Source organism: Schistocerca americana, chromosome 5 (genome assembly GCF_021461395.2).
Source record: "Schistocerca americana isolate TAMUIC-IGC-003095 chromosome 5, iqSchAmer2.1, whole genome shotgun sequence".
Classification (NCBI taxonomy): Eukaryota; Metazoa; Arthropoda; class Insecta; order Orthoptera; family Acrididae; genus Schistocerca; species Schistocerca americana.
Window position 1 is genome coordinate 694,037,096 of NC_060123.1, and position 72,089 is coordinate 694,109,184.

The window sequence follows — 72,089 nt, forward strand, 5'->3', positions numbered from 1 at the left end:
ATGCAATTTCTGTGTTTCATCGTCAATAAGAAGGTGCAAGGCATACAGTAAACCTGAAGTGAAGCATCGGAATCTAAAACTGGACTCACAGGAGAGGTTCAAATCATAGAAAGTGAGAGTGTCAGTCCTCTTGTACTTAAGTCGGCATTGTGCCTTTTGTATTAAATTCGGAGGCAAACTCTGTGTTTCATCGTCAATAAGAAGGTGCAAGATATACAGTAAACATGAAGTGAACCTTCGGAATCTAAAACTGGACTCAAACGAGAGGTTCAAATCATAGAAAGTGAGAGTGTCAGTCCTCTTGTACTCAAGTCGGCATTGTGCATTTTGTATAACATTCGGATGCTATATCTGTGTTTCATCGTCAATAAGAAGGTCCAAGGTATACAGTAAACCTGAAGTATAGCATCGGAATCTATAACTTGACTCACGGGAGTGTTTGAAATCATAGAAAGTTAGAGTGTCAGTCCTCTTGTACTTAAGTCGTCATTGTGCTTTTGTATTAATTTCGGATGCAAACTCCGTGTTTCATCGTCAATAAGAAGGTCCAAGTTATACTGTAAACCTGAAGTGATGCATCGGAATCTAAACCTGGACTCACAGGACAGTTTCAAATCATAGAAAGTTAGAGTGTCAGCCCTCTTGTACTTAAGTCGGCATTGTGCCTTTTGTATTAAATTCGTATGCAATTTCTGTGTTTCATCGTCATAAAGAAGGTTCGAGGTATACAGTAAACCTGTAGTGAAGCATCGGAATCTTAAACTGGACTCACAGGAGAGGTTCAAATCATAGAAAGTTAGAGTGTCAGTCCTCTTGTACTTAAGTCGGCATTGTTTCCTTTGAATTTAATTCCGACGCAATTACTGTGTTTCATCGACAATAAGAAGGTCCGAGGTATACAGTGAACCTGAAGTGAAGCATCGGAATCTTAAACTGGACTCACAGGTGAGGTTCAAATCATAGTAAGTTAGAGTGTCAGTCCTCTTGTACTAAAGTCGGCATTGTGCCTTTTGTATTGAGTTCGGATGCAATTTCTGTGTTTCATCGTCAATAAGAAGGTGAAGGTATACAGTAAACCTCAAGTGAAGCATCGGAATCTAAAACTGGACTCACAGGTGAGGTTCAAATCATAGAAAGTTAGTGTGTCAGCCCTCTTGTACTTAAGTCAGCATTGTGCCTTTTGTATTAAATTTGGACGCAATATCTGTGTTTCATTGTCAATAAGAAGAAGCAAGGTATACAGTAAACCTGAAGTGAAGCATCCGAAACTAAAACCGGACTCAAAGGAGAGGTTCAAATCATAGAAATTTAGAGTGTCAGTCCTCTTGTACTTAAGACGGCATTGTGCCTTTTGTATTAAATTCGGATGCAAACTCTGTGTTTCTTCGTCAATAAGAAGGTCCAAGGGATACAGTAAACCTGAAGTGAAGCATCGGAATCTAAAACAGGACTCATAGGAGAGGTTGAAATCACAGAAAGTTAGAGTGTCAGACCTCTTGGTCTTAAGTCGGCATTGTGCCTTTTGTAATACTTTCGGATCCAATTTCTGTGTTTCATCGTCAATAAGAAGGTGCAAGGTATACAGTAATCTTGAAGTGAAGCATCGGAATCTAAAACTGGACTCACAGCAGAGGTTTAAATCGTAGAAAGTGAGAGTGCCAGTTCTCTTGTACTTAAGTCGCCATTGTGCATTTTGTATTAAATTCCGATGCAATTCCTGTGTTTCATCGACAATAAGAAGGTGCAAGGTATACAGTAAACCTGAAGTGAAGCATCGGAATCTAAAACTGCACTTACAGGACAGGTTCAAATCATTGAAAGTGAGAGTGTCAGCCCTCTTGTACTTAAGTCGGCATTGTGATTTTTGAATTTATTCGGATGCAATTTCTGTGTTTCATCGTCAATAAGTAGGTCCAAGGGGTACAGTAAACCTGAAGTGAAGCATCGGAATCCAAAACTTGACTCACAGGAGAGGTTCAGTTATAGAAAGTTAGAGTGTTAGTCCACTTGTACTTAAGTCGGCATTGTGCCTTTTGAATTTAATTCCGATTCAATTTCTGTGTTCCATCGTCAATAAGAAGGTCAAAGGTATACAGTAAACCTGAAATGATGCATCGGAATCTAAAACTGGACTCACAGGAGTGGTTAAAATCATAGACAGTTAGAGTGTCAGTCCACATGTACTTAAGTCGGCATTGTGCCTTTTGTATTAAATTCGGATGCAATTTCTGTGTTTCATCGTCAATAAGAAGGTCCAAGGGATACAGTAAATTTGAAGTGAAGCATCGGAATCTAATACTGGACTCACAGGAGAGGTTCTAATCATAGAAAGATAGAGTGCCAGTGTTCTTGTACTTAAGTCGGCATTGTGCTTATTGTATTAAATTCGGATGCAAACTCTGTGTTTCATCGTCAATAAGAAGGTCCCAGGGATACAGTAAAACTGAAGTGAAGAATCGGAATCTAAAACTGGACTCACAGGAGAGGTTCAAATCATAGAAAGTGAGAGTGTCAGTCCTCTTGTACTTAAGTCGGCATTGTGCCTTTTGTATGAAATTCGGATGCTATTTCTGTGTTTCATCGTCAATAAGAAGGTGCAAGGTATACTTTAAACCTGAAGTGAAGCATCGGAATCCAAAACTGGACTCACAGGAGAGGTTTACATCATAGATAGTTAGAGTGTCAGTCCTCTTGTACTTACGTCGGCATTGTGACTTTTGTATTAAATTCGGATTCAATTTCTGTGTTTCATCGTCAATAAGAAGGTCCAAGGGATACAGTAAACCTGAAGTGAAGCATCGGAATCTAAAACTGGACTCACAGGAGAGCTTCCAATCATAGAAAGTTAGAGTGTCAGTTCTCTTGTAATTAAGTCGGCATTCTGCCTTTTGTATTAAATTCGGATGCAATTTCTGTTTTTCATCGTCAATAAGAAGGTCCAAGGGATACACTAAACCTGAAGTGAAGCATCGGAATCCAAAACTGGACTCACGGGAGAGGTTCAATTATAGAAAGTTAGAGTGTCACTCCTCTTGTACTTAAGTCGGCATTGTGCCATTTGAATTTAATTCCGATTCAATTTCTGTGTTCCATCGTCAATAAGCAGGTCTAAGGTATACAGTAAACCTGAAGTGAAGCATCGGGATCTAAAGCTGGACTCACATTAGAGGTTCAAATCATAGAAAGTTAGAGTGTCAATCCTCTTGTACTTAAGTCGGCATCGTGCCTTTTGTATTAAATTCGGATGCAATTTCTGTGTTTCATCGTCAAAAAGAAGGTCCGAGGTATACAGTAAGACTGAAGTGGAGAATCGGAATCTAAAACTGGACTCACAGGAGAGGTTCAAATCATAGGAAGTTAGAGTTTCAGTCCTCTTGTACTTAGGTCGTCATTGTGCCTTTTGTATTAAGTTCGAATGCAATTTAGGTGTTTCATCGTCAATAAGAAGGTGCAAGGTATACAGTAAACCTGAAGTGAAGCATCGGAATCTAAAACTGGACTCACAGGAGAGGTTCAAATCATAGAAAGTTAGAGTGTCAGTCCTCTTGTACTTAAGTCGGCATTGTGCCTTTTGTATTAAATTCGGATGCAATTTCTGTGTTTCATAGTCAATAAGAAGGTCCAATGGTACAGTAAACCTGAAGTGAAGCATCGGAATCTAAATCTAGACTCACAGGACAGGTTCAAATCATAGAAAGTTTGAGTGTCAGTACTCTTGTACTTAGGTCGGCATTGTGCCTTTTGTATTAAATTCGGATGCAATTTCTGTGTTTCATCGTCAATAAGAAGGGGCAAGGTATACAGTAAACCTGAAAAGAAGCATCGGAATCTAAAACTGGACTCACAGCAGACGTTCAAATCATAGAAAGTGAGTGTGGCAGTTCTCTTGTACTTAAGACGGCATTGTGCCTTTTGTATTAAATTCCGATGGAATTTCTGTATTTCATCGTCAATAAGAAGGTGCAAGGCATACAGTAAACCTGAAGTGAAGCATCGGAATCTAAAACTGGACTCACAGGAGAGGTTCAAATCATAGAAAGTGAGAGTGTCAGTCCTCTTGTACTTAAGTCGGCATTGTGCCATTTGTATTAAATTCGGAGGCAATTTCTGTGTTTCATTGTCAATAAGACGGTCCAAGGGATACAGTAAACCTAAAGTGAAGCATCGGAATCTAAAACTGGACTCACAATAGAGGTTCAAATCATAGAAAGTGAGAGTGTCAGTCCTCTTGTACTTAAGTCGGCATTGTGCCTTTTGTATTAAATTCGGATGCAAACTCTGTGTTTCATCGTCAATAAGAAGGTGCAAGATATACAGTAAACATGAAGTGAAGCATCGGATTCTAAAACTGGACTCAAACGAGAGGTTCAAATCATAGAAAGTGAGAGTGTCAGTCCTCTTGTACTTAAGTCGACATTGTGCATTTTGTATAACATTCGGATGCTATATCTGTGTTTCATCGTCAATAAGAAGGTCCAAGGTATACAGTAAACCTGAAGTGAAGCATCGGAATCTATAACTGGACTCACGGGAGTGTTTGAAATCATAGAAAGTTAGAGTGTCAGTCCTCTTGTACTTAAGTCGTCATTGTGCTTTTGTATTAAATTCGGATGCAAACTCTGTGTTTCATCGTCAATAAGAAGGTCCAAGTTATACTGTAAACCTGAAGTGAAGCATCGGAATCTAAAACTGGACTCACAGGAGAGTTTCAAATCATAGAAAGTTAGAGTGTCAGCCCTCTTGTACTTAAGTCGGCATTGTGCCTTTTGTATTAAATTCGGATGTAATTTCTGTGTTTCATCGTCAAAAAGAAGGTTCGAGGTATACAGTAAACCTGTAGTGAAGCATCGGAATCTTAAACTGGACTCACAGGAGAGGTTCAAATCATAGAAAGTTAGAGTGTCAGTTCTCTTGTAATTAAGTCGGCATTCTGCCTTTTGTATTAAATTCGGATGCAATTTCTGTGTTTCATCGTCAATAAGAAGGTCCAAGGGATACACTAAACCTGAAGTGAAGCATCGGAATCCAAAACTGGACTCACGGGAGAGGTTCAATTATAGAAAGTTAGAGTGTCACTCCTCTTGTACTTAAGTCGGCATTGTGCCATTTGAATTTAATTCCGATTCAATTTCTGTGTTCCATCGTCAATAAGCAGGTCTAAGGTATACAGTAAACCTGAAGTGAAGCATCGGGATCTAAAGCTGGACTCACAGGAGAGGTTCAAATCATAGAAAGTTAGAGTGTCAATCCTCTTGTACTTAAGTCGGCCACGTGCCTTTTGTATTAAATTCGGATGCAATTTCTGTGTGTCATCGTCAAAATGAAGGTCCGAGGTATACAGTAAGACTGAAGTGAAGAATCGGAATCTAAAACTGGACTCACAGGAGAGGTTCAAATCATAGGAAGTTAGAGTTTCAGTCCTCTTGTACTTAGGTCGTCATTGTGCCTTTTGTATTAAGTTCGAATGCAATTTAGGTGTTTCATCGTCAATAAGAAGGTGCAAGGTATACAGTAAACCTGAAGTGAAGCATCGGAATCTAAAACTAGACTCACAGGAGAGGTTCAAATCATAGAAAGTTAGAGTGTCAGTCCTCTTGTACTTAAGTCGGCATTGTGCCTTTTGTATTAAATTCGGATGCAATTTCTGTGTTTCATAGTCAATAAGAAGGTCCAATGGTACAGTAAACCTGAAGTGAAGCATCGGAATCTAAATCTAGACTCACAGGACATGTTCAAATCATAGAAAGTTTGAGTGTCAGTACTCTTGTACTTAGGTCGGCATTGTGCCTTTTGTATTAAATTCGGATGCAATTTCTGTGTTTCATCGTCAATAAGAAGGGGCAAGGTATACAGTAAACCTGAAAAGAAGCATCGGAATCTAAAACTGGACTCACAGCAGACGTTCAAATCATAGAAAGTGAGTGTGGCAGTTCTCTTGTACTTAAGACGGCATTGTGCCTTTTGTATTAAATTCCGATGCAATTTCTGTATTTCATCGTCAATAAGAAGGTGCAAGGCATACAGTAAACCTGAAGTGAAGCATCGGAATCTAAAACTGGACTCACAGGAGAGGTTCAAATCATAGAAAGTGAGAGTGTCAGTCCTCTTGTACTTAAGTCGGCATTGTGCCATTTGTATTAAATTCGGAGGCAATTTCTGTGTTTCATTGTCAATAAGACGGTCCAAGGGATACAGTAAACCTAAAGTGAAGCATCGGAATCTAAAACTGGACTCACAATAGAGGTTCAAATCATAGAAAGTGAGAGTGTCAGTCCTCTTGTACTTAAGTCGGCATTGTGCCTTTTGTATTAAATTCGGATGCAAACTCTGTGTTTCATCGTCAATAAGAAGGTGCAAGATATACAGTAAACATGAAGTGAAGCATCGGATTCTAAAACTGGACTCAAACGAGAGGTTCAAATCATAGAAAGTGAGAGTGTCAGTCCTCTTGTACTTAAGTCGACATTGTGCATTTTGTATAACATTCGGATGCTATATCTGTGTTTCATCGTCAATAAGAAGGTCCAAGGTATACAGTAAACCTGAAGTGAAGCATCGGAATCTATAACTGGACTCACGGGAGTGTTTGAAATCATAGAAAGTTAGAGTGTCAGTCCTCTTGTACTTAAGTCGTCATTGTGCTTTTGTATTAAATTCGGATGCAAACTCTGTGTTTCATCGTCAATAAGAAGGTCCAAGTTATACTGAAAACCTGAAGTGAAGCATCGGAATCTAAAACTGGACTCACAGGAGAGTTTCAAATCATAGAAAGTTAGAGTGTCAGCCCTCTTGTACTTAAGTCGGCATTGTGCCTTTTGTATTAAATTCGGATGTAATTTCTGTGTTTCATCGTCAAAAAGAAGGTTCGAGGTATACAGTAAACCTGTAGTGAAGCATCGGAATTCTAAACTGGACTCACAGGAGAGGTTCAAATCATAGAAAGTTAGAGTGTCAGTCCTCTTGTACTTAAGTCGGCATTGTGACTTTTGTATTAAATTCGGATGCAATTTCTGTGTTTCATCGTCAATAAGAAGGTCCAAGGGATACAGTAATCCGGAAGTGAAGCATCGGAATCTAAAACTGGACTCACAGGAGAGGTTCAAATCATAGAAACTTAGAGTGTCATTCGTCTTTTACTTAACTCGGCATTGTGCTTTTGAATTTGATTCGGATGCAATGTTTGTGTTTCATCGTCAATAAGAAGGTCCAAGGTACACAGTAAACCTGAAGAGAAGCATCGTAATCTAAAACTGGATTCACATGAGAAGTTCAAATCATAGAAAGTTAGAGTGTCAGTCCTCTTGTACTTAAGTCGGCATTGTTTCTATTGAATTTAATTCCGACGCAATTACTGTGTTTCATCGACAAAGAGAATGTCCGAGGTATACAGTGAACCTGAAGTGAAGCATCGGAATCTTAAACAGGACTCACAGGTGAGGTTCAAATCATAGAAAGTTAGAGTGTCAGTCCTCTTGTACTAAAGTCGGCATTGTGCCTTTTGTATTGAATTCGGATGCAATTTCTGTGTTTCATCGTCAATAAGAAGGTCCAAGGGATACAGTAAACCTAAAGTGAAGCGTCGGAATATAATACTGGACTCGCAGGAGCGTTTCAAATGATAGAATGTTAGAGTGTCAGTTATCTTGTACTTAAGTCGGCATTGTACCTTTTGTATTGAATTCCGATGCAATTTCTGTGTTTCCTCATCAATAAGAAGGTGCAAGGTATACAGTAAACCTCAAGTGAAGCATCGGAATCTAAAACTGGACTCACAGGAGAGGTTCAAATCATAGAAAGTGAGAGTGTTAGTCCTCTTGTACTTAAGTCGGCATTGTGCCTTTTGTATTAAATTCGGTGCCAAACTCTGTGTTTCATCGTCAATAAGAAGGTGCAAGATATACAGTAAACATGAAGTGAAGCATCGGAATCTAAAACTGGACTCAAAGGAGAGGTTCAAATCATAGAAAGTGAGAGTGTCAGTCCTCTTGTACTTAAGTCGGCATTGTGCCTTTTGTATTAAATTCGGATGCATTTTCTGTGTTTCATCGTCAATAAGAAGGTCCAAGGTATACAGTAACCCTGAAGTAAAGCATCGGAATCTAAAACTGGACTCACAGGAGAGGTTCAAATCATAGAACGTTAGTGTGTCAGCCCTATTGTACTTAAGTAGGCATTGTGCCATTTGTATTAAATTCGGATGAAATTTATGTGTTTCATCGTCAAAAAGAAGGTCCGAGGTAAACAGTAAACCTGAAGTGAAGCATCGGAATCTTAAACTGGACTCACAGGAGAGGTTCAAATCATAGAAAGTTAGAGTGTCAGTCATCTTGTACTTAACTCGGCATTGTACCTTTTGAATTTGGTTCGGATGCAATGTTTGTGTTTCATCGTCAATAAGAAGGTCCAAGGTACCCAGTAAACCTGAGGAGAAGCATCGGAATCTAAAACTGGACTCACATGAGAAGTTCAAATCATAGAAAGTTAGAGTGTCAGTCCTCTTGTACTTAAGTCGGCATTGTGCCTTTTGAAATTAATTCCGGCGCAATTTCTGTGTTTCATCGTCATTAAGATGGTCCAAGGTATACACTAAACCTGAAGTGAAGCATTGGAATCTAAAACTGGACTCACAGGAGAGGTTCAAAATATAGAAAGTTAGAGTCAGTCCTCGTGTAATTAAGTCAGCATTGTGCCTTTTGTATTACATTCGAATGCAATTTCTGCGTTTCATCGTCAATAAGATGGTCCAAGGGATACAGTACACCTGAAGTGAAGTACCGGAATCTAATACTGGACTCGCAGGAGAGTTTCAAATCATAGGGTGTTAGAGTGTCACTCCTCTTGTACTTAAGTCGGTATTGTGTATTTTGTATTAAATTTGGATGCAATTTCTGTGTTTCATCGTGAGTAAGAAGGTCCAAGGGATACAGTAAACCTGAAGTGAAGCATCGGAATCTAAAACTGGACTCACAGGAGTGGTTAAAATCATAGACAGTTAGAGTGTCAGTCCACATGTACTTAAGTCGGCATTGTGCCTTTTGTATTAAATTCGGATGCAATTTCTGTGTTTCATCGTCAATAAGAAGGTGTACATTAAACCTGAAGTGATGCATCGGAATCCAAAACTGGACTCACAGGAGAGGTTCAAATCATAGATAGTTAGAGTGTCAGTCCTCTTGTACTTAAGTCGGCATTGTGCCTTTTGTATTAAATTCGGATTTAATTTCTGTGTTTCATCGTCAATAAGAAGGTCCAAGGGATACTGTAAACCTGAAGTGAAGCATCGGAATCTAAAACTGCACTCACAGGACAGGTTCAAATCATTGAAAGTGAGAGTGTCAGCCCTCTTGTACTTAAGTCGGCATTGTGCCTTTTGTATTAAATTCGGATTCAATTTCTGTGTTCCATCGTCAATAAGAAGGTCCAAGGGATACAGTAAACCTGAAGTGAAGCATCGGAATCTAAAACTGGACTCACAGGAGAGCTTCCAATCATAGAAAGTTAGAGTGTCAGTTCTCTTGTAATTAAGTCGGCATTGTGCCTTTTGTATTAAATTCGGATGCAATCTCTGCGTTTCATCGTCAATAGGAAGGTCCAAGGGATACAGTACACCTGAAGTGAAATATCGGAATCTAAAACTGGACCCACAGGAGATGTTCAAATCATAGAAAGTTAGAGTGTCAGTACTCTAGTACTTAAGTCGGTATTCTGCAATTTGTATTAAATTTGGATGCAATTTCTGTGTTTCATCGTCAATAAGAAGATCCAAAGGATTCACTAAACCTGAAGTGAAGCATCGGAATTCAAAACTGGACTCACGGGAGAGGTTCAATTATAGAAAGTTAGAGTGTCGCTCCTCTTGTACTTAAGTCGGCATTGTGCCATTTGAATTTAATTCCGATTCAATTTCTGTGTTCCATCGTCAATAAGAGGGTCCAAGGTATACAGTAAACCTGAAGTGAAGCATCGGGATCTAAAACTGGACTCACAGGAGAGGTTCAAATCATTGAAAGTTAGAGTGTGAATCCTCTTGTACTTAAGTCGGCATTGTGCCTTTTGTATTAAATTCGGATGCAATTTCTGTGTTTCATCGTCAAAAAGAAGGTCCGAGGTATACAGTAAACCTGAAGAGAAGCATCGGAATCTAAATCTGGACCCACAGGAGAGGTTCAAATCATAGAAAATTAGAGTGTCAGTCCTCCTGTACTTAAGTCGGCATTGTGCCTTTTGTATTAAATTCGGATGCAATTTCTGTGTTGCATCGTCAATAAGAAGGTCCAAGGGATACAGTAAACCTGAAGTGAAGCGTCGGAATCTAAAACTGGACTCACAGGAGAGGTTCAAATCATAGAAAGTTAGAGTGTCAGTCCTTTTGTAATTAAGTCGGCATTGTGCCTTTTGTATTACATTCGGCTGCAATTTCTGCGTTTCATCGTCAATAAGAAGTTCCAAGGGATACAGTACACCTGAAGGGAAGTATCGGAATCTAATACTGGACTCACAGGGGAGGTTCAAATCACAGAAAGTTAGAGTGTCAGTACTCTAGTACTTAAGTCGGTATTCTGCCTTTTGTATTAAATACGGATGCAATTTCCGTGTTTCATCGTCAATAAGAAGGTCCAAGGGATACAGTAAACCTGAAGTGACGCATCTGAATCCAAAACTGGACTCACAGGAGAGGTTCAATTATTGAAAGTTAAAGTGTCAGTCCTCTTGTACTTAAGTCGGCATTGTGCCATTTGAATTTAATTCCGATTCAATTTCTGTGTTCCATCGTCAATAAGAAGGTCCAAGGTATACAGTAAACCTGAAGTGAATTATCGGGATCTAAAACTGGACTCACAGGAGAGGTTCAAACCATAGAAAGTTAGAGTGTCAGTCCTATTGTACTTAAGTCGGCATTGTGACTTTAGTATTAAATTCCGATGCAATTTCTGTGCTTCATCGTCAATAAGACGGTCCAAGGGATACAGTAAACCGGAAGTGAAGCATCGGAATCTAAGACTGGACTCTCAGGAGAGGTTCAAATCATAGAACGTTAGAGTGTCAGTCCTCTTGTACTTATGTCGGCATTGTGCCTTTTGTATTAAATTCGGATGAAATTTATGTGTTTCATCGTCAAAAAGAAGGTCCGAGGTATACAGTAAACCTGAAGTGAAGTATGGGAATCTTAAACTGGACTCACAGGTGAGGTTCAAATCATAGAAAGTTAGAGTGTCAGTCCTCTTGTACTTAAGTCGGCATTGTGACTTTTGTATTAAATTCGGATGCAATTTCTGTGTTTCATCGTCAATAAGATGGTCCAAGGGATACAGTAAACCGGAAGTGAAGCATCGGAATCTAAAACTGGACTCACAAAAGAGGTACAAATCATAGAAAGTTAGAGTGTCAGTCATCATGTACTTAACTCGGCATTGTACCTTTTGAATTTGGTTCGGATGCAATGTTTGTGTTTCATCGTCAATAAGAAGGTCCAAGGTACACAGTAAACCTGAAGAGAAGCATCGGAATCTAAAACTCGACTCACATGAGAAGTTCAAATCATAGAAAGTTAGAGTGTCAGTCCTCTTGTACTTAAGTCTACATTTTGCCTTTTGAATTTAATTCCGGCGCAATTTCTGTGTTTCATCGTCATTAAGAAGGTCCAAGGTATACACTAAACCTGAAGTGAAGCATTGGAATCTAAAACTGGACTCACAGGAGAGGTTCAAAATATAGAAAGTTAGAGTCAGTCCTCGTGTAATTAAGTCAGCATTGTGAATTTTTGTATTACATTCGAATGCAATTTCTGCGTTTCATCGTCAATAAGATGGTCCAAGGGATACAGTACACCTGAAGTGAAGTATCGGAATCTAAAACTGGACTCGCAGGAGAGTTTCAAATCATAGGGTGTTAGAGTGTCACTCCGCTTGTACTTAAGTCGGTATTGTGTATTTTGTATTAAATTCGGATGCAATTTCTGTGTTTCATCGTTAGTAAGAAGGTCCAAGGGATACAGTAAACCTGAAGTGAAGCATCGGAACCGGAAACTGGACTCACAGGAGAGGTTCAAATCATAGAAAGTAAGAGTGTCAGTCCTCTTGTACTTAAGTCGGCTTTGTGCCTTTTGTATTAAATTTGGACGCAATATCTGTGTTTCATCGTCAATAAGAAGACGCAAGGAATACAGTAAACCTGAAGTGAAGCATCCGAAACTAAAACCGGACTCAAAGAAGAGGTTCAAATCATAGAAATTTAGAGTGTCAGTCCTCTTGTACTTAAGACGGCATTGTGCCTTTTGTATTAAATTCGAATGCAAACTCTGTGTTTCTTCGTCAATAAGAAGGTCCAAGGGATACAGTAAACCTGAAGTGAAGCATCGGAATCTAAAACAGGACTCATAGGTGAGGTTGAAATCACAGAAAGTTAGAGTGTCAGTCCTCTTGTACTTAAGTCGGCATTGTGCCTTTTGTATTGAGTTCGGATGCAATTTCTGTGTTTCATCGTCAATAAGAGGGTGCAAGGTATACAGTAATCTTGAAGTGAAGCATCGGAAACTAAAACTGGACTCACAGCAGAGGTTTAAATCGTAGAAAGTGAGAGTGCCAGTTCTCTTGTACTTAAGTCGTCATTGTGCATTTTGTATTAAATTCCGATGCAATTTCTGTGTTTCATCGTCAATAAGAAGGTGCAAGGTATACAGTAAACCTGAAGTGAAGCATCGGAATCTAAAACTGCACCCACAGGACAGGTTCAAATCATTGTAAGTGAGAGTGTCAGCCCTCTTGTACTTAAGTCGGCATTGTGCGTTTTGAATTTATTCGGATGCAATTTCTGTGTTTCATCGTCAATAAGTAGGTCCAAGGGATACAGTACACCTGAAGTGAAGTATCGGAATCAAAAACTCGACCCACAGGAGAGGTTCAAATCATAGGAAGTTGGAGTGTCAGTACTCTAGTACTTAAGTCGGTATTCTGCAATTTGTATTAAATTTGGATGCAATTTCTGTGTTTCATCGTCAATAAGAAGGTCCAAGGGATACACTAAACCTGAAGTGAAGCATCGGAATCCAAAACTGGACTCACGGGAGAGGGTCAATTATAGAAAGTTAGAGTGTCGCTCCTCTTGTACTTAACTCGGCATTGTGCCATTTGAATTTAATTCCGATTCAATTTCTGTGTTCCATCGTCAATAAGAAGGTCCAAGGTATACAGTAAACCTGAAGTGAAGCATCGGGATCTAAAACTGGACTCACAGGAGAGGTTCAAATCATAGAAAGTTAGAGTGTCAATCCTCTTGTACTTAAGTCGGCATTGTGCCTTTTGTATTAAATTCGGATGCAATTTCTGTGTTTCATCGTCAAAAAGAAGGTCCGAGGTATACAGTAAACCTGAAGAGAAGCATCGGAATCTAAATCTGGACCCACAGGAGAGGTTCAAATCATAGAAAATTAGAGTGTCAGTCCTCCTGTACTTAAGTCGGCATTGTGCCTTTTGTATTAAATTCGGATGCAATTTCTGTGTTTCATCCTCAAAAAGAAGGTCCGAGGTATACAGTAAACCTGAAGTGAATTATCGGAATCTAAAACTGGACTCACAGGAGAGGTTCAAACCATAGAAAGTTAGAGTGTCAGTCCTCTTGTACTTAAGTCGGCATTGTGCCATTTGAATTTAATTCCGTTTCAATTTCTGTGTTCCATCGTCAATAAGAAGGTCAAAGGTATACAGTAAACCTGAAGTGAAGCATCGGAATCTAAAACTGGACTCACAGGAGAGGTTCAAATCATAGTAAGTTAGAGTGTCAGTCCTCTTGTACTTAAGTCGGCATTGTGCCTTCTGTATTAAATTCAGATGCAATTTATGTGTTTCATCATCAAAAAGAAGGTCCGAGGTATACAGTAAACCTGAAGTGAAGCATCGGAATCTAAAACTGGACTCACAGGAGAGGTTCAAATCATAGAAAGTCAGAGTGTCAGTCCTCTTGTACTTAAGTCGGCACTGTGACTTTAGTATTAAATTCGGATGCAATTTCTGTGCTTCATCGACAATACGACGGTCCAGGGGATACAGTAAACCGGAAGTGAAGCATCTGAATCTAAGACTGGACTCTCAGGAGAGGTTCAAATAATAGAACGTTAGAGTGTCAGTCGTCTTGTACTTAACTCGGCATTGTGCCTTTTGAATTTAATTCGCATGCTATTTTTGTGTTTCATCGTCAATAAGAAGGTCCAAGGTACACAGTAAACAAGAAGAGAAGCATCGGAATCTAAAACTGGACTCACATTAGAGGTTCAAATCATAGAAAGTTAGAGTGTCAGTCCTCTTGTACTTATGTCGGCATTGTGCCTTTTGTATTAAATTCGGATGCAATTTCTGTGTTTCATCGTCAATAAGAAGGTCCAAGGGTACAGTAAACATGAAGTGAAGCATCGGAATCTAAATCTGGAATCGCAGGACAGGTCCAAATCATAGAAAGTTTGAGTGTCAGTACTCTTGTACTTAGGTCGTCATTGTGCCTTTTGTATTAAATTCGAATGTAATTTAGGTGTTTCATCGTCAATAAGAAGGTGCAAGGTATACAGTAAACCTGACGTGAAGCATCGGAATCTAAAACTGGACTCACAGGAGAGGTTCAAATCATAGAAAGTTAGAGTGTCAGTCCTCTTGTACCTAGGTCGGCATTGTGCCATTTGTATTTAATTCGGATGCAATTTCTGTGTTTCATCGTCAATAAGAAGGTGCAATGTATACAGTAAACCTGTAGTGAAGCATCGGAATCTAAAACTGGACTCACAGGAGAGGTTCAAATGATAGAAAGTTTAAGTGTCAGTCCTCTTGTACTTAAGTCGGCATTGTGCCTTTTGTTTTAAATTCGGATGCAATTTCTGTGTTTCATCGTCAAAAAGAAGGTCCGAGGTATACAGTAAACCTGAAGTGAAGCATCGGAATCTAAAACTGGACTCACAGGAGAGGTTCAAATCACAGAAAGTTAGAGTGTCAGTCCTCTTGTACTTAATTCAGCATTGTGACTTTTGTATTAAATTCGGATACAATTTCTGTGCTTCATCGTCAATAAGAAGGTCCAAGGGATACAGTGAACCGGAAGTGAAGCATCGGAATCCAAGACTGGACTCACAGGAGAGGCTCAAATCATAGAACGTTAGAGTGTCAGTCCTCTTGTACTTAACTCGGCATTGTGCCTTTTGAATTTAATTCGGACGCCATTTGTGTGCTTCATCGTCAATAAGAAGGTCCAAGGAATACAGTAAACCCTAAGTGAAGCATCGGAATCTAAGACTGGACTCGCAGGAGAGGTTCAAATCATAGAACGATAGAGTGTAAGTCCTCTTGTACTTAACTCGGCATTGTGCCTTTTGAATTTAATTCGGATGCAATTTTTGTGTCTCATCGTCAATAAGAAGGTCCAAGGTACACAGTAAACCTGAAGAGAAGCATCGCAATCTAAAACTGGACTCACATGAGAGGTTCAAATCATAGAAAGTGAGAGTGTCAGTCCTCTTGTACTTAAGTCGGCATTGTGCCCTTTGTATTAAATTCGGAGGCAATTTCTGTGTTTCATAGTCAATCAGACGGTCCAAGGGATACAGTAAACCTAAAGTGAAGCATCGGAATCCAAAACTGGACTCACAGTAGAGGTTCAAATCATAGAAAGTGGGAGTGTCAGTCCTCTTGTACTTAAGTCGGCATTGTGCCTTTTGTATTAAATTCGGATGCCAACTCTGTGTTTCATCGTCAATAAGAAGGTGCAAGATATACAGTAAACATGAAGTGAAGCATCGGAATCTAAAGCTGGACTCAAACGAGAGGTTCAAATCATAGAAAGTGAGAGTGTCAGTCCTCTTGTACTTAACTCGGCATTGTACCTTTTGAATTTGGGTCGGATGCAATGTTTGTGTTTCATCGTCAATAAGAAGGTCCAAGGTACACAGTAAACCTGAAGAGAAGCATCGGAATCTAAAACTGGACTCACATGAGAAGTTCAAATCATAGAAAGTTAGAGTGTCAATCCTCTTGTACTTAAGTCGGCATTGTGCCTTTTGAATTTAATTCCGGCGCAATTTCTGTGTTTCATCGTCATTAAGAAGGTCCAAGGTATACACTAAACCTGAAGTGAAGCATTGGAATCTAAAACTGGACTCACAGGAGAGGTTCAAATCATAGATAGTTAGAGTGTCAGTCCTCTTGTACTTAAGTCGGCATTGTGCCTTTTGTATTAAATTCGGATTTAATTTCTGTGTTTCATCGTCATTAAGAAGGTCCAAGTGATACTGTAAACCTGAAGTGAAGCATCGGAACCGGAAACTGGACTCACAGGAGAGGTTCAAATCATAGAAAGTGAGAGTGTCAGTCCTCTTGTACTTAAGTCGGCATTGTGCCCTTTGTATTAAATTCGGAGGCAATTTCTGTGTTTCATAGTCAATAAGACGGTCCAAGGGATACAGTAAACCTAAAGTGAAGCATCGGAATCTAAAACTGGACTCACAGTAGAGGTTCAAATCATAGAAACTTAGAGTGTCATTCGTCTTGTACTTAAGTCGGCATTGTGCTTTTGAATTTGATTCGGATGCAGTGTTTGTGTTTCATCGTCAATAAGAAGGTCCAAGGTACACAGTAAACCTGAAGAGAAGCATCGGAATCTAAAACTGGACTCACATGAGAAGTTCAAATCATAGAAATTTAGAGTGTCAGTCCTCTTGTACTTAAGTCGGCATTGTTTCTTTTGAATTTAATTCCTACGCAATTACTGTGTTTCATCGACAATAAGAAGGTCCCAGGTATACAGTGAACCTGAAGTGAAGCATCGGAATCTAAAACTGGACTCACAGGAGAGGTTGAAATCATTGAAAATTAGAGTGTCAGTCACCTTGTACTAAAGTCGGCATTGTGCCTTTTGTATTGAATTCGGATGCAATTTCTGTGTTTCATCGTCAATAAGAAGGTCCAAGGGATACAGTAATCTTGAAGTGAAGCATCGCAATCTGAAACTGGACTCACAGCAGAGGTTCAAATCATAGAAAGTGAGAGTGTCAGTTCTCTTGTACTTAAGTCGGCATTGTACCTTTTGTATTAAATTCCGAGGCAATTTCTGTGTTTCCTCGTCAATAAGAAGGTGCAAGGTATACAGTAAACCTCAAGTGAAACATCGGAATCTAAAACTGGACTCACAGGAGAGGTTCAAATCATAGAAAGTGAGAGTGTCAGTCCTCTTGTACTTAAGTCGGCATTGTGCCTTTTGTATTAAATTCGGTGGCAAACTCTGTGTTTCATCGTCAATAAGAAGGTGCAAGGTATACAGTAAACCTGAAGTGAAGCATCGGAATGTAAAACTGGACTCACAGGAGAGGTTCAAATCATAGAAAGTTAGTGTGTCAGCCCTCTTGTACTTAAGTCGGCATTGTGCTTTTTGTATGAAATTCGGATGAAATTTATGTGTTTTATCGTCAAAAAGAAGGTCCGAGGTATACAGTTAACCTGAAGTGAAGCATCGGAATCTTAAACTGGACTCACAGGAGAGGTTCAAATCATAGAAAGTTAGAGTGTCAGTCATCTTGTACTTAACTCGGCATTGTACCTTTTGAATTTTGTTCGGATGCAATGTTTGTGTTTCATCGTCAATAAGAAGGTCCAAGGTACACAGTAAACCTGAAGCGAAGCATCGGAATCTAAAACTGGACTCACATGAGAAGTTCAAATCATAGAAAGTTTGAGTGTCAGTCCTCTTGTACTTAAGTCGGCATTGTGCCTTTTGTATTAAATTCGGATGCAATTTCTGTGTTTCATCGTCAATAAGAAGGTCCAAGGGTACAGTAAACCGGAAGTGAAGCATTGGATTCAAAAACTGGACTCACAGGAGAGGTTCAAAACATAGAAAGTTAGAGTCAGTCCTCGTGTAATTAAGTCAGCATTGTGCCTTTTGTCTCAAATTCGAATGCAATTTCTGCGTTTCATCGTCAGTAAGATGGTCCAAGGAATACAGTACACCTGAAGTGAAGTATCGGAATCTAAAACTGGACTCGTAGGAGAGTTTCAAATCATAGAGTGTTAGAGTGTCACTCCTCTTGTACTTAAATCGGTATTGTGTATTTTGTATTAAATTCGGATGCAATTTCTGTGTTTCATCGTCAATAAGAAGGTCCAAGGGTACAGTAAACCGGAAGTGAAGCATCGGAATCTAAATCTGGACTCACAGGACAGGTTCAAATCATAGAACGTTTGAGTGTCAGTACTCTTGAACTTAGGTCGGCATTGTGCCTTTTGTATTAAATTCGAATGTAATTTAGGTGTTTCATCGTCAATAAGAAGGTGCAAGGTATACAGTAAACCTCAAGTGAAGCATCGGAATCTAAAACTGGACCCACAGGAGAGGTTCAAATCAACGAAAGTGAGACTGTCAGTCATCTTGTACGTAATTCGGCATTGTGCCATTTGTATTTATTTCGGATGCAATATCTGTGTTTCATCGTCAATAAGAAGGTGCAAGGTATACAGTAAACCTGAAGAGAAGCATCGGAATCTAAAACTGGACTCACTGGAGAGGTTCAAATCATAGAAAGTTAGAGTGACAGTCCTCTTGTACTTAAGTCGGCATTGTGCCTCTTGTATTAAATTCGGATGCAATTTCTGTGTTTCATCGTCAATAAGAAGGTGCAAGGTATACAGTAATCTTGAAGTGAAGCATCGCAATCTGAAATTGGACTCACAGCAGAGGTTCAAATCATAGAAAGTGAGAGTGTCAGTTCTCTTGTACTTAAGTCGGCATTGTACCTTTTGTATTAAATTCCGATGCAATTTCTGTGTTTCCTCGTCAATAAGAAGGTGCAAGGTATACAGTAAACCTCAAGTGAAGCATCGGAATCTAAAACTGGACTCACAGGAGAGGTTCAAATCATAGAAAGTGAGAGTGTCAGTCCTCTTGTACTTAAGTCGGCATTGTGCCTTTTGTATTAAATTCGGATGCATTTTCTGTGTTTTATCGTCAATAAGAAGGTCCAAGGTATACAGTAAACCTGAAGTGAAGCATCGGAATGTAAAACTGGACTCACAGGAGAGGTTCAAATCATAGAAGGTTAGTGTGCCAGCCCTCTTGTACTTAAGTCGGCATTGTGCTTTTTGTATGAAATTCGCATGAAATTTATGTGTTTCATCGTCAAAAAGAAGGTCCGAGGTATACAGTTAACCTGAAGTGAAGCATCGGAATCTTAAACTGGACTCACAGGAGAGGTTCAAATCATAGAAAGTTAGAGTGTCAGTCCTCTTGTACTTAAGTCGGCATTGTGACTTTTGTATTAAATTCGGATGCAATTTCTGTGTTTCATCGTCAATAAGATGGTCCAAGGGATACAGTAAACTGGAAGTGAAGCATCGGAATCTAAAACTGGACTCACAGGAGAGGTTCAAATCTTAGAAAGTTAGAGTGTCAGTCATCTTGTACTTAACTCGGCATTGTACCTTTTGAATTTGGTTCGGATGCAATGTTTGTGTTTCATCGTCAATAAGAAGGTCCAAGGTACACAGTAAACCTGAAGAGAAGCATCGGAATCTAAAACTGGACTCACATGAGAAGTTCAAATCATAGAAAGTTAGAGTGTCAGTCCTCTTGTACTTAAGTCGGCATTGTGCCTTTTGTATGAAATTCGGATGCAATTTCTGTGTTTCATCGTCAATAAGGAGGTCCAAGGGATACTGTAAACCTGAAGTGAAGCATCGGAACCGGAAACTGGACTCACAGGAGAGGTTCAAATCATAGAAAGTAAGAGTGTCAGTCCTCTTGTACTTAAGTCGGCATTGTGCCTTTTGTATTAAATTTGGACGCAATTTCTGTGTTTCATCGTCAATAAGAAGATGCAAGGTATACAGTAAACCTGAAGTGAAGCATCCGAAACTAAAACCGGACTCAAAGGAGAGGTTCAAATCATAGAAAGTTAGAGTGTCAGTCCTCTTGTACTTAAGACGGCATTGTGCCTTTTGTATTAAATTCGGATGCAAACTCTGTGTTTCTTCGTCAACAACAAGGTGCAAGGTATACAGTAAACCTGAAGTGAAGCATCGGAATGTAAAACTGGACTCACAGGAGAGGTTCAAATCATAGAAGGTTAGTGTGCCAGCCCTCTTGTACTTAAGTCGGCATTGTGCTTTTTGTATGAAATTCGCATGAAATTTATGTGTTTCATCGTCAAAAAGAAGGTCCGAGGTATACAGTTAACCTGAAGTGAAGCATCGGAATCTTAAACTGGACTCACAGGAGAGGTTCAAATCATAGAAAGTTAGAGTGTCAGTCCTCTTGTACTTAAGTCGGCATTGTAACTTTTGTATTAAATTCGGATGCAATTTCTGTGTTTCATCGTCAATAAGATGGTCCAAGGGATACAGTAAACTGGAAGTGAAGCATCGGAATCTAAAACTGGACTCACAGGAGAGGTTCAAATCTTAGAAAGTTAGAGTGTCAGTCATCTTGTACTTAACTCGGCATTGTACCTTTTGAATTTGGTTCGGATGCAATGTTTGTGTTTCATCGTCAATAAGAAGGTCCAAGGTACACAGTAAACCTGAAGAGAAGCATCGGAATCTAAAACTGGACTCACATGAGAAGTTCAAATCATAGAAAGTTAGAGTGTCAGTCCTCTTGTACTTAAGTCGGCATTGTGCCTTTTGTATGAAATTCGGATGCAATTTCTGTGTTTCATCGTCAATAAGGAGGTCCAAGGGATACTGTAAACCTGAAGTGAAGCATCGGAACCGGAAACTGGACTCACAGGAGAGGTTCAAATCATAGAAAGTAAGAGTGTCAGTCCTCTTGTACTTAAGTCGGCATTGTGCCTTTTGTATTAAATTTGGACGCAATTTCTGTGTTTCATCGTCAATAAGAAGATGCAAGGTATACAGTAAACCTGAAGTGAAGCATCCGAAACTAAAACCGGACTCAAAGGAGAGGTTCAAATCATAGAAAGTTAGAGTGTCAGTCCTCTTGTACTTAAGACGGCATTGTGCCTTTTGTATTAAATTCGGATGCAAACTCTGTGTTTCTTCGTCAACAACAAGGTGCAAGGTATACAGCAATCTTCAAGTGAAGCATCGGAATCTAAAACTGGACTCACAGCAGAGGTTTAAATCGTAGAAAGTGAGAGAGTCAGTTCTCTTGTACTTAAGTCGTCGTTGTGCATTTTGTATTAAGTTCCGATGCAATTTCTGTGTTTCATCGTCAATAAGAAGGTGCAAGGTATACAGTAAACCTGAAGTGAAGCATCGGAATCCAAAACTGGACTCACAGGAGAGGTTCAGTTATAGAAAGTTAGAGTGTTAGTCCTCTTGTACTTATGTCGGCATTATGCCTTTTGAATTTAATTCCGATTCAATTTCTGTGTTCCATCGTCAATAAGAATGTCCAAGGTATACAGTATACCTGAAGTGATGCATCGGAATCTAAAACTGGACTCACAGGCGAGGTTCAAATCAAAGACAGTGAGACTGTCAGTCCTCTTGTACTTAAGTCGGAATTGTGACTTTTGTATTAAATTCGGATGCAATTTCTGTGTTTCATCGTCAATAAGAAGGTCCAAGGGTACAGTAAACCTGAAGTGAAGCATCGGAATCTAAATCTGGACTCACAGTAGAGGTTCAAATCATAGAAAGTTTGAGTGTCAGTACTCTTGTACTTAGGTCGGCTTTGTGCCATTTGTATTAAATTCGGATGCAATTTAGGTGATTAATCGTCAATAAGAAGGTGCAAGGTATACAGTAAACCTGAAGTGAAGCATCGGAATCTAAAACTGGACTCACAGGCGAGGTTCAAATCAAAGACAGTGAGACTGTCAGTCCTCTTGTACTTAAGTCGGCATTGTGACTTTTGTATTATATTCGGATGCAATATCTGTGTTTCATCGTCAATAAGAAGGTCCAAGGGATACAGTACACCGGAAGTGAAGCATCGGAATCTAAAACTGGACTCACAGGAGAGGTTCAAATCATAGAAAGTTAGAGTGTCAGTCCTCTTGTACTTAACTCGGCATTGTGCCTTTTGAATTTAATTCGGATGCAATTTCTGTGTTTCATCGTCAGTAAGAAGGTCCAAGGGATACAGTAAACCTGAAGTGAAGAATCGGAATCCAAAACTGGACTCACAGGAGAGGTTCACTTGTAGAAAGTTAGAGTGTTAGTCCTCTTGTACTTATGTCGGCATTGTGCCTTTTGAATTTAGTTCCGATTCAAATTCTGTGTTCCATCGTCAATAAGAAGGTGCAAGGTATAAAGTAATCTTAAAGTGAATCATCGGAATCTAAAACTGGACTCACAGGAGAGGTTCAAATCATAGAAAGTTAGAGTGTCAGTCCTCTTGTAATTAAGTCGGCATTGTGCCTTTTGTATTAAATTCGGATGCAATTTCTGTGTTTCATCGTCAATAAGAAGGTCCAAGGGTACAGTAAACCTCAAGTGAAGCATCGAAATCTAAATCTGGACTCACAGGAGAGGTTCAAATCATAGAAAGTTAGAGTGTCATTACACTTGTACTTAGGTCGTCATTGTGCCTTTTGAAGTAAATTCGGATGCAATTTCTGTGTTTCATCGTCAATAAGAAGGTGCAAGGTATACAGTAAACCTGAAGTGAATCATCGGAATCTAAAACTGGACTCACAGGAGAGGTTCAAATCATAGAAAGTGAGAGTGTTAGTCCTCTTGTACTTAAGTCGGCATTGTGCCTTATGTATTAAATTCGGATGCAATTTCTGTGTTTCATCGTCAATAAGAAGGTGCAAGGTATACAGTAAACCTGAAGTGAAGCATCGGCATCTAAAACTGGACTCAAAGGAGAGGTTCAAATCATAGAAAGTTAGAGTGTCAGTCCTCTTGTACTTAAGACTGCATTGTGCCGTTTGTATTAAATTCGGATGCAAACTCTGTGTTTCTTCGTCAATACGAAGGTCCAAGAGATACAGTAAACCTGAAGTGAAACATCGGAATCTAAAACTGGTCTGACAGGAGAGGTTCAAATCATAGAAAGTTAGAGTGTCAGTCAATTTGTAATTAAGTCGGCATTGTGACTTTTGTATTAAATTCGGATGCAATGTCTGCGTTTCATCGTCAATACGAAGGTCCAAGGGATACAGTACACCTGAAGTGGAGTATCGGAATCTAAAACTGGACTCACAGGAGAGGTTCAAATCAGAGAAAGTTAGAGTGTCAGTACTCTTGTACTTAAGTCGGCATTGTGGCTTTTGTATTAAAATCGGATGCAATTTCTGTGTTTTATCGTCAATAAGAAGGTCCAAGGGATACAGTAAACCTGAAATGAAGCTTCGGAGTCCAAAAATGGACTCACAGGAGAGGTTCACTTATAGAAAGTTAGAGTGTCAGTCCTCTTGTACTTGAGTCGGCATTGTGCCTTTTGAATTTAATTCCGATTCAATTTCCGTGATCCATCGTCAATAAGAAGGTCCAAGGTATACAGTAAACCCCAAGTGAAGCATCGGAATCTAAAACTGGACTCACAGGAGAGGTTCATATCATAGAAAGCTGGAGTGTCAGTCCTCTTGTACTTAAGTCGGCATTGTGCATTTTGTATTAAATTCGGATGCAATTTCTGTGTTTCATCGTCAATAAGAAGGTCCAAGGGTAAAGTTAAACTGAAGTGAAGCATCGGAATCTAAATCTGGACTCACAGGAGTGGTTCAAATCATAGAAAGTTTGAGTGTCAGTACTCTTGTACTTAGGTCGGCATTGTGCCTTTTGTTCTAATTTCGAATGCAATTTAGGTGTTTCATCGTCAATAAGAAGGTGCAAAGTATACAGTAAACCTGAAGTGAAGCATCGGAATCTAAAACTGGACTCACAGGAGAGGTTCAAACAAAGAATGTGAGACTGTCAGTCCTCTTGTACTTAAGTCGGCATTGTGTCTTTTGTATTAAATTCGGATGCAATTTCTGTGTTTCATCGTCAATAAGTGGGTCCAACATATACAGTATACCTGAAGTGAAGCATCGGAATCGAAAACTAGACTCACAGGAGAGGTTCAAATCATTGAAAGTTAGAGTGTCAGTCCTCTTGTACTTAAGTCGGCATTGTGCCATTTGTAATAAATTCGGAGGCAATTTCTGTGTTTCATCGTCAATAAGAAGGTGCAAGGTATACACTAAACCTGAAGTGAAGCATCGGAATCTAAAACAGGACTCACAGGAGAGGTTCAAATCATAGAAAGTTAGAGTGTCAGTCCTCTTGTACTTAACTCGACATTGTGCCTTTTGTAATAATTTCGGATGCAATTTCTGTGTTTCATCGACAATAAGAAGGTGCAAGGTATACAGTAATCTTGAAGTGAAGCATCGGAATCTAAAACTGGACTCACAGCAGAGGTTTAAATCGTAGAAAGTGAGAGTGTCAGTTCTCTAGTACTTAAGTCGCTATTGTGCATTTTGTTTTAAATTCCAATGCAATTTCTGGGTTTCATCATCAATAAGAAGGTGCAAGGTATACAGTAAACCTGAAGTGAAGCATCGGAATCTAAAACTGCACTCACAGGAAAGGTTCAAATCATAGAAAGTGAGAGTGTCAGCCCTCTTGTACTAAAGTCGGCATTGTGCCACTTGTATTAAATTCGGATGCAATTTCTGTGTTTGATCGTCAATAAGAAGGTCCAAGGTATACAGTAAACCTGAGGTGAAGCATCGGAATCTAAAACTGGACATACGGGAGAGTTTGAAATCATAGAAAGTTAGAGTGTCAGTCCTCTTGTACTTAAGTAGGCATTGTGCTTTTGTATTAAATTCGGATGCAAACTCTGTGTTTCATCGTCAATAAGAAGGTCCAAGTTATACAGTAAACCTGAAGTGAAGCATCGGAATCTAAAACTGGACTCACAGGAGAGGTTCATATCATAGATAGTTAGAGTGTCAGCCCTCTTGTACTAAAGTCGGCATTGTGCCACTTGTATTAAATTCGGATGCAATTTCTGTGTTCCATCGTCAAAAAGAAGGTCCGAGGTATACAGTAAACCTGAAGTGAAGCATCGGAATCTTAAACTAGACTCACAGGAGAGTTTCAATTCAAATAAATTGAGACTGTCAGTCCTCTTGTACTTAAGTCGGCATTGTGCCTTTTGTATTAAATTCCGATGCAATTTCTGTGTTTCCTCGTCAATAAGTAGGTGCAAGGTATACAGTAAACATGAAGTGAAGCATCTGAATCTAAAACTGGACTCACAGGAGAGGTTCAAATCATAGGAAGGGAGGGTGTCAGTCCTCTTTTACTTAAGTCGGCATTGTGTCTTGTGTATTAAATTCGGATGCAATTTCTGTGTTTCATCGTCAATAAGAAGGTCCAAGGTATACAGTAATGTGAAGTGAAGCATCGGAATCTAAAACTGCACTCAAAGGAGAGGTTGAATTCATAGAAAGTTAGAGTGTCAGTCCTCTTGTACTTAAGTCGCCATTGTGCCTTTTGTATAAATTTCGGATGCAATTTCTGTGTTTCATCGTAAATAAGAACGTCCAAGGCACACAGTAAACCTGAAGAGAAGCATCGGAATCTGAAACTGGACTCACATGAGAGGTTCAAATCATAGAAAGGTAGAGTGTCAGACCCCTTGTAATTAAGTCGGCATTGTGCCTTTTGTATTAAATTCGGATGCAATTTCTGTGTTTCATCGTCAATAAGAAGGTCCAAGGGGTACAGTAAACCTGAAGTGAAGCATCAGAATCCAAAACTGGACTCACAGTAGAGGTTCAACTATAGAAAGTTAGAGTGTCATTCCTCTTGTACTTAAGTCGGCATTGTGCCTTTTGAATTTAATTCCGATGCAATTTCTGTGTTCCATCGCCAATAAGGAGGTCCAAGGTATACAGTGAACCTGAAGTGAAGCATCGGAATCTAAAACTGGACTCACAGGGGAGGTTCAAATCATAGAAAGTTAGAGTGTCAGTCCTCTAGTACTTAGGTCGGCATTGTGCATTTTGTATTAAATTCGGATGCAATATCTGTGTTTCATCGTCAATAACAAGGGCCAAGCGATACAGTAAACCTGAAATGAAGCATCGGAATCCAAATCTGGACTCACAGGAGAGGTTCGAATCATAGAAAGTTAGAGTGTCAGTACTCTTGTACTTAGGTCGGCATTGTGCATTTTGTATTAAATTCGGATGCAATTTAGGTGTTTCATCGTCAATTAGAAGGTGCAAGGTATACAGTAAACCTGAAGTGAAGCATCGGAATCTAAAACTGGACTCACAGGAGTGGTTCAAATCAAAGAAAGTGAGACTGTCAGTCCTCTTGTACTTAAGTCGGCATTGTGCCTTTTGTATTAAATTCGGATGCAATTTCTGTGTTTCATCGTCAATAAGAAGGTTCGAGGGATACAGTACACCTGAAGTGAAGTATCGGAATCTACAACTAGACTCACAGGAGAGGTTCCAATCAGAGAAACTTAGAGTGTCAGTCCTCTTGTACTTAAGTCGGCATTGTGCCCTTTGAATTTAATTCGGATGCAATTTTTGTGTTTCATCGTCCATAAGAAGGTCAAAGGGATACAGTAAACCTGAAGTGAAGCATCGGAGTCCAAAACTGGACTCACAGGAGAGGTTCAGTTATAGAAAGTTAGAGAGTCAGTCTTCTTGTACTTAAGTCGTCATTGTGCCTTTTGTATTACATTCCGATGCAATTTCTGTGTTTCATCGTCAATAAGAAGGTGCAAGGTATACAGTAAACCTGAAGTGAAGCATCGGAATCTAAAACTGCACTCACAGGACAGGTTCAAATCATAGAAAGTGAGAGTGTCAGCCCTTTTGTACTTAAGTCGGCATTGTGCCTTTTGTATTAAATTCGGATGCAATTTCTGTGTTTCATCGTCAATAAGACGGTCCAAGTGATACAGTAAACCTAAAGTGAAGCATCGGAATCTAAAACTGGACTCACAGGAGAGGTTCAAATCATAGAAAATGAGAGTGTCAGTCCTCTAGTACTCAAGTCGGCATTGTGCCTTTTGTATTAAATTCGGATGCAAAGTCTGTGTTTCATCGTCAATAAGAAGGTGCAAGGTATACAGTAAACATGAAGTGAAGCATCGGAATCTAAAACTGGACTCAAAGGAGAGGTTCAAATCAAAGAAAGTGAGAGTGTCAGTCCTCTTGTACGCAAGTCGGCATTGTGCCTTTTTATTAAATTCGGATGCAATTTCTGTGTTTCATCGTCAATAAGAAGGTCCAAGGTATACAGTAAACCTGAGGTGATGCATCGGAATCTAAAACTGGACACACGGGAGAGTTTGAAATCATAGAAAGGTAGAGTGTCAGTCCTCTTGTACTTAAGTCGGCATTGTGCTTTTGTATTAAATTCGGATGCAAACTCTGTGTTTCATCGTCAATAAGAAGGTCCAAGTTATACAGTAAGTCTCAAGTGAAGCATCGGAATCTAAAAGTGGACTCACAGGAGAGGTTCATATCATAGACAGTTAGAGTGTCAGCCGCCTTGTACTTAAGCCGGCATTGTGCCATTTGTATTAAATTCGGATGCAATTTCTGTGTTTCATCTTCAAAAAGAAGGTCTGAGGTATACAGTAAACCTGAAGAGAAGCATCGGTATCTAAAACTGGACTCACAGGAGAGGTTCAAATCATAGAAAGTTAGTGTGTCAGTCCTCTTGTACATAAGTCGGCATTGTGCCTTTTGTATTAAATTCGGATGCAATTTCCGTGTTCCATTGTCAATAAGAAGGTGCAAGGTATACAGTAATCTTGAAGTGAAGCATCGGACTCTAAAACTGAACTCACAGCAGAGGTTCATATCATAGAAAGTGAGAGTGTCAGTTCTCTTGTACTTAAGTCGGCATTGTGCCTTTTGTATTAAATTCCGATGCAATTTCTGTGTTTCATCGTCAATAAGAAGGTGCAAGGTATACAGTAAACATGAAGTGAAGCATCTGAAGCTAAAACTGGACTCACAGGAGAGGTTCAAATCATAGAAAGTGAGAGTGTCAGTCCTCCTTTACTTAAGTCGGCATTGTGCCTTGTGTACTAAATTCGGATGCAATTTCAGTGTTTCATCGTCAATAAGAAGGTCCAAGGTATACAGTATACCTGAAATGAAGCATCGGAATCTAATGCTTGACTCACAGGAGAGGTTCAAATCATAGAAAGTTAGAGTGTCATTCCTCTTGTACTTAAGTCGGCATTGCGCCATTTGTATTAAGTTCGGATGCAATTTCCTTGTTTCATCGTTAATAAGAAGGTGCAAGGTATACAATAAACCTGAAGTGAAGCATCGGAATCTAAAACTGGACTCACAGGAGAGGTTCAAATCATAGAAAGTGAGAGTGTCAGTCCTCTTGTACTTAAGTCGCATTGTGCCTTTTGTATTAAATTCGGATGCAAACTTTGTGTTTCATCGTCAATAAGAAGGTGCAAGGTATACAGTAAACATGAAGTGAAGCATCGGAATCTAAAACTGGACTCAAAGGAGAGGTTCAAATCAAAGAAAGTGAGAGTGTCAGTCCTTTTGTACGTAAGTCGGCATTGTGCCTTTTGTATTAAATTCGGATGCAATTTCTGTGTTTCATCGTCAATAAGAAGGTTCGAGGGATACAGTACACCTGAAGTGAAGTATCGGAATCTACAACTGGACTCACAGGAGAGGTTCAAATCAGAGAAACTTTGAGTGTCAGTCCTCTTGTACTTCAGTCGGCATTGTGCAGTTTGAATTTAATTCGGATGCAATTTTTGTGTTTCATCGTCAATAAGAAGGTCCAAGGTACACAGTAAACCTGAAAAGAAGCAATGGAATCTAAAACTGGACTCACATGAGAGGTTCAAATCATAGAAAGTTACAGTGTCAGTCCTCTTGTACTTCAGTCGGCATTGTGCCTTTTGAATTTTATTCCGACGCGATTTCTGTGTTTCATCGTCCATAAGAAGGTCCAAGGTATACAGTAAACCTGAAGTGAAGCATCGGAATCTAAAACTGGACTCACAGGAGAGGTTCAAATCATAGAAAGTTAGAGTGTCAGTCCTCTTGTACTTACGTCGGCATTGTGACTTTTGTATTAAATTCGGATGCAATTTCTGTGTTTCATCGTCAATAAGAAGGTGCAAGGTATACAGTAAACCTGAAGTGAAGCATCGGAATCTAAAACTGGACTCTCAGGAGAGGTTCAAATCATAGAAAGTTAGAGTGTCAGTCCTCTTGTACTTAAGTCGGCATTGTGCCTCTTGTATTAAATTCGGATGCAATATCTGTGTTTCATCGTCAATAAGAAGGTGCAAGTTACACAGTAATCTTGAAGTGAAGCATCGCAATCTGAAATTGGACTCACAGCAGAGGTTCAAATCATAGAAAGTGAGAGTGTCAGTTCTCTTGTACTTAAGTCGGCATTGTACCTTTTGTATTAAATTCCGATGCAATTTCTGTGTTTCCTCGTCAATAAGAAGGTGCAAGGTATACAGTAAACCTCAAGTGAAGCATCGGAATCTAAAACTGGACTCACAGGAGAGGTTCAAATCATAGAAAATGAGAGTGTCAGTCCTCTTGTACGTAAGTCGGTATTGTGCCTTTTTTATTAAATTCGGATGCAATTTGTGTGTTTCATCGTCAATAAGAAGGTCCAAGGTATACAGTAAACCTGAGGTGATGCATCGGAATCTAAAACTGGACACACGGGAGAGTTTGAAATCATAGAAAATGAGAGTGTCAGTCCTCTAGTACTCAAGTCGGCATTGTGCCTTTTGTATTAAATTCGGATGCAAAGTCTGTGTTTCATCGTCAATAAGAAGGTGCAAGGTATACAGTAAACATGAAGTGAAGCATCGGAATCTAAAACTGGACTCAAAGGAGAGGTTCAAATCAAAGAAAGTGAGAGTGTCAGTCCTCTTGTACGTAAGTCGGCATTGTGACTTTTTTATTAAATTCGGATGCAATTTCTGTGTTTCATCGTCAATAAGAAGGTCCAAGGTATACAGTAAACCTGAGGTGATGCATCGGAATCTAAAACTCGACACACGGGAGAGTTTGAAATCATAGAAAGGTAGAGTGTCAGTCCTCTTGTACTTAAGTCGGCATTGTGCTTTTGTATTAAATTCGGATGCAAACTCTGTGTTTCATCGTCAATAAGAAGGTCCAAGTTATACAGTAAGTCTCAAGTGAAGCATCGGAATCTAAAAGTGGACTCACAGGAGAGGTTCATATCATAGACAGTTAGAGTGTCAGCCGCCTTGTACTTAAGCCGGCATTGTGCCATTTGTATTAAATTCGGATGCAATTTCTGTGTTTCATCGTCAAAAAGAAGGTCTGAGGTATACTGTAAACCTGAAGTGAAGCATCGGTATCTAAAACTGGACTCACAGGAGAGGTTCAAATCATAGAAAGTTAGTGTGTCAGTCCTCTTGTACATAAGTCGGCATTGTGCCTTTTGTATTAAATTCGGATGCAATTTCCGTGTTCCATTGTCAATAAGAAGGTGCAAGGTATACAGTAATCTTGAAGTGAAGCATCGGAATCTAAAACTGAACTCACAGCAGAGGTTCAAATCATAGAAAGTGAGAGTGTCAGTTCTCTTGTACTTAAGTCGGCATTGTGCCTTTTGTATTAAATTCCGATGCAATTTCTGTGTTTCATCGTCAATAAGAAGGTGCAAGGTATACAGAAAACATGAAGTGAAGCATCTGAAGCTAAAACTGGACTCACAGGAGTGGTTCAAATCATAGAAAGTGAGAGTGTCAGTCCTCCTTTACTTAAGTCGGCATTGTGCCTTGTGTACTAAATTCGGATGCAATTTCAGTGTTTCATCGTCAATAAGAAGGTCCAAGGTATACAGTATACCTGAAGTGAAGCATCGGAATCTAATGCTTGACTCACAGGAGAGGTTCAAATCATAGAAAGTTAGAGTGTCATTCCTCTTGTACTTAAGTCGGCATTGCGCCATTTGTATTAAGTTCGGATGCAATTTCCTTGTTTCATCGTTAATAAGAAGGTGCAAGGTATACAGTAAACCTGAAGTGAAGCATCGGAATCTAAAACTGGACTCACAGGAGAGGTTCAAATCATAGAAAGTGAGAGTGTCAGTCCTCTTGTACTTAAGTCGGCATTGTGCCTTTTGTATTAAATTCGGATGCAAACTTTGTGTTTCATCGTCAATAAGAAGGTGCAAGGTATACAGTAAACATGAAGTGAAGCATCGGAATCTAAAACTGGACTCAAAGGAGAGGTTCAAATCAAAGAAAGTGAGAGTGTCAGTCCTTTTGTACGTAAGTCGGCATTGTGCCTTTTGTATTAAATTCGGATGCAATTTCTGTGTTTCATCGTCAATAAGAAGGTTCGAGGGATACAGTACACCTGAAGTGAAGTATCGGAATCTACAACTGGACTCACAGGAGAGGTTCAAATCAGAGAAACTTTGAGTGTCAGTCCTCTTGTACTTCAGTCGGCATTGTGCCTTTTGAATTTAATTCCGACGCGATTTCTGTGTTTCATCGTCCATAAGAAGGTCCAAGGTATACAGTAAACCTGAAATGAAGCATCGGAATCTAAAACTGGACTCACAGGAGAGGTTCAAATCATAGAAAGTGAGAGTGTCAGTCCTCTTGTACTTAAGTCGGCATTGTGCCTTTTGTATTAAATTCGGTGGCAAACTCTGTGTTTCATCGTCAATGAGAAGGTGCAAGATATACACTAAACATGATGTGAAGCATCGGAATATAAAACTGGACTCAAAGGAGAGGTTCCAATCATAGAAAGTGAGAGTGTCAGTCCTCTTGTACTTAAGTCGGCATTGTGCCTTTTGTATTAAATTCGGATGCATTTTCTGTGTTTCATCGTCAATAAGAAGGTCCAAGGTATACAGTAAACCTGAAGTGAAGCTTCGGAATGTAAAACTGGACTCACAGGAGAGGTTCAAATCATAGAAAGTTAGAGTGTCAGTCCTCTTGTACTTTAGTCGGCATTGTGACTTTTGTATTAAATTCGGATGCAATTTCTGTGTTTCATCGTCAATAAGAAGGTGCAAGGTATACAGTAAACCTGAAGTGAAGCATCGGAATCTAAAACTGGACTCACAGGAGAGGTTCAAATCATAGAAAGTTAGAGTGTCAGTCCTCTTGTACTTAAGTCGGCATTGTGCCTCTTGTATTAAATTCGGATGCAATTTCTGTGTTTCATCGTCAATAAGAAGGTGCAAGTTGCACAGTAATCTTGAAGTGAAGCATCGCAATCTGAAACTGGACTCACAGCAGAGGTTCAAATCATAGAAAGTGAGAGTGTCAGTTCTCTTGTACTTAAGTCGGCATTGTACCTTTTGTATTAAATTCCGATGCAATTTCTGTGGTTCCTCGTCAATAAGAAGGTGCAAGGTATACAGTAAACCTCAAGTGAAGCATCGGAATCTAAAACTGGACTCACAGGAGAGGTTCAAATCATAGAAAATGAGAGTGTCAGTCCTCTTGTACTTAAGTCGGCATTGTGCCTTTTGTATTAAGTTCGGTGGCAAACTCTGTGTTTCATCGTCAATATGAAGGTGCAAGATATACAGCAAACATGAAGTGAAGCATCGGAATCTAAAACTGGACTCAAAGGAGAGGTTCAAATCATAGAAAATGAGAGTGTCAGTCCTCTAGTACTCAAGTCGGCATTGTGCCTTTTGTATTAAATTCGGATGCAAAGTCTGTGTTTCATCGTCAATAAGAAGGTGCAAGGTATACAGTAAACATGAAGTGAAGCATCGGAATCTAAAACTGGACTCAAAGGAGAGGTTCAAATCAAAGAAAGTGAGAGTGTCAGTCCTCTTGTACGTAGTCGGCATTGTGCCTTTTGTATTAAATTCGGATGCAATTTCTGTGTTTCATCGTCAATAAGAAGGTCCAAGGTATACAGTAAACCTGAGGTGATGCATCGGAATCTAAAACTGGACACACGGGAGAGTTTGAAATCATAGAAAGGTAGAGTGTCAGTCCTCTTGTACTTAAGTCGGCATTGTGCTTTTGTATTAAGTTCGGATGCAAACTCTGTGTTTCATCGTCAATAAGAAGGTCCAAGTTATACAGTAAGTCTCAAGTGAAGCATCGGAATCTAATAGTGGACTCACAGGAGAGGTTCATATCATAGACAGTTAGAGTGTCAGCCGCCTTGTACTTAAGCCGGCATTGTGCCATTTGTATTAAATTCGGATGCAATTTCTGTGTTTCATCGTCAAAAAGAAGGTCTGAGGTATACAGCAAACCTGAAGTGAAGCATCGGTATCTAAAACTGGACTCACAGGAGAGGTTCAAATCATAGAAAGTTAGTGTGTCAGTCCTCTTGTACATAAGTCGGCATTGTGCCTTTTGTATTAAATTCGGATGCAATTTCCGTGTTCCATTGTCAATAAGAAGGTGCAAGGTATACAGTAATCTTGAAGTGAAGCATCGGAATCTAAAACTGAACTCACAGTAGAGGTTCAAATCATAGAAAGTGAGAGTGTCAGTTCTCTTGTACTTAAGTCGGCATTGTGCCTTTTGTATTAAATTCCGATGCAATTTCTGTGTTTCATCGTCAATAAGAAGGTGCAAGGCATACAGTCAACATGAAGTGAAGCATCTGAAGCTAAAGCTGGACTCACAGGAGAGGTTCAAATCATAGAAAGTGAGAGTGTCAGTCCTCCTTTACTTAAGTCGGCATTGTGCCTTGTGTACTAAATTCGGATGCAATTGCAGTGTTTCATCGTCAATAAGAAGGTCCAAGGTATACAGTATACCTGAAGTGAAGCATCGGAATCTAATGCTGGACTCACAGGAGAGGTTCAAATCATAGAAAGTTAGAGTGTCATTCCTCTTGTACTTAAGTCGGCATTGCGCCATTTGTATTAAGTTCGGATGCAATTTCCTTGTTTCATCGTTAATAAGAAGGTGCAAGGTATACAGTAAACCTGAAGTGAAGCATCGCAATCTAAAACTGGACTCACAGGAGAGGTTCAAATCATAGAAAGTGAGAGTGTCAGTCCTCTTGTACTTCAGTCGGCATTGTGCCTTTTGAATTTAATTCCGACGCGATTTCTGTGTTTCATCGTTTCATAAGAAGGTCCAAGGTATACAGTAAACCTGAAGTGAAGCATCGGAATCTAAAACTGGACTCACAGGAGAGGTTCAAATCATAGAAAGTGAGAGTGTCAGTCGTCTTGTACTTAAGTTGGCATTGTGCCTTTTGTATTAAATTCGGTGGCAAACTCTGTGTTTCATCGTCAATAAGAAGGTGCAAGATATACAGTAAACCTGAATTGAAGCATCGGAATCTAAAACTGGACTCACTGGAGAGGTTCAAATCATAGAAAGTTAGAGTGTCAGTCCTCTTGTACTTAAGTCGGCATTGTGCCTCTTGTATTAAATTCGAATGCAATTTCTGTGTTTCATCGTCAGTTAGAAGGTGCAAGGTACACAGTAATCTTGAAGTGAAGCATCGCATTCTGAAACTGGACTCACAGCAGAGGTTCAAATCATAGAAAGTGAGAGTGTCAGTTCTCTTGTACTTAAGTCGGCATTGTACCTTTTGTATTAAATTCCGATGCAATTTCTGTGTTTCCTCGTCAATAAGAAGGTGCAAGGTATACAGTAAACCTCAAGTGAAGCATCGGAATCTAAAACAGGACTCACAGGAGAGGTTCAAATTATAGAAAGTGAGAGTGTCAGACCTCTTGTACTTAAGTCGGCATTGTGCCTTTTGTATTAAATTCGGTGGCAAACTCTGTGTTTCATCGTCAATAAGAAGGTGCAAGATATACAGTAAACATGAAGTGAAGCATCGGAATCTAAAACTGGACTCAAAGGAGAGGTTCAAATCATAGAAAGTGAGAGTGTCAGTCCTCTTGTACTTAAGTCGGCATTGTGCCTTTTGTATTAAATTCGGATGCATTTTCTGTGTTTCATCGTCAATAAGAAGGTCCAAGGTATACAGTAAACCTGAAGTGAAGCATCGGAATGTAAAACTGGACTCACAGGAGAGGTTCAAATCATAGAAAGTTAGAGTGTCAGTCCTCTTGTACTTAAGTCGGCATTGTGCCTCTTGTATTAAATTCGGATGCAATTTCTGTGTTTCATCGTCAATAAGAAGGTGCAAGGTACACAGTAATCTTGAAGTGAAGCATCGCAATCTGAAACTGGACTCACAGCAGAGGTTCAAATCATAGAAAGTGAGAGTGTCAGTTCTCTTGTACTTAAGTCGGCATTGTACCTTTTGTATTACATTCCGATGCAATTTCTGTGTTTCCTCGTAAATAAGAAGGTGCAAGGTATACAGTAAACCTCAAGTGAAGCATCGGAATCTAAAACTGGACTCACAGGAGAGGTTCAAATCATAGAAAGTGACAGTGTCAGTCCTCTTGTACTTGAGTCGGCATTGTGCCTTTTGTATTAAATTCGGTGGCAAACTCCGTGTTTCATCGTCAATAAGAAGGTGCAAGATATACAGTAAACATGAAGTGAAGCATCGGAATCTAAAACTGGACTCAAAGGAGAGGTTCAAATCATAGAAAGTTAGAGTGTCAGTCTTCTTGTACTTAAGTCGGCATTGTGCCTTTTGTATTGAATTCGGATGCATTTTCTGTGTTGCATCGTCAATAAGAAGGTCCAAGGTATGCAGTCAACCTGAAGTGAAGCATCGGAATGTAAAACTGGACTCACAGGAGAGGTTCAAATCATAGAAAGTTAGAGTGTCAGTCCTCTTGTACTTAAGTCGGCATTGTGACTTTTGTATTAAATTCGGATGCAATTTCTGTGTTTCATCGTCAATAAGATGGTCCAAGGGATACAGTAAACCGGAAGTGAAGCATCGGAATCTAAAACTGGACTCACAGGAGTGGTTCAAATCATAGAAAGTTAGAGTGTCAGTCATTTTGTACTTAACTCGGCATTGTACCTTTTGAATTTGGTTCGGATGCAATGTTTGTGTTTCATCGTCAATAAGAAGGTCCAAGGTACACAGTAAACCTGAAGAGAGGCATCGGAATCTAAAACTGGACTCACATGAGAAGTTTAAATCATAGAAAGTTAGAGTGTCAGTCCTCTTGTACTTAAGTCGGCATTGTGCCTTTTGAATTTAATTCCGGCGCAATTTCTGTGTTTCATCGTCATTAAGAAGGTCCAAGGTATACACTAAACCTGAAGTGAAGCATTGGAATCTAAAACTGGACTCACAGGAGAGGTTCAAAACACAGAAAGTTAGAGTCAGTCCTCGTGTAATTAAGTCAGCATTGTGCCTTTTGTCTTAAATTCGAATGCAATTTCTGCGTTTCATCGTCAGTAAGATGGTCCAAGGGATACTGTACACCTGAAGTGAAGTATCGGAATCTAAAACTGGACTCGTAGGAGAGTTTCAAATCATAGAGTGTTAAAGTGTCACTCCTCTTGTACTTAAGTCGGTATTGTGTATTTTGTATTAAATTCGGATGCAATTTCTGTGTTTCATCGTCAGTAAGAAGGTCCAAGGGATACAGTAAACCTTAAGTGAAGCATCGGAATCTAAAACTGGACTCACAGGAGTGGTTAAATACATAGACAGTTAGAGTGTCAGTCCACATGTACTTAAGAAGGCATTGTGCCTTTTGTATAAAATTCGGATGCAATTTCTGTGTTTCATCGTCAGTAAGAAGGTAGAAGGGATACAGTAAACCTGAAGTGAAGCATCGGAATCTAAAACTGGACTCACAATAGAGGTTCTAATGATAGAAAGTTAGAGTGCCAGTCCTCTTGTACTTAAGTCGGCATTGTGCCTTTTGTATGAAATTCGGATGCAATTTCTGTGTATCATCGTCAATATGAAGATCCAAGGGATACTGTAAACCTGAAGTGAAGCATCGGAACCGGAAACTGGACTCACAGGAGAGGTTCAAATCATAGAAAGTAAGAGTGTCAGTCCTCTTGTACTTAAGTCGGCATTGTGCCTTTTGTATTAAATTTGAACGCAATTTCTGTGTTTCATCGTCAATAAGAAGATGCAAGGTATACAGTAAACCAGAAGTGAAGCATCCGAAACTAAAACCGGACTCAAAGGAGAGGATCAAATCATAGAAAGTTAGAGTGTCAGTCCTCTTGTACTTAAGACGGCATTGTGCCTTTTGTATTAAATTCGGATGCAAACTCTGTGTTTCTTCGTCAATAAGAAGGTCCAAGGGATACAGTAAACCTGAAGTGAAGCATCGGAATCTAAAACAGGACTCATAGGAGAGGTTCAAATCATAGAAAGTTAGAGTGTCAGTCCTCTTGTACTTAAGTCAGCATTGTGCCTTTTGTAATAATTTCGGATGCAATTTCTATGTTTCATCGTCAATAAGAAGGTGCAAGGTATAAAGTAATCTTGAAGTGAAGCATCGGAATCTAAAACTGGACTCACAGCAGAGGTTTAAATCGTAGAAAGTGAGAGAGTCAGTTCTCTTGTACTGAAGTCGTCATTGTGCATTTTGTATTAAATTCCGATGCAATTTCTGTGTTTCATATCAATAAGAAGGTGCAAGGTATACAGTAAACCTGAAGTGAAGTGTCGGAAACTAAAACTGCACTCACAGAACAGGTTCAAATCATTGAAAGTGAGAGTGTCAGCCCTCTTGAACTTAAGTCGGCATTGTGCCTTTTGAATTTATTCGGATGCAATTTCTGTGTTTCATCGTCAATAAGTAGGTCCAAGGGATACAGTAAACCTGAAGTGAAGCATCGGAATCCAAAACTGGACTCACAGGAGAGGTTCAGTTATAGAAAGTTAGAGTGTTAGTCCTCTTGTACTTAAGTCGGCATTGTGCCTTTTGAATTTAATTCCGATTCAATTTCTGTGTTCCATCGTCAATAAGAAGGTCCAAGGTATACAGTAAACCTGAAGTGATGCATCGGAATCTAAAACTGGACTCACAGGAGAGGTTCAAATCATAGAAAGTTAGAGTGTCAGTCCTCTTGTAATTAAGTCGGCATTGTGCCTTTTGTATTAAATTCGGATGCAATTTCTGTGTTTCATCGTCAATAGGAAGGTCCAAGGGTACAGTAAACCTGAAGTGAAGCATCGGAATCTAAATCTGGACTCACAGTAGAGGTTCAAATCATAGAAAGTTTGAGTGTCAGTACTCTTGTACTTAGGTCGGCTTTGTGCCATTTGTATTAAATTCGGATGCAATTTAGGTGATTAATCGTCAATAAGAAGGTGCAAGGTATACAGTAAACCTGAAGTGAAGCATCGGAATCTAAAACTGGACTCACAGGCGAGGTTCAAATCAAAGACAGTGAGACTGTCAGTCCTCTTGTACTTAAGTCGGCATTGTGACTTTTGTATTATATTCGGATGCAATATCTGTCTTTCATCGTCAATAAGAAGGTCCAAGCGATACAGTAAACCGGAAGTGAAGCATCGGAATCTAAAACTGGACTCATAGGAGAGGTTCAAATCATAGAAAGTTAGAGTGTCAGTCCTCTTGTACTTAACTCGGCATTGTGCCTTTTGAATTTAATTCGGATGCAATTTCTGTGTTTCATCGTCAGTAAGAAGGTCCAAGGGATACAGTAAACCTGAAGTGAAGAATCGGAATCCAAAACTGGACTCACAGGAGAGGTTCACTTGTAGAAAGTTAGAGTGTTAGTCCTCTTGTACTTAAGTAGGCATTGTGCCTTTTGAATTTAGTTCCGATTCAATTTCTGTGTTCCATCGTCAATAAGAAGGTGCAAGGTATAAAGTAATCTTAAAGTGAATCATCGGAATCTAAAACTGGACTCACAGGAGAGGTTCAAATCATAGAAAGTTAGAGTGTCAGTCCTCTCGTATTTAAGTCGGCATTGTGCCTTTTGTATTAAATTCGGATGCAATTTCTGTGTTTCATCGTCAATAAGAAGGTCCAAGGGTACAGTAAACCTGAAGTGAAGCATCGGAATCTAAATCTGGACTCACAGGAGAGGTTCAAATCATAGAAAGTTAGAGTGTCATTACACTTGTACTTAGGTCGTCATTGTGCATTTTCAAGTAAATTCGGATGCAATTTCTGTGTTTCATCGTCAATAAGAAGGTGCAAGGTATTCAGTAAACCTGTAGTGAATCATCGGAATCTAAAACTGGACTCACAGGAGAGGTTCAAATCATAGAAAGTGAGAGTGTCAGTCCTCTTGTGCTTAAGTCGGCATTGTGCCTTATGTATTAAATTCGGATGCAATTTCTGTGTTTCATCGTCAATAAGAAGGTGCAAGGTATACAGTAAACCTGAAGTGAAGCATCGGAATCCAAAATTGGGCTCAAAGGAGAGGTTCAAATCATGGAAAGTTAGAGTGTCAGTCCTCTTGTACTTAAGACTGCATTGTGCCTTTTGTATTAAATTCGGATGCAAACTCTGTGTTTCATCGTCAATACGAAGGTCCAAGAGATACAGTAAACCTGAAGTGAAACATCGGAATCTAAAACTGGTCTGACAGGAGAGGTTCAAATCATAGAAAGTTAGAGTGTCAGTCAATTTGTAATTAAGTCGGCATTGTGACTTTTGTATTAAATTCGGATGCAATGTCTGCGTTTCATCGCCAATACGAAGGTCCAAGGGATACAGTACACCTGAAGTGAAGTATCGGAATCTAAAACTGGACTCACAGGAGAGGTTCATATCATAGAAAGCTAGAGTGTCAGTCCTCTTGTACTTAAGTCGGCATTGTGCATTTTGTATTAAATTCGGATGCAATTTCTGTGTTTCATCGTCAATAAGAAGGTCCAAGGGTACAGTAAACCTGAAGTGAAGCATCGGAATCTAAATCTGGACTCACAGGAGTGGTTCAAATCATAGAAAGTTTGAGTGTCAGTACTCTTGTACTTAGGTCGGCATTGTGCCTTTTGTTCTAATTTCGGAAGCAATTTAGGTGTTTCATCGTCAATAATAAGGTGCAAAGTATACAGTAAACCTGAAGTGAAGCATCGGAATCTAAAACTGGACTCACAGGAGAGGTTCAAAACAAAGAAAGTGAGACTGTCAGTCCTCTTGTACTTAAGTCGGCATTGTGTCTTTTGTATTAAATTCGGATGCAATTTCTGTGTTTCATCGTCAATAAGTGGGTCCAACATATACAGTATACCTGAAGTGAAGCATCGGAATCGAAAACTAGACTCACAGGAGAGGTTCAAATCATTGAAAGTTAGAGTGTCAGTCCTCTTGTACTTAAGTCGGCATTGTGCCATTTGTAATAAATTCGGAGGCAATTTCTGTGTTTCATCGTCAATAAGAAGGTGCAAGGTATACACTAAACCAGAAGTGAAGCATCGGAATCTAAAACAGGACTCACAGGAGAGGTTCAAATCAAAGAAAGTTAGAGTGTCAGTCCTCTTGTACTTAACTCGGCATTGTGCCTTTTGTAATAATTTCGGATGCAATTTCTGTGTTTCATCGACAATAAGAAGGTGCAATGTATACAGTAATCTTGAGTGAAGGATCGGAATCTAAAACTGGACTCACAGCAGAGGTTTAAATCGTAGAAAGTGAGAGTGTCAGTTCTCTTGTACTTAAGTCGCCATTGTGCATTTTGTTTTAAATTCCGATGCAATTTCTGTGTTTCATCATCAATAAGAAGGTGCAAGGTATACAGTAAACCTGAAGTGAAGCATCGGAATCTAAAACTGCACTCACAGGAAAGGTTCAAATCATAGAAAGTGAGAGTGTCAGCCCTCTTGTACTTAAGTCGGCATTGTGCCTTTTGTATTAAATTCGGATGCAATTTCGGTGTTTCATCGTCAATAAGAAGGTCCAAGGTATACAGTAACCCTGAGGTGAAGCATCGGAATCTAAAACTGGACATACGGGAGAGTTTGAAATCATAGAAAGTGAGAGTGTCAGTTCTCTTGTACTTAAGTCGCCATTGTGCATTTTGTTTTAAATTCCGATGCAATTTCTGTGTTTCATCATCAATAAGAAGGTGCAAGGTATACAGTAAACCTGAAGTGAAGCATCGGAATCTAAAACTGCACTCACAGGAAAGGTTCAAATCATAGAAAGTGAGAGTGTCAGTCCTCTTGTGCTTAAGTCGGCATTGTGCCTTATGTATTAAATTCTGATGCAGTTTCTGTGTTTCATCGTCAGTAAGAAGGTGCAAGGTATACAGTAAACCTGAAGTGAAGCATCGGAATCTAAAATTGAGCTCAAAGGAGAGGTTCAAATCATAGAAAGTTAGAGTGTCAGTCCTCTTGTACTTAAGACTGCATTGTGCCTTTTGTATTAAATTCGGATGCAAACTATGTGTTTCTTCGTCAATACGAAGGTCCAAGAGATACAGTAAACCTGAAGTGAAACATCGGAATCTAAAACTGGACTCACAGGAGAGGTTCAAATCATAGAAAGTGAGAGTGTCAGCCCTCTTGTACTTAAGTCGGCATTGTGCCTTTTGTATTAAATTCGGATGCAATTTCTGTGTTTCATCGTCAATAAGAAGTTCCAAGGGTACAGTAAACCTGAAGTGAAGCATCGGAATCTAAATCTGGACTCACAGTAGAGGTTCAAATCATAGAAAGTTTGAGTGTCAGTACTCTTGTACTTAGGTCGGCTTTGGGCCATTTGTATTAAATTCGGATGCAATTTAGGTGATTAATCGTCAATAAGAAGGTGCAAGGTATAATGTAAACCTGAAGTGAAGCATCGGAATCTAAAACTGGACTCACAGGCGAGGTTCAAATCAAAGACAGTGAGACTGTCAGTCCTCTTGTACTTAAGTCGGCATTGTGACTTTTGTATTATATTCGGATGCAATATCTGTGTTTCATCGTCAATAAGAAGGTCCAAGGGATACAGTAAACCGGAAGTGAAGCATCGGAATCTAAAACTGGACTCACAGGAGAGGTTCAAATCATAGAAAGTTAGTGTCAGTCCTCTTGTACTTAACTCGGCATTGTGCCTTTTGAATTTAATTCGGATGCAATTTCTGTGTTTCATCGTCAGTAAGAAGGTCCAAGGGATACAGTAAACCTGAAGTGAAGAATCGGAATCCAAAACTGGACTCACAGGAGACGTTCACTTGTAGAAAGTTAGAGTGTTAGTCCTCTTCTACTTAAGTCGGCATTGTGCCTTTTGAATTTAGTTCCGATTCAATTTCTGTGTTCCATCGTCAATAAGAAGGTGCAAGGTATAAAGTAATCTTAAAGTGAATCATCGGAATCTAAAACTGGACTCACAGGAGAGGTTCAAATCATAGAAAGTGAGAGTGTCAGTCCTCTTGTACTTTAGTCGGCATTGTGCCTTATGTATTAAATTCGGATGCAATTTCTGTGTTTCATCGTCAATAAGAAGGTGCAATGTATACAGTAAACCTGAAGTGAAGCATCGGAATCTAAAATTGGGCTCAAAGGAGAGGTTCAAATCATAGAAAGTTAGAGTGTCAGTCCTCTTGTACTTAAGACTGCATTGTGCCTTTTGTATTAAATTCGGATGCAAACTCTGTGTTTCTTCGTCAATACGAAGGGCCAAGAAATACAGTAAACCTGAAGTGAAACATCGGAATCTAAAACTGGTCTGACAGGAGAGGTTCAAATCATAGAATGTTAGAGTGTCAGTCAATTTGTAATTAAGTCGGCATTGTGACTTTTGTATTAAATTCGGATGCAATGTCTGCGTTTCATCGTCAATACGAAGGTCCAAGGGATACAGTACACCTGAAGTGGAGTATCGGAATCTAAAACTGGACTCACAGGAGAGGTTCATATCATAGAAAGTTAGAGTGTCAGTCCTCTTGTAAATAAGTCGGCATTGTGCCTTTTGTATTAAATTCGGATGCAATTTCTGCGTTTCATCGTCAATAAGAAGGTCCAAGGGAAACAGTACACCTGAAGTGAAGTTTCGGAATCTAAAACTGGACTCACAGGAGAGGTTCAAATCAGAGAAAGTTAGAGTGTCAGTACTCTTGTACTTAAGTCGGCATTGTGGCTTTTCTATTAAAATCGGATGCAATTTCTGTGTTTTATCGTCAATAAGAAGGTCCAAGGGATACAGTAAACCTGAAATGAAGCTTCGGAGTCCAAAAATGGACTCACAGGAGAGGTTCAGTTATAGAAAGTTAGAGTGTCAGTCCTCTTGTACTTGGGTCGGCATTGTGCCTTTTGAATTTAATTCCGATTCAATTTCCGTGATCCATCGTCAATAAGAATGTCCAAGGAATACAGTAAACCCCAAGTGAAGCATCGGAATCTAAAACTGGACTCACAGGAGAGGTTCATATCATAGAAAGCTAGAGTGTCAGTCCTCTTGTACTTAAGTCGGCATTGTGCATTTTGTATTAAATTCGGATGCAATTTCTGTGTTTCATCGTCAATAAGAAGGTCCAAGGGTACAGTAAACCTAAAGTGAAGCATCGGAATCTAAATCTGGACTCACAGGAGTGGTTCAAATCATAGAAAGTTTGAGTGTCAGTACTCGTGTACTTAGGTCGGCATTGTGCTTTTTGTTCTAATTTCGGATGCAATTTAGGTGATTCATCGTCAATAAGAAGGTGCAAAGTATACAGTAAACCTGAAGTGAAGCATCGGAATCTAAAACTGGACTCACAGGAGAGGTTCAAAGCAAAGAAAGTGAGAGTGTCAGTCCTCTTGTACTTATGTCGGCATTGTGTCTTTTGTATTAAATTCGGATGCAATTTCTGTGTTTCATCGTCAATAAGTGGGTCCAACATATACAGTATACCTGAAGTGAAGCATCGGAATCGAAAACTAGACTCACAGGAGAGGTTCAAATCATTGAAAGTTAGAGTGTCAGTCCTCTTGTACTTAAGTCGGCATTGTGCCATTTGTAATAAATTCGGAGGCAATTTCTGTGTTTCATCGACAATAAGAAGGTGCAAGGTATACAGTAATCTTGAAGTGAAGCATCGGAATCTAAAACTGGACTCACAGCAGAGGTTTAAATCGTAGAAAGTGAGAGAGTCAGTTCTCTTGTACTTAAGTCGGCATTGTGCCTTTTGTATTAAATTCGGATGCAATTTCTGTGTTTCATCGTCAATAAGAAGGTCCAAGGTATACAGTAACCCTGAGGTGAAGCATCGGAATCTAAAACTGGACTCACAGGAGATGTTCAAAGCAAAGAAAGTGAGACTGTCAGTCCTCTTGCACTTATGTCGGCATTGTGTCTTTTGTATTAAATTCGGATGCAATTTCTGTGTTTCATCGTCAATAAGTGGGTCCAACATATACAGTATACCTGAAGTGAAGCATCGGAATCGAAAACTGGACTCACAGGAGAGGTTCAAATCATTGAAAGTTAGAGTGTCAGTCCTCTTGTACTTAAGACTGCATTGTGCCTTTTGTATTAAATTCGGATGCAAACTCTGTGTTTCTTCGTCAATACGAAGGTCCAAGAGATACAGTAAACCTGAAGTGAAACATCGGAATCTAAAACTGGTCTGACAGGAGAGGTTCAAATCATAGAAAGTTAGAGTGTCAGTCAATTTGTAATTAAGTCGGCATTGTGACTTTTGTATTAAATTCGGATGCAATGTCTGCGTTTCATCGCCAATACGAAGGTCCAAGGGATACAGTACACCTGAAGTGAAGTATCGGAATCTAAAACTGGACTCACAGGAGAGGTTCAAATCAGAGAAAGTTAGAGTGTCAGTACTCTTGTACTTAAGTCGGCATTGTGGCTTTTGTATTAAAATCGGATGCAATTTCTGTGTTTTATCGTCAATAAGAAGGTCCAAGGGATACAGTAAACCTGAAATGAAGCTTCGGAGTCCAAAAATGGACTCACAGGAGAGGTTCAGTTATAGAAAGTTAGAGTGTCAGTCCTCTTGTACTTGAGTCGGCATTGTGCCTTTTGAATTTAATTCCGATTCAATTTCCGTGATCCATCGTCAATAAGAATGTCCAAGGTATACAGTAAACCCCAAGTGAAGCATCGGAATCTAAAACTGGACTCACAGGAGAGGTTCATATCATAGAAAGCTAGAGTGTCAGTCCTCTTGTACTTAAGTCGGCATTGTGCATTTTGTATTAAATTCGGATGCAATTTCTGTGTTTCATCGTCAATAAGAAGGTCCAAGCGTACAGTAAACCTGAAGTGAAGCATCGGAATCTAAATCTGGACTCACAGGAGTGGTTCAAATCATAGAAAGTTTGAGTGTCAGTACTCTTGTACTTAGGTCGGCATTGTGCCTTTTGTTCTAATTTCGGATGCAATTTAGGTGTTTCATCGTCAATAATAAGGTGCAAAGTATACAGTAAACCTGAAGTGAAGCATCGGAATCTAAAACTGGACTCACAGGAGAGGTTCAAAACAAAGAAAGTGAGACTGTCAGTCCTCTTGTACTTAAGTCGGCATTGTGTCTTTTGTATTAAATTCGGATGCAATTTCTGTGTTTCATCGTCAATAAGTGGGTCCAACATATACAGTATACCTGAAGTGAAGCATCGGAATCGAAAACTAGACTCACAGGAGAGGTTCAAATCATTGAAAGTTAGAGTGTCAGTCCTCTTGTACTTAAGTCGGCATTGTGCCATTTGTAATAAATTCGGAGGCAATTTCTGTGTTTCATCGTCAATAAGAAGGTGCAAGGTATACACTAAACCAGAAGTGAAGCATCGGAATCTAAAACAGGACTCACAGGAGAGGTTCAAATCAAAGAAAGTTAGAGTGTCAGTCCTCTTGTACTTAACTCGGCATTGTGCCTTTTGTAATAATTTCGGATGCAATTTCTGTGTTTCATCGACAATAAGAAGGTGCAATGTATACAGTAATCTTGAGTGAAGGATCGGAATCTAAAACTGGACTCACAGCAGAGGTTTAAATCGTAGAAAGTGAGAGTGTCAGTTCTCTTGTACTTAAGTCGCCATTGTGCATTTTGTTTTAAATTCCGATGCAATTTCTGTGTTTCATCATCAATAAGAAGGTGCAAGGTATACAGTAAACCTGAAGTGAAGCATCGGAATTTAAAACTGCACTCACAGGAAAGGTTCAAATCATAGAAAGTGAGAGTGTCAGCCCTCTTGTACTTAAGTCGGCATTGTGCCTTTTGTATTAAATTCGGATGCAATTTCGGTGTTTCATCGTCAATAAGAAGGTCCAAGGTATACAGTAACCCTGAGGTGAAGCATCGGAATCTAAAACTGGACATACGGGAGAGTTTGAAATCATAGAAAGTGAGAGTGTCAGTTCTCTTGTACTTATATCGCCATTGTGCATTTTGTTTTAAATTCCGATGCAATTTCTGTGTTTCATCATCAATAAGAAGGTGCAAGGTATACAGTAAACCTGAAGTGAAGCATCGGAATCTAAAACTGCACTCACAGGAAAGGTTCAAATCATAGAAAGTGAGAGTGTCAGTCCTCTTGTGCTTAAGTCGGCATTGTGCCTTATGTATTAAATTCTGATGCAGTTTCTGTGTTTCATCGTCAGTAAGAAGGTGCAAGGTATACAGTAAACCTGAAGTGAAGCATCGGAATCTAAAATTGAGCTCAAAGGAGAGGTTCAAATCATAGAAAGTTAGAGTGTCAGTCCTCTTGTACTTAAGACTGCATTGTGCCTTTTGTATTAAATTCGGATGCAAACTCTGTGTTTCTTCGTCAATACGAAGGTCCAAGAGATACAGTAAACCTGAAGTGAAACATCGGAATCTAAAACTGGTCTGACAGGAGAGGTTCAAATCATAGAAAGTTAGAGTGTCAGTCAATTTGTAATTAAGTCGGCATTGTGACTTTTGTATTAAATTCGGATGCAATGTCTGCGTTTCATCGTCAATACGAAGGTCCAAGGGATACAGTACACCTGAAGTGGAGTATCGGAATCTAAAACTGGACTCACAGGAGAGGTTCAAATCATAGAAAGTTAGAGTGTCAGTCCTCTTGTAAATAAGTCGGCATTGTGCCTTTTGTATGAAATTCGGATGCAATTTCTGCGTTTCATCGTCAATAAGAAGGTCCAAGGGAAACAGTACACCTGAAGTGAAGTATCGGAATCTAAAACTGGACTCACAGGAGAGGTTCAAATCAGAGAAAGTTAGAGTGTCAGTACTCTTGTACTTAAGTCGGCATTGTGGCTTTTGTATTAAAATCGGATGCAATTTCTGTGTTTTATCGTCAATAAGAAGGTGCAAGGTATACAGTAAACCTGAAGTGAAGCATCGGAATCTAAAACTGCACACACAGGACAGGTTCAAATCATTGAAAGTTAGAGTGTCAGCCCTCTTGTACTTAAGTCGGCATTGTGCCTTTTGAATTTATTCAGATGCAATCTCTGTGTTTCATTGTCAATAAGTAGGTCCAAGGGATACAGTAAACCTGAAGTGAAGCGTCGGAATCCAAAACTGGACTCACAGGAGAGGTTCAGTTATAGAAAGTTAGTGTGTTAGTCCTCTTGTACTTAAGTCGGCATTGTGCCTTTTGATTTTAATTCCGATTCAATTTCTATGTTCCATCGTCAATAAGAAGGTTCAAGGTATACAGAAAACCTGAAGTGATGCATCGGAATCTAAAATTGGACTCACAGGAGAGGTTCAAATCATAGAAAGTTAGAGTGTCAGTCCTCTTGTAATTAAGTCGGCATTGTGCCTTTTGTATTAAATTCGGATGCAATTTCTGTGTTTCATCGTCAATAAGAAGTTCCAAGGGTACAGTAAACCTGAAGTGAAGCATCGGAATCTAAATCTGGACTCACAGTAGAGGTTCAAATCAAAGAAAGTTTGAGTGTCAGTACTCTTGTACTTAGGTCGGCTTTGGGCCATTTGTATTAAATTCGGATGCAATTTAGGTGATTAATCGTCAATAAGAAGGTGCAAGGTATAATGTAAACCTGAAGTGAAGCATCGGAATCTAAAACTGGACTCACAGGCGAGGTTCAAATCAAAGACAGTGAGACTGTCAGTCCTCTTGTACTTAAGTCGGCATTGTGACTTTTGTATTATATTCGGATGCAATATCTGTGTTTCATCGTCAATAAGAAGGTCCAAGGGATACAGTAAACCGGAAGTGAAGCATCGGAATCTAAAACTGGACTCACAGGAGAGGTTCAAATCATAGAAAGTTAGTGTCAGTCCTCTTGTACTTAACTCGGCATTGTGCCTTTTGAATTTAATTCGGATGCAATTTCTGTGTTTCATCGTCAGTAAGAAGGTCCAAGGGATACAGTAAACCTGAAGTGAAGAATCGGAATCCAAAACTGGACTCACAGGAGACGTTCACTTGTAGAAAGTTAGAGTGTTAGTCCTCTTGTACTTAAGTCGGCATTGTGCCTTTTGAATTTAGTTCCGATTCAATTTCTGTGTTCCATCGTCAATAAGAAGGTGCAAGGTATAAAGTAATCTTAAAGTGAATCATCGGAATCTAAAACTGGACTCACAGGAGAGGTTCAAATCATAGAAAGTGAGAGTGTCAGTCCTCTTGTACTTTAGTCGGCATTGTGCCTTATGTATTAAATTCGGATGCAATTTCTGTGTTTCATCGTCAATAAGAAGGTGCAATGTATACAGTAAACCTGAAGTGAAGCATCGGAATCTAAAATTGGGCTCAAAGGAGAGGTTCAAATCATAGAAAGTTAGAGTGTCAGTCCTCTTGTACTTAAGACTGCATTGTGCCTTTTGTATTAAATTCGGATGCAAACTCTGTGTTTCTTCGTCAATACGAAGGTCCAAGAAATACAGTAAACCTGAAGTGAAACATCGGAATCTAAAACTGGTCTGACAGGAGAGGTTCAAATCATAGAATGTTAGAGTGTCAGTCAATTTGTAATTAAGTCGGCATTGTGACTTTTGTATTAAATTCGGATGCAATGTCTGCGTTTCATCGTCAATACGAAGGTCCAAGGGATACAGTACACCTGAAGTGGAGTATCGGAATCTAAAACTGGACTCACAGGAGAGGTTCACATCATAGAAAGTTAGAGTGTCAGTCCTCTTGTAAATAAGTCGGCATTGTGCCTTTTGTATTAAATTCGGATGCAATTTCTGCGTTTCATCGTCAATTAGAAGGTCCAAGGGAAACAGTACACCTGAAGTGAAGTTTCGGAATCTAAAACTGGACTCACAGGAGAGGTTCAAATCAGAGAAAGTTAGAGTGTCAGTACTCTTGTACTTAAGTCGGCATTGTGGCTTTTCTATTAAAATCGGATGCAATTTCTGTGTTTTATCGTCAATAAGAAGGTCCAAGGGATACAGTAAACCTGAAATGAAGCTTCGGAGTCCAAAAATGGACTCACAGGAGAGGTTCAGTTACAGAAAGTTAGAGTGTCAGTCCTCTTGTACTTGGGTCGGCATTGTGCCTTTTGAATTTAATTCCGATTCAATTTCCGTGATCCATCGTCAATAAGAATGTCCAAGGAATACAGTAAACCCCAAGTGAAGCATCGGAATCTAAAACTGGACTCACAGGAGAGGTTCATATCATAGAAAGCTAGAGTGTCAGTCCTCTTGTACTTAAGTCGGCATTGTGCATTTTGTATTAAATTCGGATGCAATTTCTGTGTTTCATCGTCAATAAGAAGGTCCAAGGGTACAGTAAACCTAAAGTGAAGCATCGGAATCTAAATCTGGACTCACAGGAGTGGTTCAAATCATAGAAAGTTTGAGTGTCAGTACTCGTGTACTTAGGTCGGCATTGTGCTTTTTGTTCTAATTTCGGATGCAATTTAGGTGATTCATCGTCAATAAGAAGGTGCAAAGTATACAGTAAACCTGAAGTGAAGCATCGGAATCTAAAACTGGACTCACAGGAGAGGTTCAAAGCAAAGAAAGTGAGAGTGTCAGTCCTCTTGTACTTATGTCGGCATTGTGTCTTTTGTATTAAATTCGGATGCAATTTCTGTGTTTCATCGTCAATAAGTGGGTCCAACATATACAGTATACCTGAAGTGAAGCATCGGAATCGAAAACTAGACTCACAGGAGAGGTTCAAATCATTGAAAGTTAGGGTGTCAGTCCTCTTGTACTTAAGTCGGCATTGTGCCATTTGTAATAAATTCGGAGGCAATTTCTGTGTTTCATCGACAATAAGAAGGTGCAAGGTATACAGTAATCTTGAAGTGAAGCATCGGAATCTAAAACTGGACTCACAGCAGAGGTTTAAATCGTAGAAAGTGAGAGAGTCAGTTCTCTTGTACTTAAGACGGCATTGTGCCTTTTGTATTAAATTCGGATGCAATTTCTGTGTTTCATCGTCAATAAGAAGGTCCAAGGTATACAGTAACCCTGAGGTGAAGCATCGGAATCTAAAACTGGACTCACAGGAGAGGTTCAAAGCAAAGAAAGTGAGACTGTCAGTCCTCTTGTACTTATGTCGGCATTGTGTCTTTTGTATTAAATTCGGATGCAATTTCTGTGTTTCATCGTCAATAAGTGGGTCCAACATATACAGTATACCTGAAGTGAAGCATCGGAATCGAAAACTGGACTCACAGGAGAGGTTCAAATCATTGAAAGTTAGAGTGTCAGTCCTCTTGTACTTAAGACTGCATTGTGCCTTTTGTATTAAATTCGGATGCAAACTCTGTGTTTCTTCGTCAATACGAAGGTCCAAGAGATACAGTAAACCTGAAGTGAAACATCGGAATCTAAAACTGGTCTGACAGGAGAGGTTCAAATCATAGAAAGTTAGAGTGTCAGTCAATTTGTAATTAAGTCGGCATTGTGACTTTTGTATTAAATTCGGATGCAATGTCTGCGTTTCATCGCCAATACGAAGGTCCAAGGGATACAGTACACCTGAAGTGGAGTATCGGAATCTAAAACTGGACTCACAGGAGAGGTTCAAATCATAGAATGTTAGAGTGTCAGTCCTCTTGTAAATAAGTCGGCATTGTGCCTTTTGTATGAAATTCGGATGCAATTTCTGCGTTTCATCGTCAATAAGAAGGTCCAAGGGAAACAGTACACCTGAAGTGAAGTATCGGAATCTAAAACTGGACTCACAGGAGAGGTTCAAATCAGAGAAAGTTAGAGTGTCAGTACTCTTGTACTTAAGTCTTCATTGTGGCTTTTGTATTAAAATCGGATGCAATTTCTGTGTTTTATCGTCAATAAGAAGGTGCAAGGTATACAGTAAACCTGAAGTGAAGCATCGGAATCTAAAACTGCACACACAGGACAGGTTCAAATCATTGAAAGTTAGAGTGTCAGCCCTCTTGTACTTAAGTCGGCATTGTGCCTTTTGAATTTATTCGGATGCAATCTCTGTGTTTCATTGTCAATAAGTAGGTCCAAGGGATACAGTAAACCTGAAGTGAAGCGTCGGAATCCAAAACTGGACTCACAGGAGAGGTTCAGTTATAGAAAGTTAGTGTGTTAGTCCTCTTGTACTTAAGTCGGCATTGTGCCTTTTGATTTTAATTCCGATTCAATTTCTATGTTCCATCGTCAATAAGAAGGTTCAAGGTATACAGAAAACCTGAAGTGATGCATCGGAATCTAAAACTGGACTCACAGGAGAGGTTCAAATCATAGAAAGTTAGAGTGTCAGTCCTCTTGTACTTAACTCGGCATTGTGCCTTTTGTAATAATTTCGGATGCAATTTCTGTGTTTCATCGACAATAAGAAGGTGCAATGTATACAGTAATCTTGAGTGAAGGATCGGAATCTAAAACTGGACTCACAGCAGAGGTTTAAATCGTAGAAAGTGAGAGTGTCAGTTCTCTTGTACTTAAGTCGCCATTGTGCATTTTGTTTTAAATTCCGATGCAATTTCTGTGTTTCATCATCAATAAGAAGGTGCAAGGTATACAGTAAACCTGAAGTGAAGCATCGGAATCTAAAACTGCACTCACAGGAAAGGTTCAAATCATAGAAAGTGAGAGTGTCAGCCCTCTTGTACTTAAGTCGGCATTGTGCCTTTTGTATTAAATTCGGGTGCAATTTCGGTGTTTCATCGTCAATAAGAAGGTCCAAGGTATACAGTAACCCTGAGGTGAAGCATCGGAATCTAAAACTGGACATACGGGAGAGTTTGAAATCATAGAAAGTGAGAGTGTCAGTTCTCTTGTACTTAAGTCGCCATTGTGCATTTTGTTTTAAATTCCGATGCAATTTCTGTGTTTCATCATCAATAAGAAGGTGCAAGGTATACAGTAAACCTGAAGTGAAGCATCGGAATCTAAAACTGCACTCACAGGAAAGGTTCAAATCATAGAAAGTGAGAGTGTCAGTCCTCTTGTGCTTAAGTCGGCATTGTGCCTTATGTATTAAATTCTGATGCAGTTTCTGTGTTTCATCGTCAGTAAGAAGGTGCAAGGTATACAGTAAACCTGAAGTGAAGCATCGGAATCTAAAATTGAGCTCAAAGGAGAGGTTCAAATCATAGAAAGTTAGAGTGTCAGTCCTCTTGTACTTAAGACTGCATTGTGCCTTTTGTATTAAATTCGGATGCAAACTCTGTGTTTCTTCGTCAATACGAAGGTCCAAGAGATACAGTAAACCTGAAGTGAAACATCGGAATCTAAAACTGGTCTGACAGGAGAGGTTCAAATCATAGAAAGTTAGAGTGTCAGTCAATTTGTAATTAAGTCGGCATTGTGACTTTTGTATTAAATTCGGATGCAATGTCTGCGTTTCATCGTCAATACGAAGGTCCAAGGGATACAGTACACCTGAAGTGGAGTATCGGAATCTAAAACTGGACTCACAGGAGAGGTTCAAATCATAGAAAGTTAGAGTGTCAGTCCTCTTGTAAATAAGTCGGCATTGTGCCTTTTGTATGAAATTCGGATGCAATTTCTGCGTTTCATCGTCAATAAGAAGGTCCAAGGGAAACAGTACACCTGAAGTGAAGTATCGGAATCTAAAACTGGACTCACAGGAGAGGTTCAAATCAGAGAAAGTTAGAGTGTCAGTACTCTTGTACTTAAGTCGGCATTGTGGCTTTTGTATTAAAATCGGATGCAATTTCTGTGTTTTATCGTCAATAAGAAGGTGCAAGGTATACAGTAAACCTGAAGTGAAGCATCGGAATCTAAAACTGCACACACAGGACAGGTTCAAATCATTGAAAGTTAGAGTGTCAGCCCTCTTGTACTTAAGTCGGCATTGTGCCTTTTGAATTTATTCGGATGCAATCTCTGTGTTTCATTGTCAATAAGTAGGTCCAAGGGATACAGTAAACCTGAAGTGAAGCGTCGGAATCCAAAACTGGACTCACAGGAGAGGTTCAGTTATAGAAAGTTAGTGTGTTAGTCCTCTTGTACTTAAGTCGGCATTGTGCCTTTTGATTTTAATTCCGATTCAATTTCTATGTTCCATCGTCAATAAGAAGGTTCAAGGTATACAGAAAACCTGAAGTGATGCATCGGAATCTAAAATTGGACTCACAGGAGAGGTTCAAATCATAGAAAGTTAGAGTGTCAGTCCTCTTGTAATTAAGTCGGCATTGTGCCTTTTGTATTAAATTCGGATGCAATTTCTGTGTTTCATCGTCAATAAGAAGTTCCAAGGGTACAGTAAACCTGAAGTGAAGCATCGGAATCTAAATCTGGACTCACAGTAGAGGTTCAAATCAAAGAAAGTTTGAGTGTCAGTACTCTTGTACTTAGGTCGGCTTTGGGCCATTTGTATTAAATTCGGATGCAATTTAGGTGATTAATCGTCAATAAGAAGGTGCAAGGTATAATGTAAACCTGAAGTGAAGCATCGGAATCTAAAACTGGACTCACAGGCGAGGTTCAAATCAAAGACAGTGAGACTGTCAGTCCTCTTGTACTTAAGTCGGCATTGTGACTTTTGTATTATATTCGGATGCAATATCTGTGTTTCATCGTCAATAAGAAGGTCCAAGGGATACAGTAAACCGGAAGTGAAGCATCGGAATCTAAAACTGGACTCACAGGAGAGGTTCAAATCATAGAAAGTGAGAGTGTCAGTCCTCTTGTACTTTAGTCGGCATTGTGCCTTATGTATTAAATTCGGATGCAATTTCTGTGTTTCATCGTCAATAAGAAGGTGCAATGTATACAGTAAACCTGAAGTGAAGCATCGGAATCTAAAATTGGGCTCAAAGGAGAGGTTCAAATCATAGAAAGTTAGAGTGTCAGTCCTCTTGTACTTAAGACTGCATTGTGCCTTTTGTATTAAATTCGGATGCAAACTCTGTGTTTCTTCGTCAATACGAAGGTCCAAGAAATACAGTAAACCTGAAGTGAAACATCGGAATCTAAAACTGGTCTGACAGGAGAGGTTCAAATCATAGAATGTTAGAGTGTCAGTCAATTTGTAATTAAGTCGGCATTGTGACTTTTGTATTAAATTCGGATGCAATGTCTGCGTTTCATCGTCAATACGAAGGTCCAAGGGATACAGTACACCTGAAGTGGAGTATCGGAATCTAAAACTGGACTCACAGGAGAGGTTCACATCATAGAAAGTTAGAGTGTCAGTCCTCTTGTAAATAAGTCGGCATTGTGCCTTTTGTATTAAATTCGGATGCAATTTCTGCGTTTCATCGTCAATAAGAAGGTCCAAGGGAAACAGTACACCTGAAGTGAAGTTTCGGAATCTAAAACTGGACTCACAGGAGAGGTTCAAATCAGAGAAAGTTAGAGTGTCAGTACTCTTGTACTTAAGTCGGCATTGTGGCTTTTCTATTAAAATCGGATGCAATTTCTGTGTTTTATCGTCAATAAGAAGGTCCAAGGGATACAGTAAACCTGAAATGAAGCTTCGGAGTCCAAAAATGGACTCACAGGAGAGGTTCAGTTATAGAAAGTTAGAGTGTCAGTCCTCTTGTACTTGGGTCGGCATTGTGCCTTTTGAATTTAATTCCGATTCAATTTCCGTGATCCATCGTCAATAAGAATGTCCAAGGAATACAGTAAACCCCAAGTGAAGCATCGGAATCTAAAACTGGACTCACAGGAGAGGTTCATATCATAGAAAGCTAGAGTGTCAGTCCTCTTGTACTTAAGTCGGCATTGTGCATTTTGTATTAAATTCGGATGCAATTTCTGTGTTTCATCGTCAATAAGAAGGTCCAAGGGTACAGTAAACCTAAAGTGAAGCATCGGAATCTAAATCTGGACTCACAGGAGTGGTTCAAATCATAGAAAGTTTGAGTGTCAGTACTCGTGTACTTAGGTCGGCATTGTGCTTTTTGTTCTAATTTCGGATGCAATTTAGGTGATTCATCGTCAATAAGAAGGTGCAAAGTATACAGTAAACCTGAAGTGAAGCATCGGAATCTAAAACTGGACTCACAGGAGAGGTTCAAAGCAAAGAAAGTGAGAGTGTCAGTCCTCTTGTACTTATGTCGGCATTGTGTCTTTTGTATTAAATTCGGATGCAATTTCTGTGTTTCATCGTCAATAAGTGGGTCCAACATATACAGTATACCTGAAGTGAAGCATCGGAATCGAAAACTAGACTCACAGGAGAGGTTCAAATCATTGAAAGTTAGAGTGTCAGTCCTCTTGTACTTAAGTCGGCATTGTGCCATTTGTAATAAATTCGGAGGCAATTTCTGTGTTTCATCGACAATAAGAAGGTGCAAGGTATACAGTAATCTTGAAGTGAAGCATCGGAATCTAAAACTGGACTCACAGCAGAGGTTTAAATCGTAGAAAGTGAGAGAGTCAGTTCTCTTTTACTTAAGACGGCATTGTGCCTTTTGTATTAAATTCGGATGCAATTTCTGTGTTTCATAGTCAATAAGAAGGTCCAAGGTATACAGTAACCCTGAGGTGAAGCATCGGAATCTAAAACTGGACTCACAGGAGAGGTTCAAAGCAAAGAAAGTGAGACTGTCAGTCCTCTTGTACTTATGTCGGCATTGTGTCTTTTGTATTAAATTCGGATGCAATTTCTGTGTTTCATCGTCAATAAGTGGGTCCAACATATACAGTATACCTGAAGTGAAGCATCGGAATCGAAAACTGGACTCACAGGAGAGGTTCGAATCATTGAAAGTTAGAGTGTCAGTCCTCTTGTACTTAAGACTGCATTGTGCCTTTTGTATTAAATTCGGATGCAAACTCTGTGTTTCTTCGTCAATACGAAGGTCCAAGAGATACAGTAAACCTGAAGTGAAACATCGGAATCTAAAACTGGTCTGACAGGAGAGGTTCAAATCATAGAAAGTTAGAGTGTCAGTCAATTTGTAATTAAGTCGGCATTGTGACTTTTGTATTAAATTCGGATGCAATGTCTGCGTTTCATCGCCAATACGAAGGTCCAAGGGATACAGTACACCTGAAGTGGAGTATCGGAATCTAAAACTGGACTCACAGGAGAGGTTCAAATCATAGAATGTTAGAGTGTCAGTCCTCTTGTAAATAAGTCGGCATTGTGCCTTTTGTATGAAATTCGGATGCAATTTCTGCGTTTCATCGTCAATAAGAAGGTCCAAGGGAAACAGTACACCTGAAGTGAAGTATCGGAATCTAAAACTGGACTCACAGGAGAGGTTCAAATCAGAGAAAGTTAGAGTGCCAGTACTCTTGTACTTAAGTCTTCATTGTGGCTTTTGTATTAAAATCGGATGCAATTTCTGTGTTTTATCGTCAATAAGAAGGTGCAAGGTATACAGTAAACCTGAAGTGAAGCATCGGAATCTAAAACTGCACACACAGGACAGGTTCAAATCATTGAAAGTTAGAGTGTCAGCCCTCTTGTACTTAAGTCGGCATTGTGCCTTTTGAATTTATTCGGATGCAATCTCTGTGTTTCATTGTCAATAAGTAGGTCCAAGGGATACAGTAAACCTGAAGTGAAGCGTCGGAATCCAAAACTGGACTCACAGGAGAGGTTCAGTTATAGAAAGTTAGTGTGTTAGTCCTCTTGTACTTAAGTCGGCATTGTGCCTTTTGATTTTAATTCCGATTCAATTTCTATGTTCCATCGTCAATAAGAAGGTTCAAGGTATACAGAAAACCTGAAGTGATGCATCGGAATCTAAAACTGGACTCACAGGAGAGGTTCAAATCATAGAAAGTTAGAGTGTCAGTCCTCTTGTAATTAAGTCGGCATTGTGCCTTTTGTATTAAATTCGGATGCAATTTCTGTGTTTCATCGTCAATAAGAAGGTCCAAGGGTACAGTAAACCTGAAGTGAAGCATCGGAATCTAAATCTGGACTCACAGTAGAGGTTCAAATCATAGAAAGTTTGAGTGTCAGTACTCTTGTACTTAGGTCGGCTTTGGGCCATTTGTATTAAATTCGGATGCAATTTAGGTGATTAATCGTCAATAAGAAGGTGCAAGGTATAATGTAAACCTGAAGTGAAGCATCGGAATCTAAAACTGGACTCACAGGCGAAGTTCAAATCAAAGACAGTGAGACTGTCAGTCCTCTTGTACTTAAGTCGGCATTGTGACTTTTGTATTATATTCGGATGCAATATCTGTGTTTCATCGTCAATAAGAAGGTCCAAGGGATACAGTAAACCGGAAGTGAAGCATCGGAATCTAAAACTGGACTCACAGGAGAGGTTCAAATCATAGAAAGTTAGAGTGTCAGTCCTCTTGTACTTAACTCGGCATTGTGCCTTTTGAATTTAATTCGGATGCAATTTCTGTGTTTCATCGTCAGTAAGAAGGTCCAAGGGATACAGTAAACCTGAAGTGAAGAATCGGAATCCAAAACTGGACTCACAGGAGACGTTCACTTGTAGAAAGTTAGAGTGTTAGTCCTCTTGTACTTAAGTCGGCATTGTGCCTTTTGAATTTAGTTCCGATTCAATTTCTGTGTTCCATCGTCAATAAGAAGGTGCAAGGTATAAAGTAATCTTAAAGTGAATCATCGGAATCTAAAACTGGACTCACAGGAGAGGTTCAAATCATAGAAAGTGAGAGTGTCAGTCCTCTTGTACTTTAGTCGGCATTGTGCCTTATGTATTAAATTCGGATGCAATTTCTGTGTTTCATCGTCAATAAGAAGGTGCAATGTATACAGTAAACCTGAAGTGAAGCATCGGAATCTAAAATTGGGCTCAAAGGAGAGGTTCAAATCATAGAAAGTTAGAGTGTCAGTCCTCTTGTACTTAAGACTGCATTGTGCCTTTTGTATTAAATTCGGATGCAAACTCTGTGTTTCTTCGTCAATACGAAGGTCCAAGAAATACAGTAAACCTGAAGTGAAACATCGGAATCTAAAACTGGTCTGACAGGAGAGGTTCAAATCATAGAATGTTAGAGTGTCAGTCAATTTGTAATTAAGTCGGCATTGTGACTTTTGTATTAAATTCGGATGCAATGTCTGCGTTTCATCGTCAATACGAAGGTCCAAGGGATACAGTACACCTGAAGTGGAGTATCGGAATCTAAAACTGGACTCACAGGAGAGGTTCACATCATAGAAAGTTAGAGTGTCAGTCCTCTTGTAAATAAGTCGGCATTGTGCCTTTTGTATTAAATTCGGATGCAATTTCTGCGTTTCATCGTCAATAAGAAGGTCCAAGGGAAACAGTAAACCTGAAATGAAGCTTCGGAGTCCAAAAATGGACTCACAGGAGAGGTTCAGTTATAGAAAGTTAGAGTGTCAGTCCTCTTGTACTTGGGTCGGCATTGTGCCTTTTGAATTTAATTCCGATTCAATTTCCGTGATCCATCGTCAATAAGAATGTCCAAGGTATACAGTAAACCCCAAGTGAAGCATCGGAATCTAAAACTGGACTCACAGGAGAGGTTCATATCATAGAAAGCTAGAGTGTCAGTCCTCTTGTACTTAAGTCGGCATTGTGCATTTTGTATTAAATTCGGATGCAATTTCTGTGTTTCATCGTCAATAAGAAGGTCCAAGGGTACAGTAAACCTGAAGTGAAGCATCGGAATCTAAATCTGGACTCACAGGAGTGGTTCAAATCATAGAAAGTTTGAGTGTCAGTACTCTTGTACTTAGGTCGGCATTGTGCCTTTTGTTCTAATTTCGGATGCAATTTAGGTGATTCATCGTCAATAAGAAGGTGCAAAGTATACAGTAAACCTGAAGTGAAGCATCGGAATCTAAAACTGGACTCACAGGAGAGGTTCAAAGCAAAGAAAGTGAGACTGTCAGTCCTCTTGTACTTATGTCGGCATTGTGTCTTTTGTATTAAATTCGGATGCAATTTCTGTGTTTCATCGTCAATAAGAAGGTCCAAGGTATACAGTACACCTGAAGTGAAGATCGGAATCTACAACTGGACTCACAGGAGAGGTTCAAATCAGATAAAGTTATAGTGTCAGTACTTTTGTACTTAAGTCGGCATTGTGCCTTTTGTATCAAATTCGGATGCAATTTCTGTGTTTCATCGTCAATAAACGGTCAAAGGGATACAGTAAACCTAAAGTGAAGCATCGGAATCTGAAACTTGACTCACAGGAGAGGTTCAAATCATAGAAAGTGAGAGTGTCAGTCCTCTTGTACTTATGTCGGGATTTTGCTTTTGTATTAAATTCGGATGCAAACTCTGTGTTTCATCGTCAATAAGAAGGTCCAAGTTATACAGTAAATCTCAAGTGAAGCATCGTAATCTAAAACTGGACTCACAGGAGAGGTTCATATCATAGACAGTTAGAGTGTCAGCCGTCTTGTACTTAAGCCGGCATTGTGCCATTTGTACTAAATTCGGATGCAATTTCAGTGTTTCATCGTCAATAAGAAGGTGCAAGGTATACAGTAAACCTGAGGTGAATCATCGGAATCTAAAACTGGACTCACAGGAGAGGTACAAATCATAGAAATTGAGAGTGTCAGTCCTCTTGTACTTAAGTCGGCATTGTGCCTTATGTATTAAATTCGGATGCAATTTCTGTGTTTCATCGTCAATAAGAAGGTGCAAGGTATACAGTAAACCTGAAGTGAAGCATCGGAATCTAAAATTGGGCTCAAAGGAGAGGTTCAAATCATAGAAAGTTAGAGTGTCAGTCCTCTTGTACTTAAGACTGCATTGTGCCTTTTGTATTAAATTCGGATGCAAACTCAGTGTTTCTTCGTCAATACGGAGGTCCAAGAGATACAGTAAACCTGAAGTGAAACATCGGAATCTAAAACTGGTCTGACAGGAGAGGTTCAAATCATAGAAAGTTAGAGTGTCAGTCAATTTGTAATTAAGTCGGCATTGTGACTTTTGTATTAAGTTCGGATGCAATGTCTGCGTTTCATCGTCAATACGAAGGTCCAAGGGATACAGTACACCTGAAGTGCAGTATCGGAATCTAAAACTGGACTCACAGGAGAGGTTCAAATCATAGAAAGTTAGAGTGTCAGTCCTCTTGTAAATAAGTCGGCATTGTGCCTTTTGTATTAAATTCGGATGCAATTTCTGCGTTTCATCGTCAATAAGAAGGTCCAAGGGAAACAGTACACCTGAAGTGAAGTATCGGAATCTAAAACTCGACTCACAGGAGAGGTTCAAATCAGAGAAAGTTAGAGTGTCAGTACTCTTGTACTTAAGTCGGCATTGTGGCTTTTGTATTAAAATCGGATGCAATTTCTGTGTTTTATCGTCAATAAGAAGGTGCAAGGTATACAGTAAACCTGAAGTGAAGCATCGGAATCTAAAACTGCACACACAGGACAGGTTCAAATCATTGAAAGTGAGAGTGTCAGCCCTCTTGTACTTAAGTCGGCATTGTGCCTTTTGAATTTATTCGGATGCAATCTCTGTGTTTCATTGTCAATAAGTAGGTCCAAGGGATACAGTAAACCTGAAGTGAAGCATCGGAATCCAAAACTGGACTCACAGGAGAGGTTCAGTTATAGAAAGTTAGTGTGTTAGTCCTCTTGTACTTAAGTCGGCATTGTGCCTTTTGAATTTAATTCCGATTCAATTTCTATGTTCCATCGTCAATAAGAAGGTTCAAGGTATACAGTAAACCTGAAGTGATGCATCGGAATCTAAAACTGGACTCACAGGAGAGGTTCAAATCATAGAAAGTTAGAGTGTCAGTCCTCTTGTAATTAAGTCGGCATTGTGCCTCTTGTATTAAATTCGGATGCAATTTCTGTGTTTCATCGTCAATAAGAAGGTCCAAGGGTACAGTAAACCTGAAGTGAAGCATCGGAATCTAAATCTGGACTCACAGTAGAGGTTCAAATCATAGAAAGTTTGAGTGTCAGTACCCTTGTACTTAGGTCGGCTTTGGGCCATTTGTATTAAATTCGGATGCAATTTAGGTGATTAATCGTCAATAAGAAGGTGCAAGGTATACAGTAAACCTGAAGTGAAGCATCGGAATCTAAAACTGGACTCACAGCGAGGTTCAAATCAAAGACAGTGAGACTGTCAGTCCTCTTGTACTTAAGTCGGCATTGTGACTTTTGTAATATATTCGGATGCAATATCTGTGTTTCATCGTCAATAAGAAGGTCCAAGGGATACAGTAAACCGGAAGTGAAGCATCGGAATCTAAAACTGGACTCACAGGAGAGGTTCAAATCATAGAAAGTGAGAGTGTCAGTCCTCTTGTACTTAAGTTGGAATTGTGCCATTTGTATTAAATTCGGATTCAAGCTCTGTGTTTCATCGTCAATAAGAAGGTCCAAGATATACAGTATCCCTGAAGTGAAGCATCGGAATCTAAAACTGGACTCACAGGAGTGGTTCAAGTCATAGAGAGTGTGAGTGTCAGCCCTCTTGTACTTAAGTCGCCATTGTGCCTTTTGTATAAAATTCGGATGCAATTTCTGTGTTTCATCGTCAATAAGAAGGTCGGAGGTATACAGTAAACCTGAAGAGAAGCATCGGAATCGAAAACTGGACTCACATGAGAGGTTCAAATCATGGAAAGTTAGAGTGTCAGTCCTCTTGTACTTAACTCGGCATTGTGCCTCTTGAATTTAATTCGGATGCAATTTTCGTGTTTCGTCGTAAATAAGAACGACCAAGGTACACAGTAAACCTGAAGAGAAGCATCGGAATCTAAAACTGGACTCACATGAGAGGTTCGAATCATAGAAAGTTAGAGTGTCAGTCCTCTTGTAATTAAGTCGGCATTGTGCCTTTTGTATTAAATTCGGATGCAATTTAGGTGTTTCATCGTCAATAAGAAGGTGCAAGGTATACAGTAAACCTGAAGTGAAGCATAATAATCTAAAACTGGACTCACAGCAGAGGTTTAAATAGTAGAAAGTGAGAGTGTCAGTTCTCTTGTACTTAAGTCGCCATTGTGCATTTTGTTTTAAATTCCGATGCAATTTCTGTGTTTCATCATCAGTAAGAAGGTGCAAGGTATACAGTAAACCTGAAGTGAAGCATCGGAATCTAAAACTGCACTCACAGGAAAGGTTCAAATCATAGAAAGTTAGTGTGTCGGTCTTCTTTTACTTAAGTTGGAATTGTGCCTTTTGTATTAAATTCGGATTCAAACTCTGTGTTTCATCGTCAATAAGAAGGTCCAAGATATACAGTATCCCTGAAGTGATGCATCGGAATCTAAAATTGGGCTCAAAGGAGAGGTTCAAATCATAGAAAGTTAGAGTGTCAGTCCTCTTGTACTTAAGACTGCATTGTGCCTTTTGTATTAAATTCGGATGCAAACTCTGTGTTTCTTCGTCAATACGAAGGTCCAAGGGATACAGTAAACCTGAAGTGAAACATCGGAATCTAAAACTGGTCTGACAGGAGAGGTTCAAATCATAGAAAGTTAGAGTGTCAGTCAATTTGTAATTAAGTCGGCATTGTGACTTTTGTATTAAATTCGGATGCAATGTCTGCGTTTCATCGTCAATACGAAGGTCCAAGGGATACAGTACACCTGAAGTGGAGTATCGGAATCTAAAACTGGACTCACAGGAGAGGTTCAAATCATAGAAAGTTAGAGTGTCAGTCCTCTTGTAAATATATCGGCATTGTGCCTTTTGTATTAAATTCGGATGCAATTTCTGCGTTTCATCGTCAATAAGAAGGTCCAAGGGAAACAGTACACCTGAAGTGAAGTATCGGAATCTAAAACTGGACTCACAGGAGAGGTTCAAATCAGAGAAAATTAGAGTGTCAGTACTCTTGTACTTAAGTCGGCATTGTGGCTTTTGTATTAAAATCGGATGCAATTTCTGTGTTTTATCGTCAATAAGAAGGTGCAAGGTATTCAGTAAACCTGAAGTGAAGCATCGGAATCTAAAACTGCACACACAGGACAGGTTCAAATCATTGAAAGTGAGAGTGTCAGCCCTCTTGTACTTAAGTCGGCATTGTGCCTTTTGAATTTATTCGGATGCAATCTCTGTGTTTCATTGTCAATAAGTAGGTCCAAGGGATACAGTAAACCTGAAGTGAAGCATCGGAATCCAAAACTGGACTCACAGGAGAGGTTCAGTTATAGAAATTTAGTGTGTTAGTCCTCTTGTACTTAAGTCGGCATTGTGCCTTTTGAATTTAATTCCGATTCAATTTCTATGTTCCATCGTCAATAAGAAGGTTCAAGGTATACAGTAAACCTGAAGTGATGCATCGGAATCTAAAACTGGACTCACAGGAGAGGTTCAAATCATAGAAAGTTAGAGTGTCAGTCCTCTTGTAATTAAGTCGGCATTGTGCCTTTTGAATTAAATTCGGATGCAATTTCTGTGTTTCATCGTCAATAAGAAGGTCCAAGGGTACAGTAAACCTGAAGTGAAGCATCGGAATCTAAATCTGGACTCACAGTAGAGGTTCAAATCATAGAAAGTTTGAGTGTCAGTACTCTTGTACTTAGGTCGGCTTTGGGCCATTTGTATTAAATTCGGATGCAATTTAGGTGATTAATCGTCAATAAGAAGGTGCAAGGTATACAGTAAACCTGAAGTGAAGCATCGGAATCTACAACTGGACTCACAGGCGAGGTTCAAATCAAAGACAGTGAGACTGTCAGTCCTCTTGTACTTAAGTCGGCATTGTGACTTTTGTATTATATTCGGATGCAATATCTGTGTTTCATCGTCAATAAGAAGGTCCAAGGGATACAGTAAACCGGAAGTGAAGCATCGGAATCTAAAACTGGACTCACAGGAGAGGTTCAATTCATAGAAAGTTAGAGTGTCAGTCCTCTTGTACTTAACTCGGCATTGTGCCTTTTGAATTTAATTCGGATGCAATTTCTGTGTTTCATCGTCAGTAAGAAGGTCCAAGGGATACAGTAAATCTGAAGTGAAGAATCGGAATCCAAAACTGGACTCACAGGAGAGGTTCACTTGTAGAAAGTTAGAGTGTTAGTCCTCTTGTACTTAAGTCGGCATTGTGCCTTTTGAATTTAGTTCCGATTCAATTTCTGTGTTCCATCGTCAATAACAAGGTGCAAGGTATAAAGTAATCTTAAAGTTAATCATCGGAATCTAAAACTGGACTCACAGGAGAGGATCAAATCATAGAAAGTGAGAGTGTCAGTCCTCTTGTACTTAAGTTGGAATTGTGCCATTTGTATTAAATTCGGATTCAAGCTCTGTGTTTCATCGTCAATAAGAAGGTCCAAGATATACAGTATCCCTGAAGTGAAGCATCGGAATCTAAAACTGGACTCACAGGAGTGGTTCCAGTCATAGAGAGTGTGAGTGTCAGCCCTCTTGTACTTAAGTCGCCATTGTGCCTTTTGTATAAAATTCGGATGCAATTTCTGTGTTTCATCGTCAATAAGAAGGTCGGAGGTATACAGTAAACCTGAAGAGAAGCATCGGAATCTAAAACTGGACTCACATGAGAGGTTCGAATCGTAGAAAGTTAGAGTGTCAGTCCTCTTGTAATTAAGTCGGCATTGTGCCTTTTGTATTAAATTCGGATGCAATTTAGGTGTTTCATCGTCAATAAGAAGGTGCAAGGTATACAGTAAACCTGAAGTGAAGCATAATAATCTAAAACTGGACTCACAGCAGAGGTTTAAACCGTAGAAAGTGAGAGTGTCAGCCCTCTTGTACTTAAGTCGGCATTGTGCCTTTTGTATTAAATTCGGATGCAATTTCTGTGTTTCATCGTCAATAAGAAGGTCCAAGGTATACAGTAACCCTAAGGTGAAGCATCGGAATCTAAAACTGGACATACGGGAGAGTTTGAAATCATAGAAAGTTAGAGTGTCAGTCCTCTTGTACTTAAGTAGGCATTGTGCTTTTGTATTAAATTCGGATGCAAACTCTGTGTTTCATCGTCAATAAGAAGGTCCAAGTTATACAGTAAACCTGAAGTGAAGCATCGGAATCTAAAACTGGACTCACAGGAGAGGTTCAAATCATTGAAAGTTAGAGTGTCAGTCCTCTTGTAAATAAGTCAGCATTGTGCCTTTTGTATTAAATTCGGATGCAATTTCTGCGTTTCATCGTCAATAAGAAGGTCCAAGGGATACAGTACACCTGAAGTGAAGATCGGAATCTACAACTGGACTCACAGGAGAGATTCAAATCATAGAATGTTGGAGTGTCAGTCCTCTTGTAGTTAAGTCGGCATTGCGCCATTTGTATTTAATTCGGATGCAATTTCTGTGTTTCATCGTTAATAAGAAGGTGCAAGGTATACAGTAAACCTGAAGTGAAGCATCGGAATCTGATACTGGACTCACAGGAGAGGTTCAAATCATAGAAAGTGAGAGTGTCAGTCCTCTTGTACTTAAGTCGGCATTGTGCTTTTGTATTAAATTCGGATGCAAACTCTGTGTTTCATCGTCAATAAGAAGGTCCAAGTTATACAGTAAATCTCAAGTGAAGCATCGGAATCTAAAACTGGACTCACAGGAGAGGTTCATATCATAGACAGTTAGAGTGTCAGCCGTCTTGTACTTAAGCCGGCATTGTGCCATTTGTATTAAATTCGGATGCAATTTCTGTGTTTCATCGTCAAAAAGAAGGTCTGAGGTATACAGTAAACCTGAAGTGAAGCATCGGTATCTAAAACTGGACTCACAGGAGAGGTTCAAATCATAGAAAGTTAGAGTGTCAGTCCTCTTGTACATAAGTCGGCATTGTGCCTTTTGTATTGAATTCGGATGCAATTTCCGTGTTCTATTGTCAATAAGAAGGTGCAAGGTATACAGTAATCTTGAAGTGAAGCATCGGAATCTAAAACTGAACTCACAGCAGAGGTTCAAATCATAGAAAGTGAGAGTGTCAGTTCTCTTGTACTTAAGTCGGCATTGTGCCTTTTGTATTAAATTCCGATGCAATTTCTGTGTTTCATCGTCAATAAGAAGGTGCAAGGTGTACAGTAAACATGAAGTGAAGCATCTGAAGCTAAAACTGGAGTCACAGGAGAGGTTCAAATCATAGAAAGAGAGAGTGTCAGTCCTCCTTTACTTAAGTCGGCATTGTGCCATGTGTACTAAATTCGGATGGAATTTCAGTGTTTCATCGTCAATAAGAAGGTCCAAGGTATACAGTAACCTGAAGTGAAGCATCGGAATCTAAAATTGCACTCACAGGAGAGGTTAAAATCATAGAAAGTTAGTGTGTCGGTCTTCTTGTACTTAAGTTGGAATTGTGCCTTTTGTATTAAATTCGGATTCAAACTCTGTGTTTCATCGTCAATAAGAAGGTCCAAGATATACAGTATCCCTGAAGTGATGCATCGGAATCTAAAACTGGACTCACAGGAGTGGTTCAAGTCATAAAAAGTGTGAGTGTCAGCCCTCTTGTACTTAAGTCGCCATTGCGCCTTTTGTATAAAATTCGGATGCAATTTCTGTGTTTCATCGTGAATAAGAAGGTCGGAGGTATACAGTAAACCTGAAGAGAAGCATCGGTATCTAAAACTGGACTCACATGAGAGGTTCAAATCATAGAAAGTTAGAGTGTCAGTCCCCTGTACTTAACTCGGCATCGTGCCTTTTGAATTTAATTCGGATGCAATTTTCGTGTTTCGTCGTAAATAAGAACGACCAAGGTACACAGTAAACCTGAAGACAAGCATCGGAATCCAAAGCTGGACTCACATGAGAGGTTCAAATCATAGAAAGTTAGAGTGTCAGTCCTCTTGTAATTAAGTCGGCATGCCTTTTGTATTAAATTCGGATGCAATTTAGGTGTTTCATCGTCAATAAGAAGGTGCAAGGTATACAGTAAACCTGAAGTGAAGCATCGGAATCTAAAATTGGACTCACAGGAGTGGTTCAAATCAAAGATAGTGAGACTGTCAGTCCTCTTGTACTTAAGTTGGCATTGTGCCTTTTGTATTAAATTCGGATGCAATTTCTGTGTTTCATCGTCAATAAGAAGATCCAAGGTAAACAGTATACCTGAAGTGAAGCATCGGAATCTAATACTAAACTCACAGGAGAGATTCAAATCATAGAATGTTGGAGTGTCAGTCCTCTTGTAGTTAAGTCGGCATTGCGCCATTTGTATTAAATTCGGATGCAATTTCTGTGTTTCATCGTTAATAAGAAGGTGCAAGGTATACAGTAAACCTGAAGTGAAGCATCGGAATCTGATACTGGACTCACAGGAGAGGTTCAAATCATAGAAAGTGAGAGTGTCAGTCCTCTTGTACTTAAGTCGGCATTGTGCTTTTGTATTAAATTCGGATGCAAACTCTGTGTTTCATCGTCAATAAGAAGGTCCAAGTTATACAGTAAATCTCAAGTGAAGCATCGGAATCTAAAACTGGACTCACAGGAGAGGTTCATATCATAGACAGTTAGAGTGTCAGCCGTCTTGTACTTAAGCCGGCATTGTGCCATTTGTATTAAATTCGGATGCAATTTCTGTGTTTCATCGTCAAAAAGAAGGTCTGAGGTATACAGTAAACCTGAAGTGAAGCATCGGTATCTAAAACTGGACTCACAGGAGAGGTTCAAATCATAGAAAGTTAGAGTGTCAGTCCTCTTGTACATAAGTCGGCATTGTGCCTTTTGTATTGAATTCGGATGCAATTTCCGTGTTCTATTGTCAATAAGAAGGTGCAAGGTATACAGTAATCTTGAAGTGAAGCATCGGAATCTAAAACTGAACTCACAGCAGAGGTTCAAATCATAGAAAGTGAGAGTGTCAGTTCTCTTGTACTTAAGTCGGCATTGTGCCTTTTGTATTAAATTCCGATGCAATTTCTGTGTTTCATCGTCAATAAGAAGGTGCAAGGTATACAGTAAACATGAAGTGAAGCATCTGAAGCTAAAACTGGAGTCACAGGAGAGGTTCAAATCATAGAAAGAGAGAGTGTCAGTCCTCCTTTACTTAAGTCGGCATTGTGCCATGTGTACTAAATTCGGATGGAATTTCAGTGTTTCATCGTCAATAAGAAGGTCCAAGGTATACAGTAACCTGAAGTGAAGCATCGGAATCTAAAATTGCACTCACAGGAGAGGTTAAAATCATAGAAAGTTAGTGTGTCGGTCTTCTTGTACTTAAGTTGGAATTGTGCCTTTTGTATTAAATTCGGATTCAAACTCTGTGTTTCATCGTCAATAAGAAGGTCCAAGATATACAGTATCCCTGAAGTGATGCATCGGAATCTAAAACTGGACTCACAGGAGTGGTTCAAGTCATAAAAAGTGTGAGTGTCAGCCCTCTTGTACTTAAGTCGCCATTGTGCCTTTTGTATAAAATTCGGATGCAATTTCTGTGTTTCATCGTCAATAAGAAGGTCGGAGGTATACAGTAAACCTGAAGAGAAGCATCGGAATCTAAAACTGGACTCACATGAGAGGTTCAAATCATAGAAAGTTAGAGTGTCAGTCCCCTGTACTTAACTCGGCATCGTGCCTTTTGAATTTAATTCGGATGCAATTTTCGTGTTTCGTCGTAAATAAGAACGACCAAGGTACACAGTAAACCTGAAGACAAGCATCGGAATCCAAAGCTGGACTCACATGAGAGGTTCAAATCATAGAAAGTTAGAGTGTCAGTCCTCTTGTAATTAAGTCGGCATGCCTTTTGTATTAAATTCGGATGCAATTTAGGTGTTTCATCGTCAATAAGAAGGTGCAAGGTATACAGTAAACCTGAAGTGAAGCATCGGAATCTAAAATTGGACTCACAGGAGTGGTTCAAATCAAAGATAGTGAGACTGTCAGTCCTCTTGTACTTAAGTCGGCATTGTGCCTTTTGTATTAAATTCGGATGCAATTTCTGTGTTTCATCGTCAATAAGAAGATCCAAGGTAAACAGTATACCTGAAGTGAAGCATCGGAATCTAATACTAAACTCACAGGAGAGATTCAAATCATAGAAAGTTAGAGTGTCAGTCCTCTTGTAGTTAAGTCGGCATTGCGCCATTTGTATTAAATTCGGATGCAATTTCTGTGTTTCATCGTTAATAAGAAGGTGCAAGGTATACAGTAAACCTGAAGTGAAGCATCGGAATCTGATACTGGACTCACAGGAGAGGTTCAAATCATAGAAAGTTAGAGTGTCAGTCCTCATGTACTTAAGTCGGCATTGTGCCTTTTGTATTAAATTCGGATGCAATTTCTGTGTTTCATCGTCAATAAGAAGGTGCAAGGTATAAAGTAATCTTAAAGTGAATCATCGGAAACTAAAACTGGAATCACAGCAGAGATTCAAATCATAGAAAGTGAGAGTGTCTGTTGTCTTGTACTTAAGTCGGCATTGTGCCTCTAGTATTAAATTACGATGCAATTTCTGTGTTTCACCGTCAACAAGAAGGTGCAAGGTATACAGTAAAATTGAAGCGAAGCATCGGAATCTAAAACTGGACTCACTGGAGAGGAGCAAATCATAGAAAGTGAGAGTGTCAGTCCTCTTGTACTTAAGTCGGCCTTGTGCCTTTTGTATTAAATTCGGATGCAATTTCTGTGTTTCATCGTCAATAAGACGGTCCAAGGGATACAGTAAAACTAAAGTGAGGCATGGGAATCTAAAACTGGACTCACGGGAGAGGTTCAAATCATAGAAAGTTAGGGTGTCAGTCCTCTTGTACTTAAGTCGGTATTGTGCCGTTTGTATTAACTTCGGATGCAATTTCTGTGTTTCATCGTCAATAAGAAAGACCAAGAGATACAGTAAACCTGAAGTGAAGCATCGGAATCTTAAACTGGACTATAAGGAGAGGTTCAAATATTAGAAAGTGAGTGTGTCAGTCATCTTGTACTTAAGTCGGCATTGTGCCTTTAGTATTAAATTCCGTTGAAATTTCTTAGTTTCATCGTCAATAAGAAGGTCCAAGGGATAAAGTAATAATGAAGTGAAGCATCGGAATCTAAAACTGGACACACAGGAGAGGTTCAAATCATAGAAAGGGAGAGTGTCAGTCCTTTTGTACTTAAGTCGGCATTTTGCCTTTTGTAATAAATTCGGGTGCAATTTCTGTTTTTCATTGTCAATAAGAAGATCATAGGTATACAGTAAACCTGAAGTGAAGCATCGAAAACTAACACACAACTTACAGGAGAGGTTCAAATCATAGAAAACGATAGTGTCAGTCCACTTGTACTGATGTCGGCATTGTGCCTTTTGTATTAAATTCGGATGCAATTTCTGTGTTTCATCGTCAATACGAAGGTCCAAAGGATACTGTAAACATGAAGTGAAACATCGGTATCTAAAACTGGACTCACAGGAGAGGTTCAAATCATAGAAAGAAAGAGTGTCAGTCCTCTTTTACTTAAGTCGGCATTGTGCCTTGTGTATTAATTTCGGATGCAATTTCTGTGTTTCTTCGTCAATAAGAAGGTCCAAGGTATACAGTAACCTGAAGTGACGCATCGGAATCTAGAACTGGACTCACAGGAGAGGTTAAAATCATTGAAAGTTATTGTGTCAGTCCTCTCGTACTTAAGTTGGAATATTGCCTTTTGTATTAAATTCGGATTCAAATTCTGTGTTTCATCGTCAATAAGAAGGTCCAAGGTATACAGTAACGCTGAAGTGACACATGAGGAATCTAAAAATGGACTCACAGGAGGGGATCAAATCATAGAAAGTTAGAGTGTCAGTCCTCTTGTACTTAAGTCGGCATTGAGCCATTTGTATTAAATTCGGATGCAATTTCTGTGTTTCATCGTTAACAAGAAGGTGCAAGGTATACAGTAAACCTGAAGTGAAGCATCGGAATCTAATACTGGACTCACAGGAGAGTTTCAAATCATAGAAAGATAGAGTGTCAGTCCTCTTGTACTTAAGTCGGCATTGTGCCTTTTGTATTAAATTCGGATGCAATTTCTGTGTTTCAACGTCAATAAAATGGTGCAAGGTATACAGTAATCTTTAAGTGAAGCATCGGAATCTAAAACTGGACTCACAGCAGAGGTTCAAATCATAGAAAGTGAGAATGTCTGATCTCTTGTACTTAAGTCGGAATTGTGCCTTTTGTATTAAATTTCGGATGCAATTTCTGTGTTTCATCGTCAATAAGAAGGTGCAAGGTATACAGTAATCTTTAAGTGAAGCATCGGTATCTAAAACTGGACTCACAGGAGAGGTTCAAATCATAGAAAGTTAGAGTGTCAGTCCTCTTGTACATAAGTCGGCATTGTGCCTTTTGTATTAAATTCGGATGCAATTTCCGTGTTCCATTGTCAATAAGAAGGTGCAAGGTATACAGTAATCTTGAAGTGAACCATCGGAACCTAAAACTGAACTAACAGCAGAGGTTCAAATCATAGAAAGTGAGAGTGTCAGTTCTCTTGTACTTAAGTCGGCATTGTGCCTTTTGTATTATATTCCGATGCAATATCTGTGTTTCATCGTCAATAAGAAGGTGCTAGGTATGCAGTAAACATGAAGTGAAGCATCTGAAGCTAAAACTGGACTCACAGGAGAGGTTCAAATCATAGAAAGTGAGAGTGTCAGTCCTCCATTACTTAAGTCGGCATTGTGCCTTGTGTACTAAATTCGGATGCAATTTCAGTGTTTCATCGTCAATAAGAAGGTCCAAGGTATACAGTAACCTGAAGTGAAGCATCGGAATCTAAAACTGCACTCACAGGAGGGGTTGAAATCAAAGAAAGTTAGAGTGTCAGTCCTCTTGTACTTAAGTTGGAATTGTGCCTTTTGTATTAAATTCGGATTCAAGCTCTGTGTTTCATCGTCAATAAGAAGGTCCAAGATATACAGTATCCCTGAAGTGAAGCATCGGAATCTAAAACTGGACTCACAGGAGTGGTTCAAGCCATAGAGAGTGTGAGTGTCAGCCCTCTTGTACTTAAGTCGCCATTGTGCCTTTTGTATAAAATTCGGATGCAATTTCTGTGTTTCATCGTCAATAAGAAGGTCGGAGGTATACAGTAAACCTGAAGAGAAGCATCGGAATCGAAAACTGGACTCACATGAGAGGTTCAAATCATAGAAAGATAGAGTGTCAGTCCTCTTGTACTTAACTCGGCATTGTGCCTTTTGAATTTAATTCGGATGCAATTTTCGTGTTTCGTCGTAAATAAGAACGACCAAG